This window comes from Chionomys nivalis, chromosome 2, assembly GCF_950005125.1.
Source record: "Chionomys nivalis chromosome 2, mChiNiv1.1, whole genome shotgun sequence".
Classification (NCBI taxonomy): domain Eukaryota; kingdom Metazoa; phylum Chordata; class Mammalia; order Rodentia; family Cricetidae; genus Chionomys; species Chionomys nivalis.
Genome location: NC_080087.1, coordinates 101,486,630 through 101,558,718, shown reverse-complemented (window position 1 = coordinate 101,558,718; position 72,089 = coordinate 101,486,630). Strand labels below are relative to the sequence as shown.

General features: G+C 38.3%; 1 protein-coding gene across 2 annotated transcripts; it reads left to right on the top strand.

Annotated features, from left to right (window-relative positions):
• Positions 1-13,133: 13,133 nt before the first annotated feature.
• On the top strand, positions 13,134-44,615 carry Fam174a (family with sequence similarity 174 member A). 2 transcript variants are annotated; one of them, XM_057794461.1, is made up of 3 exons: positions 13,135-13,739; positions 33,588-33,722; positions 43,244-44,615. In XM_057794461.1, exons 1-3 carry the CDS (start codon positions 13,303-13,305, stop codon positions 43,245-43,247), a joined length of 576 nt encoding a protein of 191 aa, XP_057650444.1. In that variant the 5' UTR covers positions 13,135-13,302; the 3' UTR covers positions 43,248-44,615. The 2 variants fall into 2 exon arrangements, with proteins under 2 accessions (XP_057650451.1, XP_057650444.1); XM_057794468.1 differs by lacking the exon at positions 43,244-44,615 and having other exon boundaries at positions 13,134-13,739; positions 33,588-33,726.
• The last annotated feature ends 27,474 nt before the right edge of the window (positions 44,616-72,089 follow it).

The window sequence follows — 72,089 nt, the reverse complement described above, 5'->3', positions numbered from 1 at the left end:
GAGATGACTTCCTGACAAAGCTACAGGGTAGAGCAACTGCATCAGTTAAGGCCTCAAGCTCAGCTGAAAGGCATACAGTGTGGTCCCCGCTGAAAGCAGCCACTGAGAATTGGGTTCTGTGTATCATATTCTGTCATTTGGGGTATATATTACAGTATTATCGTTTAGTGTGATTACACTGTCATTCTCACTGAGCCTGCATTATATGAAGACAGGCAGGAGGTCTTTGTTCACTGACATTCATAATTTAGCAGAATATTTTCAAAAAGGTTTAGAAAAATATCAACTAACTGAGCCTAGATGTTTTCTTTGAAAACATTATTAGTAGAAAATGTCACGCAGTGTGCTTTGATTGTATTCATTCTGTTCCCAACTCATTCAAACTCCACTCCTCTTCCTTATCCTTTCAATTTTGTATCTTCTAATTATTTTTTGACACCCATCAAATTCAGTTTGTGTTTCTCATATATTTTTGGAAACGAGGACTTCCATTGTTGTCAACTTACCAGGGGCTACACTCTTGAAGGAACCTGCCCCTCTTTCTCCTAGAACCTATCAATCCTATTGTTCCTCAGCTGAGGGTAGTGGGTAGTACTTTCTGTCTACCTCTGATTTGTATCTGGAGATATAACATTTAATTAAATGATTAAATTAATTAGAAATAGTTAAATTAATTAAATTAATTTACTTTTTTAAAGTTTGCACAGGTCTTGTACATGCTGATATAACCACTGTGAGTTCATATTACAGCCCAGCTGTCCTGGGGAAAAAAAAAGACCTCTGATGTAATACTAGCTATGGTAGTTTAAATGTAATTGACCTCCACAATCTCATAGGGGTATCACGATTAGTAGGTGTGGCTTTGTTGGAGGAATGTGTCATTGCCGGGATGGTCTGTTGTGGGAACTGCGGGCCTCTTCCAACAGCCCGGCTCCCTGCCTCCCAGCTAGCTTTACTGGAAATAACAACACACAAACTGTATTCTTTTAAACATTGCTTGGCCCATTATATCTAGCCTCTTCTCGGCTAACTCTTGCACCTGGACTAGCCCATTTCTAATAATGTGTGTAGCACCCCAAGGTGCGCTTACCGGGAAGATTCTAGCCTACATCTATCCTGGGTCGGAGCTTCATCGCGTCTGCCCCAGAGAGGAGAGCTATCGAGTCTGAGCTCACTTCCTCTTCCTCCCAGCATTCTGTTCTGTTTACTCAACCCACCTATGTTCTAACCTATGAGGGCCAGGCAGTTTCTTTATTTTTTAACCAATGACCTTCCTCCATCAATGGTCTTTGAGGTTTCCTATGTTCAGGATACCTTAGTGTGTCAGTCAACTTCTTGCTACCTTCAAAATGTAGCCAGCACAACATATGTCTGCATGCCTCCATGCTCCTCATTATGATGATAATGGACTGAACTTCTGAAACTGTACGTGAGCCACCCCAGCTAAATATTTTCTTTATAGGAGTTGTTGTGGTCTGAAACAGAGACTGTGCTCTCATTTCTGTAACACCCAGGCCTGAATAATCACACAAAAATTATAATAATTACAATATTTTTTGGTCAATGGCTCAAGTGTATTCCTAGCTAGCTCTTACATCTTAAATTAACCCATTTCTATTATTTTATATTTTACCATGAGCCTTGTGGTTTGTTATCTCATATCTTGTTTCTACATGACATCTGCCTCACCTCACCTTCTTTCTCCCATTTAGGTATATTCTGTCCTGACATCAGCCAAAGCAAATTCTTTATTATTAACCAATGGTAATAAAACATATTCACAGCATGGAGAGGGGAAACCCACATCAGTGCTCATTATATCTCTTCACAGCAATAAAAATCCTAAGACATTGGCAAAATATTATGGTAGTAACCAACCACTCTCTTAGGAGATTTAAATCCCACTCCACAACATGAAACCAATCCATGTCACAATTATTGGGTCAATAATCTGTGACGAAATAACTCATGGACCTTAGAGCATCACCTACTATTATGCTGCTATAAGGACATAGAATTAAACTAAACTTGTAATGTCTTGTTACTCTACCCATATATTACTGCATCTTTCAACTCCCATTAGAAAAGAAGAATCTGTGTTGTTTTTAACTAAGTCTCTATCATTCTATTTTATCAATAAACACTCAGGAGCCAAATACAGTAATGAAAATCTGCTACCTCAGAAAGGCAGAGAAAGCTCCCAGCTGCTTCTTCCTCCTCCATCATCTCAGAAAAAGAACTTTCTACTATTCCATTTCTAATAAAAACTCTCTCCACATTCTACTTCTTGTGAGTTTCTGTCTCCTTTTTCCTGACTTCCTCTTATATTCTATGATTTTTTTCCTGTCGACTGGTTGCTTGCTCTTCCTTTGTACCTACAGTTGATTTTATTTAATACTGTTTATATTATTCAAGCAGAAAGTGATGTGGGATTCCCCTCTGTATACTGTGAATACCACTGGTTAATAAAGAAACTGTCTTAGGCCTGTGATATGGTAGAGTAGAGCAAGGTGGGGAAAACTAAACTGAATGCTGGGAGAAAGGAAGCAGAGTCAGGGAGAAGCCCTGGAGCCACCAGCAGAGACAGACATGATGAAACCTTGCCAGTAGGCCACAAACCTTGTGGTAAAATATAAAATACTAGAAATGGGCTAATACAAGATGTAAGAGCTAGCTAGCAATACAATTAAGTGATTGGTCAATCAGTGATTTAAATGATATGGTTTCAGGGCTGAGCAGTTGGGAACAAACAAGAGGCCTCCTACAACAAGAAAGTTCTTGGATTAAAGATATTTGGTAGAGCTGAGCCATTGCACTAAAAAGAAATTTTTTCTAGCAAGTAATGCAACTTTGGGGTTTACAGTGCAATCAAAAATCTTGCAACATTTCTCATTTTTGTCCAAATGAAAAGAAAAGATTTTAACTTTAACACAGTGAAACAATTTACAATCATGAAACTATTTCTGACAAGCTTAGCAAAATGAGCAATGTGGTTGCATTTGGCAGTTTCAGGTTTACTTCCAACTTCAAAATTCTATAGAATGTTTGTGTCAGTCTCATATGAACTCAGCTATTTGAATGTCCTGAGCAGCTCTTAGTCTGAAGCTGATCTTGGGTTGATGTTTGTCAGCTTGGTGGTATTACTACAATCCAAGTAGATTTGTCATTGCAGGGCCCCATCATCTGGGAGACCTCAAAGGTTATTGTTAGGGCAATTTTCTCTTTTTCTTGGGACATTTTTTTTTGCTGAGATGTCCATTCTTTTTCAAATTGTTGAGGGAGCTGCGGGCTTGCTTTTCGTCCTGCCCGGCTCCTGCACAGCTAGCTTTATACCGAAATAATGACACACAAACTGTATTCTTTTAAACACTGCTTGGCCCATTTCTATTCATGTGTGTAGCACCCCAAGGTGTGCTTACCGGGAAGATTCTAGCCTACGTCCATCCTGGGTCGGAGCTTCATTGTGTCTGCTCTGGAGAGGAGAGCATGGCGTCTGTCTCTCAGAGGAGCTGCCCTGCATCTGAGCTCACTTCCTCTTCCTCCCAGCATTCTATTCTGTTTACTCCACCCACCTATGTTTTAACCTATGAGGGCCAAGCAGTTTCTTTATTACTTAACCAATGAAATCAACAGATTGATATGACACTTCCACATCATCAAATGTTTTTCATTTGTCCAATGGTCTCTGGATTCTTTAGTTGGATGCTTTTATGTGCCTGAAAAGATAAAAGCAAAACCCTGCCCCAGCTCTAACTTCGGGTGGGAGGTTCTTTTCTTAGTAAGTTATATCTTTCCTAGGAAAATATGGCTTGGGGCAACAGAAAAAGTATTATCTTTCAATTATTTTTTTTGAAATATACCAACATTCTTTTTTTTCTTTATTTATATTTATAAATTCTCTCCCTCTCTCTCTCTCTCTCTCTCTCTCTCTCTATATATATATATATATATATATATATATATATATATATATATATATCCAAGGTTAAAGTGTATTTATTTTTAAATGTAATGTATCATTTTAAATGTAATTTATCATTCTTTCTGATTTATTCTGAATTTGTTTCCTGGTAAATTTTAAAATCTAGTCTTAATTAAGCATGATGCCAATTTTCCCACTATTTTATGGTTTTCAGACATTTTGTCTGTTTTGCCTACATAAGCTACATAAAATTTTAAGGCTTTGCTAAGTTTTGCTAGGTTTTGTCATTTCCATTCATGTATCCCAGGATCAGATATCTTTGCCATTTATCTGCCCATTAGTGATTTTCCATTTTGATGCATGCACACCATGAATTATACAGAAGACATAAATTTCCTTTTGTCGTTCTTATGTTTTTCCTATAGCCAATAGTGCTCTATTACTCCAATGTATTATTCTGATTTGGTAGTGTCTTTCTCAGTAAGAGTAAACCATGCATTATCCAAAATGTTATGACCATTCAATTGGTCCGCACTGTGTAATGATGCTTCTTTTGGGAGATGGGCGTGTGGTTTAAGGATGGGAGTTACAGGCAACTGAGCTATTCCCTCTGTGTGGGAAGGTGTAGACCCCTTTGCTACCACATCCTGGTCACAAAAGACTCCTTGCAGGTACTAGTTCCACTGTAATACCTTTCCTTCCATGGCTAAGCTCTGAGGGAATCTCCCTTTGAACAACCCAATAACGACAGTAATGATCACTCTTATGACCATAGGGTAAAAGGCAATGACTGGGTATAAGGTTCTCCATGCCTTGTAAAGTATCCTGATTTTTTTTTTTTGTCAAAGAGAGAATATTTATTCTCTGTATGTGGAAAGTGTTTGCAAAAGAATCCAACAGGCAAATGTTGATGGATGCCTTTTTGCTTTATGAAGAGTCCCCAGCCGATAATTCATCAATAAATATGATATACATAATTAGAGTATTATCTGGGTCATTATTGGTCTGGCTTGCATTCATAGAGAAGCGCTTACTGGCAGTCACAAAAGCTGCTCTTTATTTCTGTCCCCATTGGAAATTAGCTAGGAAATTTCTAGTAACCCTGTAGAGGGGTTTATAATAATCTGTAAATATGGTAAGTGCTTTCTCTAGTGTGCAAACATACCAATTATGAATATGTGTTTTATTACTAGGTGTTTGGATGAAATGCATGTGCCACTAATACCTGCTCACTGTAACTCTAGTATTTCTAGTATCTAGAAACAACTAACTTACAGAGATCCAACTGTCTCCACTGGAGTTAAAGGTGTAGGTTACCACCACCATGCTCAAATATTTCATCTTAGCTCCAAATAACTCCAACTCTTGGAGATTCAGAAAACAAGTTTGAACTGTAGTAGTAACTTCTTAAATATACTTAACACATTTAAAATCTCTTAATTGTGTTTTTAATACCAACCAACAAGAATATCTTTTTTATTTGACAAGAAAACTCAGAAGTTAATGTCTAAGATTGCATGGCAATGTGGCAATCTGCAGTCTAACATTCTAACATGGAATTAAGACATGTGATTTAAGAAATCCCATATTTCTTTCCATGCCAGTTAAGACAAGTTCATCTTTGGAAAATTATCACTTGAAAATATTATTATTATTTTTTCATACCCGATCCAATGAAAGGTATTTGTCAGTCTTTATAAATTAGTCTGGATTGAATGACCAAGCTGTCTGATGAACTATCACCTTCGGTATTCAGGTTTCTTCTGTTTGAATCTAATCTTTATGAATCTTGAGGGTATCCACAACTTTTCTTCTGTGGACACAGAAGCAAAGCCACTTCCTCAATGGAGCACATATCCTGGTTTCTATAAAATATACTGGATGAGTTAATTCAGCAGCTTATGTCTACTATCCAATGTCTCTGTGCAGTTGTTGTTCCTTTCTCATTAGCATTTTAAAATTTAGATTTAGTTAAGGACCATGGAATATATCTCTGGAGGTCTTTATTACCCCTTTCTGTTTATTAAGCATGTCTTTTACAGTATGATTAGATCTTTGTATAACCACCTGTTATGTAGGACTGCGGGGCATACCTGTACTATACTTCATGTTGTAATATGCAAAAAAATCACTTCATTTTACTAGAGATATATGCTGGAGGATTATCAGTATTAATTTATACAGGTATCCCCATAACAACCATAACTTCTAATAAATGTTTAATTATAGAATCAGCCTTTTCAGAACTAAAGCAGTTGCTCAATGAAATTCAGAATATGCTTCTATGGTATGGTCCAAATACTTTAATTTTCAAAACTCTGTAATGTGAAAGACACTATTTGTCAAATTTCATTTCTTTGGGTACCTTTTTGATTACTTCCTGTAGGTATTGGAATTTGATTATTTAAAGAAAAAATAGGACATTTCTTCTAATTTCCTTGGCTTGTTATCAAGTGATAGAAATTTCTTTCTTCAAACCTTTACTGTTTACATGTTCATATGAAATTCTGAGGCTTCTAACACATTTCCTATTAATAGCTGATTGATCTCATCATTACCTTGTGCTAGAGGGCCTGGTTGATCCTAGGAAATCTGATATGTATTATTACAGTAGATGGTTTCTATTTCTGATTACTTGTAATTGAAAAATAGTGAAGTTAATTATAAATCATCCACAATAATTTTAGCAGTTTTAATATGTAAAACAACTCTTTCTGCATTTTAAAAGTCAGTAACTATTAAGAGATTTAGGAAAATCTACTAATACCACAAGAATGACATATAGCTCTGATTTTTTATCTGAATCATAAGGCCCTTAACTTATTTTTCCTGGTTATAACCTTCCTTTAGATTATTAATTTCCATCAATATAGAATGTAGGGGTTCAAGAAATTGGTGTCTCATTTACTATGTAAGGGACAATACAGTTAGTTTTTTTATAAACTGAAGTCTCTTACTTTCAGGATATTTTCTACTAATCTCTCCCCCAAAATTACTGCAAGCTCTTTGCCAATGTTCATTTTCTGCCCACAATGAGGCAATTTCAACATTAATAAAAAGTACTACAATTTCTCCTTCAAATTGGTGAAGTCTATTCTTTCCTTTCAGAATCAGTTTAGAAAACTTTTCTATATATGTCTTTGATTTTTTTATTTTGTTTGCATGCAATAAGTATCCATTCTGAGTTATTATCTTCTTTCTGCACAGGACTTCCTGTGGGACTGGTAGAAGACAAAAAAAAACAAAAAAAAAAAACAAAAAAAAAAACCTATAAAGTTTCGGATTCCAAACAATAAACATGTGCATCCTGTAATTAATTTCTTTCAGCCTTAGCTGAAAATTTTCTTGAACAATTTAAATTGTTATCACTTTGTAATTTTTGAAATAAATTACTTAACTCTTAGTAGTTAATTCAATTTTGGGTCATATTTATTTAATACCACACAGCAAAATTTTAAAATTCTTATCCGTTCGTAATTGCTCTCTTCTGATTTGTATTTTCTGTGGTTGAGTTTTCTGTAAACCTATCTTATATCCTAGATAATTGATAGAATCTCCTCCTTTTCTCTTTTCATGGTCAATTTACAATCCCCAACAACCCAAAATTCTCTTTATTTTATCAAACATTTGTATCTATGACTTTAATTTTCCTATTTGTCCTTCTGGCCTTAACCATTTAACCCATTTTGCACTTTGTTTTACCTGAGATAAAGTTCCAATTCCTAGAAGTTGAATATTTACCTCTTAAGAAGACCAATCTTAAAGACAAGATTTTGGTAAAATTATTGTTACATTTGCTTATGTGTTTACTAAGCCTTCAATTTTAATGTGATTTGTTTGCAATTTTAGCTTTGGTAATAGATAATTTACAGCAGTTTGCTGAAAGTGAATTTTTCTCTGTCCTGCCTGCCACCTCCCAAGTAACTACTGGAAGACTTCATATTAAATACGAAAGTTCAGCCGCTAGCTTAGGCTTGTTTCTAAGTAACTCTTATAACTTAAATTAACCTATTTCTATTACTTTGAATGCTGCTACATGACTTGTGACTTTAATCTTTTTATTGCATGTTTTCTTGCATGTTTGCATGGGAAGGGTCTCATCCACTGGAGACTCTGCCTTATTCCTCCAACATTCTTTCCCCTCCAAAAATTCTGTCTAACTACTGACCATTTAGGTTTTTTCCATTAAACAAATCTCAATGACAATTCTTTACAGTGTATGAAAAGATTATTCTACAAAAGTTTGCCAAGATACTTGTTTTCTGGTCTCTCCTGTTTTTATTTTATCTACTGAAACTGTTCAGTCCTTTATTACATCCAGAGCAGTTTCATTTTTAACGGGCATTCAATCTTTTAATTTCTGTGTGGATGAGTTTCTCCAATGATGATAGGAAACAACTGAATCTAATCTGATATCGGGGTCCACAGGAAACCCTTAGAGCATTTCCTAATGACAAAGGATTACCTTGCCTGTTCTTTGTTCATCTGCATTAATACGTCCAATGCTGGCCTTTGCCACACCTGCTGCAGAAGGCTGGGGCCTTCTGTTTTGACTATTTTTAGAAAACCTAGTGTTTCTAGGAATGCCTTGTCTACAACCCCTTTTCAAATGTCATTGCTTACCACAAAATTGAAATACCTGACATTTTGATTTTTCTTAAAACTTTTAGAATTTACTTCTCCTATCAGAGTAGCATCATAAGCATGAGATCCAATATCAGATGTATTTTCAATCCATTCAACTATTGGTGCTGATCTTGACTGTAAAGAGCTAATCACTCTTTCGCATTCTAAATGAGCATTTTAAAAAGCCAAAGATTTGATTAATATTTGTCTATTTTCTACATCTGATACTATTCTATATAGATATTATTCTACATTTGAAGTCAATCGTTACAAAAAAAATCAGCGAAGGTTTCTTTGGGGCAGTGTATAACTTTAGCCCCTTTCCTTATTTTTCAATATTGTCCCAAGCACTTAAATCTGTTAAACTATATGGTGTGAAGGTATGTCATCAAATTCAAGCTGCATTTGCTATTCAGCATACTGGTATTCATGTAGAAACTGGTCTTTGGAAATATTAATCTCTCTAGTTCTATTTTGTTTTTTCATGACCCTAGTTTCCACTATGTTCACCATTGTAACTGAGGATCAGTTTCCAACATTACTGTTGCCAAATCTTTCCAGTCTCGGGCGGAGTAATTCTGTTCTGACTTGACCATGGATTTAATATCTGGTTTACATTGGGTAAATGCTTCCCATATTCCTTAAATCTCCTCAAATCTAATTTTTTATAGGATTTAATTTACCTTCTTGATAACTTGAGGGTACCTATCATCTCCTGGTATTCTTGCATAGCAACTGGATAAACTAATGTTCGTTTCCTAACAACATTGGGCCAATCGTCTTCAGTTTCATCATGTGGGTAGTGCAGTAGGTTCCTGTCTAAATTCCCCTCTCTGTATCTTGCTACTTTTATTTTTATTTATAAGTCTTTCTAAGGCTTCTATTGTTGTGCCCGTGTCACAGTTCCCCTAAACAAGACTACCACAGAGCTGATATCTGACGTAAATCCACTGGGGTTTATTGATTACAAGTTAGCTAACTGGGACCACAATCCATCACAGGACCACAGTAGGTAGGAGAAAATGGCCCTGAGGCTTCAGGTTAGGGGATTTTAAAGGGAAAAACTGCAAGCAGGGTGTCACAAGTCTTGGCATTTGGGATTGGGTAAAAGTATACAACTTTTGAATTTGTTGGTTGGGGTATAGGGGAATTTCAAAACAGTCAAAACAGTTATTAATCAGGTATCTACAAGGACATTTGAAACAAGCAGATGTAAACAGATTTTTTTTTGTTTGTTTTTTGGATACCCTGGTGGGTCACTTTGACCAGGGCAGACACAGTTTCTTGGGAATGTTTATGACTTCACTGGGCTGCATTTACCTCCCTAGTCAGGTCCGGACTAAAATGAAGTTTTTCAAAATGGAGTTTGTTCTCTTCCTTCACTGTCCTACCAGTCCACTTTGCATATTTGGCATAAAAGGTTTACCTTTTAATACTACTTAGCTCTCTCTTTAAGGACTTCCTAGGGATCTTACCAAATCTGATGATTGATAAGTTTGTCCTCTACTGGCATGCTTTCTCTGTCTGTGTGTTTGCCACGTGTTGGAACACCAACTGCTGTTTTTAAACTAAGTCTCTTTTGGTGTATTTTATCAATAAACACTCAGGAGCCAAATGCTGGGATGAAAACCTGCTAGCTTAGAGAGGCAGAGAAAGCACCCAGCTGCTTCCTTTTCTGCTGTCTTTCCACAAAGACCTTTCTTCTATTTTTGTCTCAAACAAAAACTCCTCTTACTGGAGACTCTCCCTTCTACTTTCTGTGTGTCTCTCTATCCTTCCTCTTGACTTCTTACACTCTATGGTTTTATCTTGTGATGGAGGAATTACTTTTATTTAATAAAGAAACTGCCTTGGCCCATTTATAGGCCAGCCCTTAGGTGGGTGGAGTAAACAGAACAGAATGCTGGGAGAAAGAAGCTGAGTAGGGAGTCGCCATGATTCTCCCACTCCAGACAGACGCAGGTTAAGATCTTTCCTGGTAAGCCAGCTCGTGATACTACACAGAATATTAGAAATGGGTTAGATCAATATGTAAGAGCTAGCCAATAAGAGGCTGGAACTAATGGGCCAGGCAATGATTAAAAGAATACAGTTTCCATGTAATTATTTCGGGGCATAAGCTAAGCCATGCGGGCGGCCGGGTGCCAGGGACACAGCCCTGCTGCTCCTATTACAGCAATCTTGTCAACTGGTTACTTGCTGGTTACTTGCTCTGCCTCTAACCTATGGCTGATTTTATTTAATCCTGTTTACAATATTCAAACAGAAAGCTCTTGGATTAAAGGTGTGTGCTAGAGCTGATTCATACACTGGGAGACAGCTTTTCCCAGTACATAATGCAATCTCAGGGTTTACAGTGTAATCATAAATCCTGCTGCATATCTGTACTTGATGGTAATTGATACAGATACTTTAAACTGGTCGAAATCAGATGTGCTCTTGCTAATCTTTGCTTAAACTGGAGTTCTCAATCATTGGAAACCAGTTTGTTGAGGTCCTTTATGTTGATTTGAACTGAAAAATTGGTGGGCTAGGAGAATATTTTCTACTGGTAGCAGTTCTTGAGGACAGAAGGCAGAGCTGCTCCAAATCCTGCCACCTGGGAGCTTATTGCACTTGTGTCCAGGTGCTTAGATTGGAGGCTTCATTCTATGAGATCTTAGAAGCCCTGACTTTTGAAATTCTCAGCAGTGAGCCAACTGGTTTGCAAACCAGTTGCAAACACTAATATGCAGAGCTTTCCAGAATTGGAGGGACCTCTACTGGACTCCACGGTTGGAACATTCAGAGTGACAATGACAAATGACACAGCTCACTAGTTGAGGATGTCAGAACCCTCAGCCCTAACAGTTTCTGTTTTTCAGGCCTACACTCATTGAAATACCTGCCTATTAAAGTTTGACAGCATTCTGGAAGACTTCTGATGACCAAGGTGTTCTGTCTAGATCACGAAGACACCACACAAACAATGAGACTGAGCCGTGTAAGTAAAAGCAAAGAGCCTTTATCCAAGTTGGAACTTGGACTCTCCTTGTGTCCAGTGCATTGGTATGATCAGAGTCTCAAGCTCAGGTGGGGTGGGTTTTTTATCTTAGCAGAGGTTGGGGTGAGAGATTTCTAAGGTTCAGGACCCCTGGTTGGCTGACATTTGCCTGAGGGTGTCCTTGTGAAAGGAGATGGGTGTGTGCTGGACTAGGGGGCATCAGGTGTTCCTATCTACAAGGGTTGAAATGTTAGGTATTTTCTTTCAAATGTTAGGTACGTTCCTCTCAGGTGGCCCATTTCTGGGTGGTGCCTGGGTGGCCTCTGTTGAGCCTGTCATGACTGGGCCCTACCCAGGGTTTATTGTTTCTTTCTCTGCACACTATTGAAACTTTGTTGTTGTGACATCTCTTCCTTTGTTCCTCTTATTTAACTCCAGTCGTGCTGAAGATAAAAATGTTGGCAGGAAAAGACAATACAGAGGAAACCCAATGTTGCAACACTAGGGAACAACACAGAAGACTGTCTCTCAGTGGCTCAAAAGTAAGCTCAACAGCCTACTTAAAGCATCCAGAAAGGATGACTAATCACAGCAGACCTGCAGGTAAATGACAGTGTATCTGTACAAATCACAGCACAACATCTCGTAGGGATTGTACCAATCACAGACCTCTTGTGGGCCAAGAGGGCGTTACGAAGTTCTTGACTCCCAAAGACCACAGACACAATCCAATTATAATTAAAAGGTTTATTTATTACTTTTTTAGTGAATTCACAAGAAGACCTTCAATATTTATGCAAGCAAGCAAAACTGATCTGTTCTGCCAAGTTTACGTGGTTAAGGCCACTCAAAATGATCTTTGGGTATCCGTCTCCTTAAAGAAGTCAAAAAAGCAGTCATACAGTAATGCTGTACATTTCCGGGTGAAGTCACAAGTGAGGGTTCCTGGGAACTTACCTTCCAGGTAAGACAAATGGCTACTGGGTCTGAAGATGGGTGCTTAGGATAAAATTGAGTGTTTTTTTTCATTTCGTTTTGTTTTTCTTCTTCTTTTCAGCCATCACAAAGGAATTGATTGAGGTCTCCGGTGAAAATGGCTGCAGAATTAAGTAGAACTCATCAATGCTAGTCTTGCTTCTTACTACTGTCTTTTCTGGAGCATGTCTTCAGTGGTCCTCTGTAGCTGCTGGAGAGTATCTTCAGAGTGATCTTGCTGAGGGCCAGTTCAAGGACTACACTGCAGCTCCATCAAGCTCTCCTTGAAGTTTGTAATCCTGATGAGGGAACTGGGACCAAAAGCATACTGATGAGAAGCAGTTTTGAAGTTTGGCATCAGGAAACTTTATTTAATTTCCTTTCACTCGTGTGATGCACACGTCACACAATCCATTTTCGTTCACCTTGCTCCGGTTACCCAACCTGGGCCAGCCCTTTCATTGAAAAAAATGAAAGCAAAGTAAGCAAACTTGGCCGGCCAGAAGGTCCCACTGCTGCGCGTGCGCAATCGGCTCGAGCCGATGACGTCACTGAGCGCGGCCCGCCCCTCCATATTAGCAACCAGAGGCGTCCGTAGCAGCAGTGGCTGCGGAGATGTACGAACTTCCGGTTGTCCCGGCGAGCTATCGTCGCCCGCAAAGCCGCCGCCGCCGTCTCTTTCACCCGCCACCCGCCGTGCGGGCTCTTGGCAGGTTCCGGTGCGCCCATGGTCGGCGCTGCGGACCGGGAGGCTGGCCCGGCGGCTGCGGCGTGCTGAGAGGGCGGCGTGGGGACGATGCGGGTCCCGCGCGGCTGCTCCCGGCCTGGCCGCCTCCTGGCTCCGGCCTTCTTCCTGCTGTTGCTGCCCGCGCTGAACGGGTCCGGGACGGCGCTGTCCACGGCGGCCAGGGCGGCGCCAGGATCCGGGCCTCCGGAGTCCGGGCCGCGCACGCAGTCCCCGCTGCCTCCCGGCCCCACCGCTGCCCAGCCCCGGGGCCAAGCTCAGGGTGAAGCCGCCGGCCCTCGAGGCGCGGAGGGCCGCAATGGCAGCAGTCCCGGAGCAGGGCCTGAGGCGGATGGCCTCGGAAGGAAGGCCGCGGAAGGCGCGGCGGGTGGCAGCTTGGCTGCTGTGAGCCCCAACCCTGGCGACAAGCCCATGACCCAGCGGGCCCTGACCGTGTTGGTGGTGGTGAGTGGCGCTGTGCTGGTGTACTTCGTGGTCAGGACCGTCAGGTGAGGCATAGCCTCGTTCCCCATTCCCCTCCCCCGACACACACACACACACTTATACACACACATGCACTGTGGCCTAGAGCCCGCGGACAGGTGACCTGCCCCATGAAGCTGGGCGGATGTTTGTGATCCGGGTTTGACTCCCTTCCCTGCCTCCAGTGTCAGAGACCTGAATTCCAGATCATCCGTTGGCTGTCTTAATGGTCCTTGCTCAAGTTTACCTCCGAGACACAAACTGAAGCCTTTCATTTATAAATCAGTAACCCATCTCCAGCGTCTCGTTCCCCCAGGCTTGCCTCTGCCATAAAAGACACCCTTACCTTGAAGTGGAAGAACTCCCAACCCCCGGAATTTTGATTGCACAGCTGTGCAGTTCTCTTACCGCTCCGCAATTGGTGCAGCTAACTTGTCGACGGGTTGCCTGTTAGAGTGCGCTCCTGCGTGTGAGTCAGGGTTCCACTGACATTAGTTCAAAAGCGCCTGCTGCGTGTTTCACTTTTATAAAACTTAGATGTCCCTCCTTGCTAGTTGTATTTCTTAGTCGGTGCCCAGAATCTTCCCCTAAGTTGCACTCAGTTAATTGGGTACTGCATCTCTGGAAAGGTGTCACACAGAGCAAGACCCCCATCAGAAAGGGCCATCCAAGAGAACAGCTGAGGAGAAGCTAATGGCGCAGATGGTATTTTGTGATATTTGCACTGGTTTATTGCTTTCCAAATTAGTTCACACTTTACCCATCATTACACACTATTATTATTTAATATATGTTGTTAAATTGTCAAAACAAAATTTCGTTTTTAGAAAAGTGTTTGTGAATGAAAAACCGACCCGACTTGATTAAAAAGTGTTTGATTAAAAAGCTACGATGTTTTTGGCGATGTCATCCAAGGAATATTATTGAATTTGTTTTTATGAGACATCTTAATATTTGGTTGCAGTGTTTAAAACTATTCGCCATATAATATATTATCTTGAAGCGTATAAACTACAAAATATTTACTGGGAAGGTTTGAAATTCTACACTGAAGCTGATATTAAGGAAATACCTCTTGTCAAACTTTGTTGTTGTATATATAAAAATGAAGAAAAATCAGAAAAGGGTAATAAATTGCTCCCTTATCTTCCAAGTTGATATATATTTGAGGCTGGATTTTCTTTGTAGCCACTAACCAAATATTACAAATGATTGGATGCAGAAGCAGATTTAAAAATCTAGTGCTTTTCTTTCCTGTTTTTATTTTGTATATACAGTTTAGGCCAAATGTTAGATTTTTAAGAAAAACATTGTGCCATTCTTTTTTCTATTTTTAGTTATATGAACCGTTAACATTCTAAAACATTTAAATCAATATTTAATTTTACTCAGTTTTCACTGACAATTTAGATATTGTTGTGCGTAATCCACATGTATAGCTCCCTAAAGCCTGTAATAACTATTAAGAATGGAAAGGAGTTCAAAGCATTTGAAAAAACTCTTGTAGAAGCAATGTTATTGAACTGAAAACCATTGATTTAAAAAGTTCAGAAAATCCACAGCCGCTTTTGGTCACTGGGAAGTAAGACAATGTTGAAAAGGTATTAAAAGCTTGTGACTACCAAAGTGAGACTGCTTGATGTTAAGAAATCTTAAAGGAAAATGAAATTATTTTTTTGCTATATAATGTTTCTTAATATTGTGTGTAATTCCTGTAAGGTACATAGAAAACGTGGTAGAATGATAATTTGCTTGTTGCATTTTCTCTTCCTCGTCATTCCATTTATTTCATTTATAATCTTACCTACACATGTTTACTGCCTTTGCTTTTCTATGTTCATTTCTGTTAAACTTGAGAGGACTCAGCCTTCTCCGGTTCTATTAGATGATTCAGTAACATGTGTTATGAGAACAGCCAAATTCACAACTGGGACTGATCAAAACTGCATGGCAGCATCTAACACATGGTGTAGTCCAAGTTCTAAATTTAGTTGGTTGCCTTACATCCAAAGCTCGATTGGTGCTGACGGAATCAGGGGATCTCCAGAACTCATATTCTTTACTTCCAACTGTGCTTTTCATCCTCATTATGGCGGTTGCTCATTTTGGCTCCCTTTCCAAAATATGTGTGACAGTGAACCGGAGTTGGCTTGCTTATGCCAAGGGAGAATACTCTCAGGTCATTTCTTTAACTGATGATATTAGGTGAAACTGAATATTTTAATTGTAAAATTTTATTGTATTAAATTTTATGCGACTTCAAAAATGTTTTTTGACATAACTCAGCATTGGAAATATTTGGATAGAAATAACTTACACTGGCAGTCTAGAAATATTCCAAGCAATGACATTCTTTCTTTAGAGGAACTTGAATACATTATAGGAGTGCTGCAGAGGCAAAGTAGACTTCACAGGATGTATACAGCCTCTCTGTGAAAGTGCTCTTGCCTGTCTTATTCTTTACCCTGTGCCCATTACTGAACTTTGTAGCACTGTGCACAGCGAATAAAGCACACTGCTGCTTTGTGAATGAGCTTTAACTCATTCTTTATGTTGCTGAATAGGTAAGTGATGAGAATTAGAAACTTAAAGAATAATTGCTACTTGCTGATAGAACAGAGAAATATGAAGATCTCAATTACTATTAGGATTTCTTTCTTTTCTGTAGGACATTCTTTCTATACTAAAATGTATAAGGCCAGAAGCTACAATGGTCTGTAGCTTGTCACTTATGTTTTAAATAAACGCTGATTGGCCAGTAGTGAGGCAGGAAGTATAGGCGGGGTGACCAGGCAGGAGGTAGAGGTGGGACAACGAGAATTCTGGAAAGAGGGAAGTTTAAGTCCTTAGTCGTGATCCAGACACAGAGCAAGCAAGATGTGACTGCCTCGCCGAAAAAGGTACCAAGCCACATGGCTAACATAGACAAGAATAATGGGCCAATTTAAGATTTAAAATTAATTAATAAGAAGCCTGAGATACTAGGCCAATCAGTTTATAACTAATGTAGACCTTTGTTTGATTCCTTTGGGACTGAACAACTGAAGGACCAGGTGGGACAGAAACCTCTGTCAACAGCCAGAAAACAATCATAGAGAGTTATTACAATTTTAAGCGTTGTATGTTGATTATGTAAAAAATAGTTCCTATTATAAATTTATGATTAATTATTCTTACCTTAAAGCAGAGGTTCTTTTGCCGCCCCCCCCCATGATGTGTGTGTGTGTGTGTGTGTATGTGTTTTATTCAGTATAATGCTTAATTTGTCCTTTTTTTTTAAGACAAGGTTTCTCTGTAGTAACTTGTCCTTCTTTAGGAAGGTCCTTGACTTCTCCAGTCTCAGAACTCTGAAACAGAGATAAAGAGTTCTTTGAAGTGGTGGCGATGAGTACCAAATTTAGCTTTGATAGTCTTCATTTAGCCAGTCAGTATTTATTCAGCTGTCCTGCACTGGGCAATCGCAGTGTCATTTTGAGATAAATCAACATTATTGTTCCCGTGGTACTGCCAGCCTAGAGGAGCACAGGGACATTCATCAAGCAGTTACACAGATAATTAACAGTCATTCCAAAGGCGCACTCAAGTCCCTGTCCTCAGTCTGTCCTCCTTGGTAGTGATCCTTCTTCACTTTCCATCCTGGCTTCTTTGGATGACAAGAACCATGTGTATGTACAATTATTGTACAACAATTAAAAGTAGAATTATAATTATGTCTGTGTCTTATTAATACTTAGTGTTTAGAAACTACATAGCATTAGTTTAGTTTAACCAGAACCTGTATTCTAAGCATAAAGTGGAGCTTTCTTCAAAGAATCTTGCTTTGTAACTAAAACACTCCTTTTGAGATTTTTATCTACCATGCATATAAACTAATTAATATCAATATTAATTGATGTATATCATATATAATGTCACATAATTTGAGTATATTTTCTAATTCTTGCAAAAATCTTCAAAGTAGCTGATGTTCATCTGAAGGTAGTTGAGGCTGAACAAGGTCAAGGGTTTGTCTGGAGCACATCTGTAGGACCTGCCCAAATCCAAGTCCACCTGAACCTAACATGGCCAGTGACTGTGCTGTCTGCTTTAACAAATACTCCGTATTCAAGGTGATGCTGTACATGAAGATGGCCTGTTCATTTCTGGGAAAATGAAGTGGGTAGTCATTCTTTGTAAAATATGATTTTTGGTGAACGTAACTTTCTAAGACTTTACAAATTGAAAAAGTAAGACAACCTTAATATTTGCTGATACTCATTACTGTTCTAAACTTTAAAATAGTGTAGTGCTATGTCAGTCCTACATCCTGCCCTTCAAAGATTTTCTTGTTTTGCTATATATAGTCAGAGAATGGATGTATTTTAAAGTAACTACTACTGCTGGACATTGCCTTGTCTGCTTTACTTTTTCTTTTCCTTCCCTCCTTCCTTCCCTCCTTCCTTCCCTTCTTTCTTCTTTCTTTCTTTTGAGATACAGTCTTACCATCTGACCTTAGGTGGCCTATTTCTTGCTACGTAGAAGAAGATAGCCTTAAACTCGGAAACATACCTGCCTCTTTGCCAGAGTGCTAAAATTAAAGCTATGTGCTACCATGTCCAGCTTGCTATCTGGTTTCTTAAGACTTAGAGTTACTGCACGACTTTCAATACCAATTATAAAATTATGTCATTGATGAAAATTCAGCTTAGACAGTGACAGAGATAGAAAATTTGTAAAGCTATTTCCATCCATTAGTCACTGCCATTAACTTAATAAGTATTGCTGAGTGTCTGACAGTTCCAGGTCTCGTGATAAGAACTAGCAGCGCATAAAGTTGGAAATGTGCACATTTAAAGAATCTATTTATTTGTTCAGATGCCCTTTGGAAGTGTCATTTGTGCTCTGGTTTGTCATCACTTAGACAAAAAATATATATTGAATATATAATATATAGAGAGGTGAAAGTGCTTTGAATAGAATTAGCAAGTATGACTCCTCAAGGAATTGTATTTTTTGAGAGGTGAAGCTTTCCCAATGTTTATGCGTATGTGAATAATACAGTGTATAATATAGTAAGCTGTGTGGTCTACTCCCCTGATGTCAAATAGGACCAGTGATGGTGATATTAGTGATATAGCCTGTCAGTCATAAGTGTGGAATGAAACACTGGAGAAGGGTAAGGAAAGCTAGGGAAGGATGGGTATTTTACTTAACACTCTTCATATAGGAAGGAGCACAGTGCTTGTACCTGAATATTTAGTAAAGTAAGTAGACGTGAGCTGTAAATACTCTACGAGGGAAAATCAGAGTTATTTCATTGAGCTTTTTAGCAGAAGTAGCCTCTCTCAGCCTTCTCTCTCTACAAAACATGCACAAAGAAAAGCTGACCGAGTGCTAGCATTTACTAGAGTTTTGTGTTATGAAGAAGTCAAAGGGAAGAAAGGAAACAGAACAGATTGAGGATTTGAGGAACAGACAGGGATCAGTGAAGACTAAGACAAGAAGGATACAAGACCAGCACTGCACAGAGGTCTCTGCATCTGTATTGTGGGAATACAACTTTCCGTGGGTTTTTGTTTTTTGTTTGTTTGTTTGCAGTGCTTCTTTGCTTTTGTTCTCCAGCTCAGGAATTAAATGCCTGTGGAAATATAAGTTCACTTGTTGCCAAGGATGGTAGCAATCCTAATGGCCATTTTACCAGATGGTGATTTTTGTCGGGGAGATCATACCAATAAGGATATATGGAGTACTACAAGGAAGGTGAAATTCGTAGTCATCAGAAACAGTTGGTGCTCATCTTTATCTTCGCTTTAGGTTTGGGGAGGACGATTATTTTATGTTTTATGTTACTGTTTTATAACCTAGCAATTTAAAGCTCCAATCTTTGGAATTGGCTCCAAAACATTGTATGATTTGACCAGTTAGCATAGGAGATAATGTAACAGGACAGAGTCCAGCCCAGCACTCTGGGCTATTCAGATACACACCCCTCATAGTCATAATTCTATAGAGAGGGTCCATTCTGAACAGTTCCCGTACAGTAATGGGCTATTTTGTGTTAATCTTCCTGTGCTGGTTTCTTTTCTGTTGTCCTAGCCCAGGTATTTCAGTGTGGCCTGTTGGGAAGTCACCTGTCCTGCAGTGTATGCCTGCTTTCACGTGTGAGTTCCATGGTGCGCTCACAGTCCATCTCAGGCTTGTGAATCAGGGAAGCGAACTGTAATCCTGCAAAGATTAGTCAAGGGCTTACATATGTGTGGTACAGGTTCTCCCAGGTCACGGCCATTTTGGTAGTGATGGTGGTTATTGTTTTTTTTCTCTTCTTAAGCATCATCTGCAAATCTATCTCTTTTCTCCTATAATTTAAGCATAAGCTGTACTTTTGAGAGTTTCTTTTTTTCAAGGCAATATTTTATTTTCATGGCTGGCCTCAAATTCCTTACATAGCTGGGGCTGACCTTGATCACCTGATTGTCTCCATCTCCTGAGTACAAAACTTATAGTTGCGTACTACAGTGCTAAGCATTTTCAGCATTTCATTTCTTTTTTTAGTTGATTTTATTATTGTTGATGAGGTGTGTGTGTGTGTGTGTGTGCATGTGCGTGAGTGTGCGTGAAAGAGAGAAAGAGAAAGATGCAGTCTCATGTGGACCATGGTACACAAGAGGAGTTCAAAGGATAAACTTCAGGAATTATTTCTGTCTCCCTATGATAGGATCTGGGACAGGATTCAGGTTGTCTTTTAGGGGAAGTGTTTTTATTCATTAAAGCATCCTGCTCTCTCTGAGTATTTTTAATGCGATCTTTTCACCTGTCTTCCCATACATGCTAAAACTGCTGCATTTAGTCAATATTTTTCTATGTGTAGCTGAAAGGGGAAGGCATTTTAATTTTTCTTAATGTTAATTCCAGGACTGTGTTTCCCTATCATCTTAACACACAGGGAAATTGATATTCCCTATGATGTCCTTTGGTTTTATCCACCCAAGACCCTGCTCTGTGACTTTAAGAATGGAGAGTGGGAGGAGCATTGCCTTAAGCACCAGCATGTATGTACTGCATTTGTGTGTATGACACATTATTCGGGAACTATCTGAAGGACGGCTGCAAGTGTGGACTATATTAAAACATAGCCAAGCAAGTTTATGAGCCACTTTTGAATTTATGTAACTTAGTTCGTGGCAAATTTGAGTGACCGTTAAACTTCTCAAATTGCTCTGCTTGTTGGGACTTCAAAGATAACAAGTTCTGTTTCTCCTCAAGGAGCCAGCTGTCCAGCCGAGGAGTCTCACTGCTGATTAGGGTACTAAGTTGAAGTCAGAAGAGTTTAGGAATGAAGGATCAAGCTCAGTGTTGGAGGAAACTGCCCTGGGATCTTACAGAGGCCATTTGAAAAGGCACTCAACTGTTGTTAGCACTCTAGTGTTTGTCTATAGTTAACATGTGTCCTCTTCAGGTCCAACCCAGTCTGCCCTCAGCTGACCTTTACAGACAAGCATTTGGGTTACTGTTAGCAATCATAATTTTGCACACAGATGTCAGGGACCACCCCTGCCCCTTGGCATGCAGGGAGATGGTTCATTTGAGGTGGGATGAAACTCCAGTCAGTTCCATGTTCTCAGGCGCTGGGTCAAAACTTCCAGAGTCTGGTACTGTGTTCTATTCTTCTTACACATGTAGAAATAATAAAATGTGGGAAAAAGGTTTCCATGTAACAATTATCACAACAAAGCTTTAGACATAGCTACATAAATACTCCCTAGTAAAGTCGCAAAGCATCTATGACCGTTGCAATTAGAATGAGTTCTATTGGCCAGATAAACAGAGCTAAGGAGGACTTAAGGAGGAAGCAATTGTATAAGCATAAGAATGGAGTCTATTGGTGAGGATGCAAAGAACTCTTTCATAAGGATAGGTTCTAGTCACTGATTGTCCAAGCTCAGGATCAGAGCCTACACAATGCTCAGGATATTGGAGGGTTTCAAGTGGAGGCTGGTTCCTAATAGAATAGCAAATTGAGAAGGAACATTTGAACATATGAGAAAGCACAGAATCTGAGAAAACAGGAAGGAATACCTAACATTCACATGGTAGGAATGACAGGGGTAAGGCAGCAAGTGCTTTTGTAATGAAATATTCCCATTTGTCTATGGCCATAGTACCCTGCACATACACGATCTCATTGGACACGTCCCTGTTCCCACATACTTAACCTCTTTTCATAGCCTGGCTTCTAACTGCACCAGTCTCAGACATCTTTACAGAGGACAGCTTATGAATACTTTGCCTTCCTTCTGTGTACTCCCTCTGTTTTCTGTGAGCAGTGGATACAGCAGTTTATACTTTGGCTTCTGAAGCACCACTTCTCAATTTTTCTTTTCTTTCTATTCATAGTAACTTGTTTTTTTTTTTTTTATGTGTTTCCTTCTTGATAAAATTTATTTTCTGCTTTTGGTTTGCTGGTTTGTTTATGTTCCTTTGAGGCAGGGTTACATGTGGTTCAGGCTGGACTCTAATTCAAAATATAGCTGAGGCACGCTTTGAACTCCTGTTCCTCCTGATTCCACCTTTGGAGAGTTCTGATCTAGGCAGCTATGGACCACCGAACCTTTTTCCTGTTTTGATCACCATTCTTTTGCCTCGGAGAGCAGGTCTGTGAGTTCTAATGTCCCTTTCCAGATAATAGAATATGAATCTTTGCAAAGGGATAGTCTTATCTCTGCTAATATATTTCAGTGACATGTGAATCATTCCCTTAACCCTTTGCATCTTATTATCCTTGCTGCTCAATGATCCATCCAAGATTTGCTTTTAAATTGCCATTTCAACCCTATTAACAGTGTTGTGAGTTATAAGCTACCATATTCAGCTAGCTTCTTACTAGATAGAGGATATAGTCTTGCAAATTTCAAATTTGAAACCATCTTTCTGTTTTTGAGACAGTGTCTTCCTACTGTTAGGAATATTTCTAAAGAGGAGCCTCTCTGCCGGTGCAAAGAACTCCAATCAAACCAAATTAGACCAAATCAAAAATGTCCACGTTTATTGAATGCAGCACTCTTGGGGTCCAGGAGCATGGTGGGGGAAGGACACAGGGAGAGCACACACAAAACCTGAAACCGTGTGTTCCTTTTTCTGGTGCGAGCCTAAATAGCCTGTGGGAATGGTCCTGACCCTGGGGAGGGGTCAGCATTTGGTTTCCTGGAGATGAAGTCTGGCACAAAGCAACTCCTGGGGGGGAGGGGGGTTGACGTGGAGCTTTTCACTCCATTGGTGCACCATTGGCACCCCAAGGATGAATGTCAGAGGCTGAGGTGATGACCCCAACCTAACATTATATTTCAGACTCTGGACATAAGGGTGTTAGAGGGCTGAGGTCGCACTTTCAGTCAAACATCCCAGAGTCCTTGGATATAGGGTATCCTCTCAAGTTTGGCTACTTCCTGTGGGCATGGTGAGATGTGGGAGAGGGGAGAGCTGGGAGTTAGTGTGCTCACATTCAGTGAGAGGTGTGGCAGGAGCAGCATCCAGTTTGCTGTCCTCCTGGATTCCTCAGGCAGCTACTCTTTGAGGGAGCCTAGGATGAGAAAGCAGGGGCCTAGGAGAAAAAATATTGTTATTATTGGCTCTATGAAATGGGGCTAGCCATGGAATGAGGCAAATAGCAGATAAACCCAGATTTTAGTTGGCAGGTGTCCTTGATCCAGTAGAGTTGGTACCAATGGTGAAGTCCCAGCAGCTGGTGCAGGTGTTGGCATTGTCTGGAGAGCACTTTATAAGTTGGTTCTGGCCCAGGCAGCAGGAGTGACCTATAAAATATGCTTGAAATTGGCTGCGGTTAGCATAGCAGAACTTTTTCCTGGAACCGGTAAGAGAACTGGAACAGATTTACATCTTGGTGTCATAGCAAAAGGCTATTGCTTTAGGTTAAGACAATTAAAGGAATTGGGAAACCTTGATTTTTTTTTAAAAATACACCTGAAACCTGTTAGTCCAAGACTGTGTAGCCTGTTAAAGAGGCACACTTGTCCGTATTTTAGCTGGAAACTTCATTAAATGCCATGGATGAAGTAATAAGTTAACAGTACCTAAGTTATTAAATGCCATTAGACAGATCTGGGAGGGATAAATGAGCAAAAATGTGACTTATTTATTTATTTATTTATTTAATTTATTTATTTTGCTACACAGGCAATCCCAGATCTTCTCTTTAGTCCTTGGAGAACACCAGTCATAGAAGCAGTGCTTGCCATTAGCTGCTAAGTATGAACGATCCAAAGATTAGTCACAATTCTGCCTCAGCTCATGAGTTTGTGAGTGACAGGCATTCAGCACTATGCCCAGTTTCAACCATCATATTTTTGCCTGCCTATAATCTTAAGCTGAATAGTTTCCACTAGGTGACTGTAATCACATTCATAATTCCTCAGGCTAGGAACTAGACCCGCCTCTGGCTTTTTTACCATTTGCATCCAGTTAGTTTCAGTTTACAAATGTCCCTTATGTGAAAAAGCCATGTATTTATTAGGGTTTCATAAATTTGTTCGCATAGATGCTGTCCTCATTTCTTTACCTACTCTAAATATGCCTTTTCAGTTTATCTTCCATCCTGAACAAATTATCCTCCTTCTAAACCGTAACTGTTATGTGTGCATGTGTGTTTATAGTTCTGGTGTGGCTCTACTCTCTAGTCTGTTAGTCACTGTGTGCAGCTAGAATGAATGCAGATTAAATAAAGTTTAATTACATCATTAATTATATCACTGGTAGCAATAGAATCAGAACAGAAAAAAAATTACTATTACATAAAATTCTGAGCAGCACACATCCATGGGGTTAGAGTTGTTCTTAGAAATTTTCAGCTATAGGTTTAAACTGTGTTTTCGAATTGCTAGAATAAACTCAACAGTTTACCTACCTATAATAATCTGGTTTTGCTGTTACATAAGTCACTTGTCAGAGCTTGAAGTTATTGATTGGAGACTAGAGTCACAGCTGCTTCTATTCATGTTTTAGTAGCTAGAATTAGATATGGCCCCAACTATTTGAGAGCTAAAAAGTATATGTGTGTCAGAGAGCATGGGGTATGTTCACATTTGGTGAACATGGCTCTGTCCACCAAAGGCCGTGATGCTTCTGCACAACCATAGCCCTGCAGGAAGCAACTTCAGTTCTACTTTGAACATTTCTTTTGAGTTTGACAACCTTGGTGTGAGAAATTGTGCTCCTCTCAAGATCATCATATGTTTGCCTCTGAGGTTGCAGTTGTTTGTTTTCATGGTACAAACCATGACTATTATTGCTCTTCCATTCACAGGAGTGTACAGAGAGAAAACGTTTTCTTTGGGAGGATGCCATGAAGAGGATTGTTTTGTGTTTTATGTATTTTTATATGCAATATGTAAAATTTGTGCATTACTCTAATATTAGTTTTCTCCCTATTTGTGTGTGTGCGTGTGTGTGTATGTGTGCGTGTATTAGTGTTAGGATCCCATTATGTAAACTAGTTAGGAAAAGAAGTGTTGTACTGTTTGGCCAGTGTTCATTGAAGTAAGAGTCTGAGGAACTTAGTTAGTAGAACTGTGTTCTTGATTTGATATAAATATAATGATATAGAATAAATAGCTCAATGTATTAGAAGTGCTGTGCTAAGCTGAACAATATAAGACTGTCAAAAATTGATAGGGTTTGTGAACAGAACTGACCTGGTAGGTCTTGAAGAGAGTTGGGAGGATGTAGTCACTGATGGAATGTAGATGGCAGTGTCTCACAGGCAAACTAAAGTACTCGGTCCTTATTAGGAGGGTTTTGATACTCAGAAACAACATGCACAATTGACAGAGGCTGCAATGTAAAGATGTGTTTCAGCTTTGCTTTCCTTGTGGGTGTGAGCAGGCCAAAATTTGTTGCAGTGACTTTTATAAAATTATTATTTAAAATTATCAAGAAGTCTTAATTTTTACTCTTTGTCTCTATAGGATGTATAATATAGCCATATTCTTGTGTTTCCATATAACAGACTCATGTAGAATGGGGAGCAACCTGAATGGAAGAAAAGGAGACCTTTTTCTTTTTTTTTTTAGTGGGGGAGGCAGTCTTTAATAGAAAGACCACAAGAGAGATTTTTTTCAGTTTCATTTGTCTAAATTGCTTAATTTCCTCAGCACTCAGAATGTCTTCCAAAGGAAATTGTTCTTGTGATTAGTTTATGACAATTGTGATGATCATTTTGTATTCTTTAGGGCTGGGTAGACTTCATTGCTCTCTAAGTAAAATTGTGATTACAGTGTCTAAGAACACTCACTAATGAGGATTCCACGCGGTCATTGAATGGAGGAGATGGGCTCATATGAGCCTTGTTGTTGTGCTTGGAGTGTCAGTAGATGCTAAGTCATTATTCTTCACCAAAATTTAAGAAGGAGGAATGTGAATAACACAATTACATTAACTGAAGTTATCCATTCTAATATATTGTAAAAATATTGTTTTGGGCATCAAAAGGTGATTTGACCAATTAACTTTGTAACTTTGGTTAAGATAACTTAGGTGGATTATGACAATACTATATATGTATATATATATATATAGTACATTATATACATATATAGTACATTAATGTTTAACATTTCTAGTTGTGTAGGCAAGCTGTGTATGAATCTTATTTTAAAGATTATAGAGGGTAAGGCTTATAAACTAGCTAGCTCATGTTTTGCCACTTGTGTGTGCACACTAAACAGCAATTACTTTTATTGGGACTATTTTGTTTCTCATTACAATTGTAATATAGTCTAGAAAATTTTACTGTATGTTTTCTAATTCCTGCACCATGTTTTAAGACTTTGTCATGTATTCTTTTGATACTTAGAATATTTGGGATATGTACATAGAAATGTATCATAAATACACAGAATATACTTCATGTCTTTATTATTTGGTTCTCCAAAATTTTATTTATTGATTATAACTATTTTAAGTTATAATGAATCAATTTTAAGAACAAAATTACCTAAACTGCAATATAATGAAGTTGAAATTTCAAAATACATTCTTCAGTATGAGAAATAATAATAAACAATTTAACATGTATACAATGATTAGAAAATGTCTCTACTGCCAGACGGTGGTGACACACTTCTTTAATCCCAGCACTCGGGAGGCAGAGGCAGGCAGATCTCTGTGAGTTTGAGGCCAGCCTGGTCTATAAGAGCTAGTTCCAGGACAGACTCCAAAGCTACAGAGAAACCCTGTCTTGAAAAAAAAAAAAACAACAATAAATAAATGAATAGATAGATAAGCAAATAAATGAATGAATAAATAAATAAGAATGAAAATATCTCTACTTTGACCAGGATAAATAAGAAAAAGTTTAAAATATAAGATTTAAAAATAGTTCAATACCACGGCAACACTTGAATATGAGTATTTGATGGAATTAATTGAGTAATAAATTATAATTCCTGAGAGGAATATTTTTGTTGAAATTACATATTGCACTTTGGGTAAATATATGACAACTTCTTTAATCATATTTTGTGGGATTCACTTAGAAATATGGAAAAGGAAAATGGTATTAGCTGAAGTAAACATGTACATATGTGTAAATTAATATATATGCAATGTATATACTTTCAAAACTAAATAACAAAATGTGAATGAATATATGTACAGTTAGAAAATAAATGCTTCAAATTTGTAATGTCAAATGTCAATTTATATGTATAATGTACATTATGTAAATTATGTATAACATTGGAGTTAAATACTTAATCTCTGTGATATTGGCCTATGAAGTGATTATAAGAATATAATTTGAAAACCAGGTGGTGGTAGTGTACACCTTTAATCCCAGCAATTGGGAGGCAGAGGCAGGTGAATCTCTGTGAGTTCAAGGCCATCCTGGCTTACAGAGTGAATTCCAGGTCAGCTAGGACTGTTACACAAACAAAACCTGTCTCAAAAAGCAAACAAACCAAAAACAACACCCCCAAAAAATGTAGTTTGATAGTGCTGGACAAAGGGTTGGCTAAGGGAAAAGGGGAGATTGTGGAAATCTGAAAGGATAATCATAATACTAGTCAGATTTCAAGGGAGTATGTCTGGTAGTCCTGGTTTTCAGATCAGACTTTAAGACTGGTTGAGAAGCAAATGCATGCTACAGTTTTGGAATGGAGGTCAAAAAACTTACCAATACTCGCATCTTCAATTCCCAGGACTAAATGAGAAAGCTAGACGTGCAGGGGAAATTAGTAGACTACTAAAGTTAATAGATAGAGTATGCTTTCATTAGACACGATGGCAGGTGATATAGAAAAGAAGAATCTCAGTTCTTTCTTAGGAATACACTCAGTAGGATCTTAGCATTATAGCATCCATGGAAAACATGGATAGCCCTATTTTCATCTTTAAACACATTGATTTATTTGTAAGACAGCATCTTCCGTGTCACAGGCTGGCTATGTAGCTTGGAATGCCCTTGAAGTTCTGACCCTCCTTCCTCCACTTCCTAGTGGTGAAGGTGAGTGCTGAAAGTATTGCTGAGCATCATTACCTCAGATTTCATGTGATGCTGGGGATGGACCCAAGAACTTTGTTAATGGGAGGCAAGCAACCTTCTAGCTGAGCTAGAATCCTACAATATGACCTACTCTCCGTAGAAAGCATGGTTGTCTGGCTAAGTCTCCAGCTGCCTCAGGTTTAAGTCCAATCTCAACAGTCATGACAGGACCATGGTTCTTAGGCCTTTTCTTAGTGAGTGCCTGAGTATAGCAGATTATGAACATTCTGACAAACAGCAGACTCCTTGAGTAGCTGGCCTTTGCTTATGGGCATAGCATTGACCAGTCAAGACTAAGTGGCCCTATGTCTCCATGCCTACCTTTCTTTCTTAGTTGTCAGAGGGTACCAAACTCTCGGAAGGAGCTCTGTGTGTTGTACAGTTCACTCTTGTCTCTCATAAGTTTTTCCCATGTCAGTGTTTGCATTCTGTATTAATTTGTGGCAGTTCTACAGATTAATACAGAATGCAAATACTGACATGGGAAAAACATATGAGAGAATATATTGACTCAGTTACAAAGGCTGGAAACTCAAAAGTGTTAGTATTGACATGGTTGGTTCGTTCTAAGTGTTGTGAAGGAGGATCTTATTCAGCCCTTTCCATTTACTAAAAACTGTTTGTCTTATTTTCATACAACCCTATGGGAGCCATGGCGAGGAAAGTGGTGGTTTGAATAAGAATGGCCTCCATAGGCTCATATATTTGAGTGTTTGTTTCCTTGTTGGTGGTCCGTTAGGAAGGACTAAGAGGTCTGACCTTGTTGGAAGAAGTGTGCCAGTAAATGGTGTACTTTGAGGTTTCAAAAGCCCCACCTGGCCCATTGTCTTTGCTCTGCCTGTTGATCAGGATGCAAGCTCTCAGCGACTGCTCCAGCTTCATTGCTGTCTACATGCTGCTCTGATGTAATGGATTTCCCTCTAAAATTGTAAGCAAGCCCCAGTTAAATGTTTTCCTCTATAATAGTTGCCTTGGTCATGGTGTCCTCTTCAAAGCAATAGAACAATAGCTAAGACAGTCTCCTATCCATTTAAAACACACACACACATACACACACACGAGAGAACCTTTGTTACCTGGTCCAACTTGAGTTTCTCTGTAAGGATCATAATACCAAAATAAAGCCACATTCTGCATTTCTTATGGTTATCTCCTCAACTCTAACTCAAGTTTAAAATTTGGAAGACATTGTTCAATCAGCATGTCATAATCATTATTTGTGTCTGTTTCTAGAAGAATTTCAACTGGAAACTGGCATATTTGGTTTGATGAGGTGAAATGAGAGCTGCCCAATTAGTCAAAGTTTTGATTATGTAGCACATCCAATTTTGAATTCATGAAAAAAACTGTAAAGAATTAACATTGTGGCTCACTAATGTTATTTGCTTATATTACTATTACCAAAAGTGCTTCAGATTAATTCTTGTTCACAAATTGCTTCATTAATTCTTGGTTATTTTTATGGTAAAGAAAGTAACGATAAAAAGTTTTATTTGTGAAATATATAAGTATATAGAAATGTAGTTGTATATATATTGAAATCTACTCTGTTTTCTGTCTAAGCACACTGCTGATTCATAAGTACGTGTGTGTGTGCATGTGACTGATTTATATATCCCTCGGTCTAGTTAGGGTGTATTATGAAACAAGGAAATTCCAATGACTCTATTATTTTATATTTAATACATTCCTTGCACATATTCCATTAAAAGGAAATAAAAAGATCCAAATTTATGAATCAAATGAGGTGTTCACACTTTTGTAGAGTAGTAAAGTGACATGGAATTTTATTCTGTTGTGTTTATTTTATGTGGCATCTAACATTTTTACATAAAATTTTATCGTGCTTACTTTAGTACTTTTATTTTCATTCTACAAATAACTGATGCATATTATTGAGACAGAAAGTTCTGACTGAGCTGAATATGTTGATGAAACATTAAGGAATCTGCATCTATGTTAGACAGCCACTTGAATCACTTATGCTGTGATTAAATATAGCTGAATATAGATTACTGCTTCACTCTCTCCTGCCATTTCAGGATTCTGTACTTTTCTATTGTTTTATATAATATTTCTAATTTTATGAGAAACCAACAAAATATACATTCGTGTTGCAGTATGTGTTTGTTATGCCTAATTGAAAAGTGTGCATATTAATAACCAGGTATATTACTATTAACAGTTATATGTATGAGAGTAAAGACTAAAAGTAGTAGATTTTAAACTCTCCTTTACATTTTGATTGAAAAATAAGGTAAACTGGATAGTAAAATATAAAATAGCTTTTTACCTTAAATTTTTGTTTATTAAAATGAATATTTCATACTTAGTGTTTTAAGTAGGTCATTGGATCATCACAATTTTTTAAAAATTTTGTTGGTTTCTGTTTTCCTTGAGAAATACCAGTACATACAGCAGTGTTTATATAGCAGTTGATATTTTTATGAAATTTGTGAAATGTCATGACCATGTAGCCATCACTGCATATCACTAGAATAAGGAAAGATATTTTGAGAGAGATAGCATTTCAAGTTGTTCTATTAATATAAGGCTTTTAAATTTTGTTTAATCATTTTATGAGTTAATACATATACTAAATGGGAAATTTATTCAAGATGTACCTCCCACTTTTTAATGATTAGTACTTAACTATCCTGTCTCTATTTATGAAATGGGTTCTTGTTTTCAAGAGAATTTTGACAGGTAATATTTAGATATGTCACTTAATAAATCTGCAGTGTAAACGATAGTGAGAATATGCCTAGAGAATACATAAACTGGAACAAATGACAACATTCTGTGATCCATGCAGGCAGGTGTTTATATCACACCCTGGAATGGGATATAATGTTAGATGGAAACATTTTTCTGTTGGCTAAAGATTAAGAAATCATTTGTTAGTGATGACTTTTGTTCTAGATAAAGGGTTAGCTGAGGTTAATCCAGGCTACTAACGTGTTGCCCACTGGTCGTACATGACCTGAGAGAATTTAGTTTATAACCCAAGATAACTTTACGTGACATCAAGTTCCTCATTGACTGAAAGTCATTGACCAGGAAGTCATGTGATTTAGAAAACCCCCTGAAAGACTTGCCAAAGAAAAGAGGCTCCATTAGAACTGTCAGTGTCCACAGCTTGTACTATGGAAGGCTTGACGCAGTGTGTACTCTTTCAAATCACAGGACAGCATGGGAAACATCACAGATATTTGAGGAGCATTTTAATCACCAGTCATTAAGGGAAAAGGGAACGGAACAATAGTGAACTACTTTCCTTAATTTTTTTCTTCTTTCCAAAGTAGTGTTTTTAATTTTTCTGTCAAGTGCTTTAATAAGTCTAAATTTAACCTCGGTAAACAAGCTAAATTCCATTTGCGAACAAGTTTTTGTAAAGTCCTAGATACAAGAATTTTTTAAAAAGTTATAAACAAAACAAAATACTAAGACAAAGATGTGACAGAAATCATATTGACCCATAAAACCTAAATGACAGGAAAAATGTATGATTCTCTTCTATGATATGTTTGAATGTGTGCAGACATATATGTATTTGTGTATGTTGATTTATACATGCACTGTAAATTTGTTAGTTTAAACTTGCAATTTCTTACTATAAAACGTTTCTTTATACTTCACTGTGTCCTGTTCTTCCTAGTTAAACTACTGGGTTTTATAATGGTTAAATATGTGATGTTAAATCCTGTACTGAAACCAATTTCTTAGTCCATCACCTTTAGTTAGATATAAAGATAAGTCAAAAATGACTTTTAGAAATTTTATTTTTCCCCATAGTTATGTCTTATAAGTTTTGATTGCTGAGAATAGATTATTTTATAATCAAAATCTAATATATTGTTTATTGGTTAATACAATTCAAACATTGATTTAATATATGTTTATGTAAATGTATGAGTACTTTGTCTTTCTGGGTTCTCAGAGTTCCTTTTGAAGACGCTCCTATTACTCTGCCATTGGTGCTGAAGTTAATATTCTAAATATCAATTAACATTATTATCTTAAGCTGAGTAAATTAGTGTTTAAGTAAAGAAAGTTTCATTTGTGGTCACTTGCTGAAATATTTTATTTTGTTTCTAATCTCCAAAAAGTTCCTGTGGAGGAACTACATACTATGCCTACCACGAGCTTTTGCGTTGGAATCGACTTGGGCATTGAATACAAGTTCATAGTTTCAGATCAGTGCGTCAGAAATCAACAGCTTAGTGACTCCTGGTCTCTACTCCTGACATTTTGGTTTAATTATGGCCCTAATATGATCATTTTAAAAATCCCGGGTGATTCTGATGGGTAGTCCAGGTTCTGAACCATTAATCTAAATTTGAGTGTATGTCTAGAACCTTCCGTTATCTAAATCTAACTTCTTCATGGTAGCAGCAATGCTTAATTGTGTCTCAATAAGAATGCATCAAGGACATGAGGTAAAGGCTGTATTGAAGGCTTCAGGAAATTTTAATATCTGGCGTAAGGCTTAGGAATTATCTTTTGGGACTGGACAGAGGGCTCAGCAGTTAAAGCACTGCTGCTCTTCCACGGGACCTTGAGTTCAGTTCCCAGCACCCACGTGGGACATCTCTGAACCGCAAGGCTGTGACACCCTCATCCTTCTGTCCTACGTGGGCATCCACACGAGTTTCATTCACTCACATATCCATAAATAGAAATAATATGTGATCTCTCAACTTCAGTTAACAGAGGGTGAAAAGAATAGAGAGTGTGCTAGACAGGAACAATGTTGCCATACAAATATATCAGAATAGGTTTATTTAATGAACTACCTATGATCTTTGGTGCTAAATTGATTGTTTTCATACTCCTTATTGTAATCATTTTTGTACTGAGTGTGTGCTTGGGAGGAAACTGTTGTAGTGTGAGCGGTGGGACTGCGTCCCTGGCACCCGGCCGCCCGCATGGCTAGCTTATGCCCCGAAATAATTACACGGAAACTGTATTCTTTTGAACACTGCCTAGCCCATTAGTTCCAGCCTCTTATTGGCTAGCTCTTACATATTGATCTAACCCATTTCTAATATTCTGTGTAGTACCACGAGCTGGCTTACCAGGAAAGATCTTAACCTGCGTCTGTCTGGAGTGGGAGAATCATGGCAACTCCTGACTCGGCTTCTTTCTCCCAGCATTCTGTCTGTTTACTCCACCCACCTAAGGGCTGGCCTATAAATGGGCCAAGGCAGTTTCTTTATTAAATGAAAGTAACTCCTCCATCAGGAAACATGGACTAATTTCTTTAATTTACAACTACATTTGAGGTGATGATTAGGCTATATTAAAATAATTTTATTAATTTATCTGTTCTCTTTAATAGGATGAGAAGAAGAAACCGTAAAACTAGGAGATATGGAGTTTTGGACACTAACATAGAAAACATGGAATTGACACCATTAGAACAAGATGATGAGGATGATGACAACACATTGTTTGATGCCAATCATCCTCGAAGGTAAGTTGGTACCGTAAATAGTGATGCATATCTTTGCTCAGAAAACTGATGTATGATTTTTTACAGTCTTTATTTTAGCAAATGTTATTGGTTTGTGTTTAATGATGTCCTTTGTCCTGCCTAGGCCCCCAATCTCATTCACATGCCTTTGCTGGAATGCATATAACCAATAGTATACATTCCCTAAAATGAGCCACCTTTTGCAAATTTCTTTGCAGTATTTGGGGCTTGAAATTTTTCATTCTTGCGGTATTCATTATTTTTGCATATGTTTGTTTTATGCTTGTGTTTGAGAAGTATTTAGTAAGCTTGCTTTTATTTTTATATTCCTAAATGGTTTTGTTGTTTGATTTATTTGTTTTGCAAATAGTACTTCCAGACAGAACTCTAAGACTTCAGGTTTTGTCACCTCATGTAGCTCTGATGTCTGTGTTCAGATCTAGTCCCATGACATGCCAGGATCTTTCCTAAGGGGTTTGGTATGATTAATACCAGTGCAAATAGAATGAGAAGAGGCATCAATGGTTACAGCATGTAGGCAAAATATGCTAAGAGAAAGGGGGATTTCTTGTGAAGGAAAGTTAGAGTCTAGATTCATGTAAATCTGAGAACTCATTCATTTACTTGATTAAATTTATTTAATCAGGTATCATACTGTATGTAGTGCATTCTTCCTAACCTCACCCCCTTCCTTGTTGCTCTCTCTCCTGGGGACCCCCAACCATCTTTTCCCCACATTTATGCCTTTTCGTTTTGGTTCCGATGTGCTGAGTTTAATCTGGACCGTGTGTGAACACAGGTATACAATAACCCATTGAGCATGGTGGTCTCGCAGTTAGGTCCATAACTCAGAAGAATGACTGTGCCTTCATGAGAATTGTTCAGGAGCCAGTAGCTCATCGGGGAGGACTGTGGCCCCAGTTCACCATTGGCTATTGACAGGTCCAGTGTTAGACATGCTTGGTGCAGATGACTCAAGCCGATCTTTGCAGTGGCTGTGTCATGCCCTGAAGGCAGCAATTCATAGTCCTTTTCTGTATCTTCCACATGTTGCATTCTTTCCACTCAGTCTTATGAAATGTTTCCTGAGCCTTCTGGGGTAGTTTAAATGTTCTGCTTAGGGCATACCATGGCTGCATTCACTGCTGCTCATTGAAAGAGATATATCTGTAATTACAGATAAGAGTGACATTTGCCTATTGGTATAAACAGGTGTATAGAATGCAATTTGGTTCCATGTCAATTTATTAAAGCAACAGTAATGAATCCCCAATTAGGCCCTATGCTCCTTAGCTTCTAGCTTTGTGGGTTTTCTGTTTGTTTGTTTTAGTATGTTTGTAATATCAGGCGTGTATTCCTCTCTGGAGAGGCCAGTCTAAAAGCTGTTGGCTGTCCTTGGGACGCTCGTGTCACTATTGCACTGCTGGGCATATCCCGCAGGTTCCTGTTGTTCTTAGGATTCATGCTGGGTGACTTTATATTCATGTAAAATTGAATAGCCCAGTTTTTGTTACCTCTGTTTCAATCCAAAGGCTTCTCTGTTCTTAGGATGGAGATATTCTACATGGATGAATGGCATCACTCCCAGAAGCTATTATTTATTAAATATAAATAATTTAATTTATTAAATATAATATGGGATACTACTTTACCAGTTGATGGTAGAGAGACCCAGCAGCAGCCTTTATAGGACCCTGCAGTCCTATGAAAACTATCAGGGAGAAAAACATGGCTCAGTTGTAGCTTGATTTCGTTTTTTCATGCATCTGAAGCCTTTTTTCCTCATCTGGTTCTGATGAGCAAACAAGAGGAATGTCAAAAGCCAGTAGTTTGGTGGGTAAGACTGGCTTTATTGGTTTTCTCTTTTTGAAGTGTGGGTCAACTAAATTTGTTAGCTTGCATTTAAAAATCTGTGTATGTAATATGTACTTGTCTTTATATTAGAATTAAAAGAAAATAAAATGAAGTAGCATTGAGAACAAAGACTTACTGAGTAAATACAAGATGATCTCATCTAGAACTCCATGTGAAAGTGTTAAGTAAAACAGTGGCATTAGAATTCAATTTACTTTTCAAAATTATTATTATTATAATTTGCAATGACCATAATTTTATTTAAGCATGGTAGGTACTTATGAGATGTCTGCTATATACATTCATAGAAAAGAATGACATAAATGAAATTAACAGTTCATGATTGCCTCCAAAGAAGAAGTCAATTTGAATATCAACTCATCTATCTACAGCAGGCTGTAGAATGAATGTGAAAATCCTCCGTACACTCTTGTTTGAACACTTGGTTTCAGCTGGTGGCATTGTTGTCTCAAGCTTGTGAAACGATTAGCCAGTAGAGACTTGCTAAAGAAAATAGGATCCTGTCAGTAGGCCATAACAGTTCAAAAAACGCCCAGTTCCTGCTCACTTTGTTTCCTGGCTGTGGGTGCAGTGTGAAGAGTCATCTCACATTCTTTCTACTGCCATCCTAGTTGAACTGTGATGGAGTGTGCCCTTCAAAGTGTGAACCAAGCTAAACGCTTGCTCCCATGAAGGTAACTAATACAGGAATTCATCAATGACAAGATTGCAACAGGCAGAAATAACTCCCTAAAATTTAGTTGTTGTGAAGGTGAAGCTTCAGAAACAAAAAACTCATGAAACTACCACGTATAATCATATAACATCAAGTTTGTAACCAAAAAATGGATAAATTCCTAGATAACCAATTGGTGTGTTGGTGTGCACTCTGCATGAGAAGGTCATCTCTCCTGCTCCTAGCATTTCTCACTTTTCGTAGTTCTTTGTATAGGGTTGAGGCTACCTGGGCTTTTCTCTGTTCAGTTTATCATGTTCTCTTGAGTCATTTATGTTCAGGTCACATTTGGGTGACCATGTTAGTGAGACTTTATGGGTATAGCTTCTAATATCCCTAGGAGATACATTCTCACAGCAAATTCCCTGATCCTCTTGCTCCTGCTATCATTTTACTCTGGCAGTTTTCCTTGAGCCTTGGGTGGGGGAGAGTGTTGTAGGTGTATCCATTGGGACTGGGCTCAACCACTCATTTTGACGATTGCTCTAGGATTTGAAGGAGGTGCGAGTAGGAAGAAAGGTGAGTTAAATCCTACAAATATAAGAGTGATTTGTGCTATTTAAGGGTTTCAGAGACTGTCAACCAGACTTAGTAATTACCTTTTCTAGACAAAGGAGAGAAAGAGAGAGTGATAATAAAGGTGGTGTAGTGTTCAGAGATAAAGTAGTGAAGTCATCTTGAAATTTTAAATCACAGTAGGTATTAAATATAGCACAGCTACGAATGGGGAACACACTCAAACCGTATGAAACTGTAGAAGTTATTATGGATCATCAGGGATGAAGCCAGTTTTACTGTGAGGAAGTACGGATGATTATGCGGTATCCTAGTGATCAGCGCAAACTGGATGGTGGTGGCGCACACCTTTAATCCCAGCATTTGGGAGGCAGTCCATTCACCTTTGAAAGTACAGATTCCTGAAGTAGACGAGTTGAGAAATGTAGCACTCCCCTTCCTGTTTCAGTTGTTAGAAAGAGAGCACCGCACTCAGTGGTGGCCACTGCTACTGGTGCAGCAGTCGATGGAGCAGGCTTTGCAGCAGGCTGGTGACTGCAGCTTGTGCTGTGCTGCGCTGATTATGTTCGTCACATACGGTGCCATAAGAGGAAATAAAAGCTAGCCATCAAAGAACGGACATAAAACTGTTATTTGGAGTTTGTCACACTATAAAAAGGATGACTGGGACATTTCTGGTCTTTTTTTCCCTTAGAACTATTGAAAATGTGATAGAAGCTTTATAAAATCCTACCTAAGACCTGACTATAGCTCCATGGTGCCATGCTTTGCAAGAGGGAAAAGAGACCCAGAGCAGGTTCCTGTTGTTAGCATAGGTGGGTCCATCCAAACCTCACAATTATTTAAGAAGCCACCTTAGCAACATAGAGTCTCAAAGGGGAAGTAACCTTTGAGTAAACCTACCAAGCATAACTTAAGGTAGGTATTTTCATGAATTTCTTTCTTTTAATCATTTAACCAGTTTAGAATGTATGCAAATAAATATTGTAAGTACATGGATAAGACAGACAAATGAGTATTATTCAAAATTAAGTGATATTCCTGCTGCCATAACTTTGCAAACAAAGTCTGTGGTTTACTTTTAATCCTTTTATAATTCTTCATTCAAATTTGTTTATGCTGTTTTGCTCTTTAATTTTTATTTTATTTTGTAAGATTATAATAATTGTAACATTTCCCTTTTCCCTGTCCTGCCTCCAAATCTTCCCATACACCACACCTTACTCTCTTTCAAATTTATGGCTTTTAAATTTATCGTTATAACATACATATATGTTTATATGTATGCACGCACATGCACACATACATACACACTCCTAAATACATAAGTACAGCCTGCTCAGCCTATATAATGTTACTTATCTATATGTTTCCAGAGCTGACCATTTGGTATTGGATAACCAATTGATGTGCTCGTCCCTGGGTAATACTATTTCTTCCCCTGTAGTTTCTTTGTATAGGGTTGAGGCCTTGTGGTCTTGCCCCTTGAGTTTGGTATTCCTGTTGCTGTTGTCTGTGTTCAGCTCATCTTAAGCAGTTGTGTTGTTAAGAATTTGTGAGGCGGGGAGGAGGCAGAAAATTTTTTTTTCAATAAAAAAAAAAGAATTTGTGGATGAAGCTTTTGACATTTCTAGGAGATACAATCTGACAACAAACTTCTTAATCCTCTGACTCTTACAACCTTTGCACTTCTTCAGCAGAAATCCAGAGTTGTAGATACCAGTTCACCTGTCAGTTCCATTGGATGAATCTACAGCACCTTTATCTATCTGTCTTATTTGTAGATAGGTAGGTAGGTAGGTAGGTAGGTAGGTAGGTAGGTAGGTGAGTAGGTAGTAGGTAGGTAGGTAGATAGGTATGTAGGTAGATAGGTGGGTAGGTAGGTAGTAGGTAGGTAGGTAGGTAGATAGATAGGTAGGTAGATAGGTAGGTAGGCAGGCAGACAGACAGACAGACAGACAGACAGATGTATAAGTGCAATATAGATAGGCTAGTCTTTAACTTGTGGTGTTCTTCCTGCCTAAGTTTCCCAAATGCTGAGATTGTAGGTGTGAGCTTTTGTTACATGTCTCACTTTTATTACTGTCGTGTATAAAACTTAGCAGTGAGTCTACATTGTATTGGCAGAAATAATACTCAGATTTAATGGGTAGAAAGTATCTCAGTAATCGATGCAGCTGTCCCTAGATGGGAACAATTCACTCTGATTGGGAACTGTAGCAGGAATGGCTGAGATGGCAGCTGGTCTCAGGTGCACTGGAAGAAGAGTTAGCGACATGCTCTTCTAAAGTAGTTTGGTTGACTCTCATCTGAAAGAGGAGAATTGGAGCTGAGAGAATTTAAATAACTTTAGACACCCCATCCTGTGACAATCTCTTTCCATTTGTTTAATATTCATTGATTTATACCTATAAACATAATATTTTGTCTCTAATGTCATGCTAAGGCCCTCCATTGCTGTTAGTTTTCCAGAAGTGCATTCATAAGTTAGGAGTCTGAGACCTGTGGCTTGTTCTCTTTCCTGCTTTGTGAAGGACATTCATGTTCTGCAGTAGCAGTTTAGTAATTAGCTCTGATCCTATCTTACTTCTATGGTATAAGTACTTTAAAATTCTCCTTTACTGCCAGGAAACAAAACATTTCTAGAGAGGGAGAGGAGTTTTCTTCCTCACAGTTTTAAAGTTAGTTTTGGGTGCTGTTTCTAAAGAGTATTCCTGTCGTACTCTTTAGAGTATGACAACGCATCCTATTGTCAGGGACTACAAATGTATAGTCATAGTCCTGTCGTCGTATCTCATCCTATTGTTAGGGACTACAAATTTAGGAAAAGTCAGGGTTTCAATGATGGGTGGAGTTTTTTCTTCCTTTGAGCAGAAAAACTCAGGAGAACAGGCAGCCCCATTATCACTAAAAATACTTTTCATTTTTTTTAAAAAGAATTGAGATTGTATTTTATTCTGTGTCAATATTCCACTTTAGTGTTAGACACTTAAAACAACTTTATAGTACAAACAACAAATAGAAATGATATGTTGGTAGTGTTAAGTTTAACTTCTATCAAAAGTAAAATTATTATAATGATGCGTGCCAGAGGACAACTCTAAAATTAAGGAGATGGTCTATAAAAGCTAATACTAATGTTATTTTAACTCCATGCTAGTAATTTGCGTCAAATATGTCATTTTAAAGCCCCGAATTTGCTTCCTTACTATTTTCACTCTGCTTCTGTAGTTTAATACTGTATGTGTCCATTATAATTTGTACCTGGAGATACCAAGTCATAAAATGCTTTCTAGCTGTTTGTATCAGCTTGTCAGAATCAGAAAACAGATTTGATAAGTTTTGACATGTGCAAAAATTAGCGGGACCTTATCAGGCTGGCGATACAGATGGGTTACTGAAAAGTGCTGAGACATGTACTAAGCAGTTAGATGTGGTGGGCTGACATGGTTCCTGAGCGTCACTTCTCGCTCAGGGAATGGCTTAGACCAGTCTCCTGAGGCCGGACTCTTCTTCCTGGCCACGTCACTGTCACATAATGGAGACTGACTGCATTACTAAGGCTTTGGCGCTGCTTTCCACTCTGGAGCCTTTGCCTGTTCACATTGTGAAAACTACTTCTAGAAATCAACACTAACCTTTCCTTGCAAATTATAGTTTGTTCAATTAAATTTTTCTTTTAGAACTTCAGCAACCAACTAGACAAAAAGGTATTTTAGAAAAGAGGCTTTAAGTCAAGATCGCCTTCATCTTCTGAGTAACGACCAAGCTGTGTGGGTTCTTTTGCAAGTACAGCTGTCTTACAACATAGAAAAGTGGGATTTTTATCTTAACTAATTTATTAATTGATCACTATCTTCCCAGTTTTCCAAAATTAACCAAAATTTCTGACCCAGAAAATAAAGCTAGGGGATCAGGAATTTGCAATCATCTATAGCTATATGAGACATAATAATAATAATAATAATAATCTGGAATTTGCAAGCATCTATAGCTATATGAGACATAATAATAATAATAATTAGGAATTTGCAAGCATCTATAGCTATATGAGACATCATGATGATGATGATGATGATGATGATGATGATGATGATAATTTTAAAGGGCATTATTTGTGACAGTTAATATAAACCTAGACCTAAGCATGGTAGATAATGCCATAATTGTAGAACTTGGGATACTGAGGCAAGAGGATTTCTGGAACTACAAAGTGAGATCCTGTCTGAAAAAAAAAAAAAGATTAAATTCTTATATATTTTAGGTGATTAAACAACAAAAAAATGCTTTAAACGCGAGGGGTGCACCCACACACTGAGGCAAAGGGGATGTTCTATCGGGAACTCACCAAGGCCAGCTGGCCGGGGTCTGAAAAAGCATGGGACAAAACCGGTCTCGCTGAACATAACGGACAATGAGGACTACTGAGAACTGAAGAACAATGGCAATGGGTTATTGATCCTATTGCACGTAATGTCTTTGTGGGAGCCCAGGTAGTTTGGATGTTCACCTTAATAGACCTGGATGGAGGTGGGTGGTCCTTGGACCTCCCACAGGGCAGAGAAACCTGCTTGCTCTTTGGGCTGAGGAGGGAGGAAGACTTGATTGGGGGAGGGGGAGGGAATGGGCGGTGGTGGCGGGGAAGAGGCAGAAATCTTTAATAATTAAATAAATTAATTAATAAAAAAAAATTTTTTTTAATGCTGTTCCGCACACTGACACATGCAGACCAGTATATTGCGTAGCTGTTTTGAGTGTACTGGAAATCATGAAAGCATTGACTGCTTTGTTTAATAAAAGATTCTACCTATCTTTTGTCTATTTCAAATTGTTGTAAGTTCTGCAGAGACTTAAACTGTTACTTAATCTAAAGTTCTGTTGCTTTTAGGCTGACCACTAAAATATCTAAACAAGGTGCCATTTTAATTCTGACAATGCAATGATACTTCATGCAAGTATTTTTCCTACCAAGTGCTTTTGCATTTTTCATATCCTTGGAATAATTTGGCAGCTTGTGATTGCAGTTGTACTTCTTGGTATGTGATAGATTTTTATCATCACAGAAATTATTGAACTTTGCTTATCTAGGATATTATTCCATCTCACAGTATGGCTCCCTTAATAGGACAGGGTGTGCTAGCAGTCCTGTCTTCGGTGGTTACAGTCTGTCCAGTTTCCAGTTTCAGTGTCTGTCTCTGCCTTAACTTAATAGGCATAGTTCTCACTACCCAGCATTCCGGGACTGTGCCATGCCCTCTTGACTGGCCTGCCTGTTCACCTTTTATACCATCTCGATTCTTTCTTCAGGAAGAGGAACTCGGGTATTTTTCTTAAATATTGCTAATGTCCTCCTGGTTTTCCTGAGAAAGGGCAGCTAAGTTAAGGATAGCAGTTGAGAATGGCATATTGATGCAGTGATATGTGAGTTGTAGTTATTTTTAAAACATGCACAAGATAGCCAGATAAGTTCATGTGGGAGAGGAAGAAAATGTGTGTCAAGGGGAGCTGAAAGTTCCAGCCAAGGTGTGATGTTATATAAATGTGCATTTGTTCTCAGGCTTTGTGCATGTGGAATATTCTGGAGTTAAATTAAGAAGTTCATATGAAAACAAAAGGAAAACTCTAAGATAGAGTTCTCAGACCACACCATGCTTTGGAGTAAATGAGTGATACTGTTAGATTTATATCCTAGATGACTCCAGTGCTTTGTAAGTTACTCACTACTAGAATAAGAGCTGAGGTGCAGTGCTTTGAGCTGCTTTGTATGATTCAGTGAGGAGTGAGTAAGAATAAAGATTCATATTGCTATAAATATATAAAAGAAAAATAACTAGACATCCCAATGTATGAGATTATTGAAAAATGTGTCTTTTGTTTGTTCACTTGTCTGAAGTGGAATAACTATGTAGTCCAAACTAGCCATGAATTTATGGCAATCCTCCATACCCACCAAAACTGTCTTTTTGTGATTTTGTTTTGTTACCATACTACAAATATCTAAATTATTTTTTCCCTTGAATGTGATTTCAGACTTAGGCTTTTGATTGCATTTCAGAAGCTGAGAAGCAGATTAAGGAGCTGTATTTATAGAAATTGTAAAACAAAAACATTGTATTGCCTTAAATCAGATGAAATCATTTGTTAATGTTCTGTGAGGAAACTTTATTGTGAATATAGACATGGTTTTATGACTCAGAATAATATATATATATATATAATTATTTTGAATAGCTAAAATTGCACTTCAAAGGATAGTATTTGAAGTGGGTAATGATGACAGTGTCACCCAGTCATGGTGACTTATAATAAAGATTTTTTTAGCTTTACATTATTCCCCTCAAAACCCCTGAGTATTTAGAGGTGTTTAGACTTTATACAGAAGTGTAATTTATATATTTATTTATTCATTTTACAGATGAGAATGTGCCTTTCATGAGAAGACTTCAAATTTCTACTGAAGAACAGTTTCTATGTCTAAGGAATAAGAAGCCACTCTATGGAGGGGAGGGGAATTTAAGTTGCAGACATTATGACAACCTTTAATTTGTTGTTATGGCAATAAATATTGTATCATTTTGTTATATCTTTGTATATTTGGAACTGCTCTATTAATGGGCTACATGCTGTTAGGGACAAGCTGTACTGTACTGTATTTTGCATTTGAAAATTATTTTAAAATGGTGTTTTCTGAAGCGCTTTTGTTCCTTTTACCATATTATTGTAACCTGTTCTCTTTGGAGTACTAATCAGTTATTGTTAATTATTTTGTTAGCATCATAATTTAAAGAACTATAAGCCACAACTAACTGGTATGAAAAAATAATTAAAATTCTCCTTTACTAAAAATTTCTCATTTTTATGGGGAAAGAAAGTTAAATTTGTTATGTTGTTTTTGAGCTTTTAAATAGTAGTAATTGTCTGTGCTATTGTATGCAAAAGAATGAATGTAATTTAAAATTATTTAAGTGGTACAGACAGAATGTGTTTACAAAATAAACACTCCATTGTTATATAGTAACTTGTGTGTTTTTATATTATCTCTATATACTGAGTCCAAAATGTAATTTTCCCTAGCTTAGTGACTCACATCTATAATTCTTGCATAAAGCAGATTTCTTTTGAGTTTGAGTCCAAGGATAGATGTGGCAAAAAAGATTGACTATCTTCTTAGAGGTGAGATATTTTGGAAATCTGTGAATGTCAAAGGCATTTGTAGTTTAGTATGAGAAAGTGAATTACAAATAAGATTTCTTGTCAGAGATGAAGAGATTGAAATATTCCATCTGTAGACTTTTATGTAGTGATTAGCCTCATTATCACACAGCAAATCTAATCTCACCCAGGTCTGGTTTTACACATTTTAAATTTTAGAAGAAGACTTAACAGAGAAGTCATGGGTCCTGAATGTCATTGCTTGCTAGCATTAATGAGGTCATTCAGATGTGTGACATAATGGGATAGTCGCCAGGCATAGGATTTATTTTTAATTTATCAGCTATACTTTATGGTCCCTAGTTCTGTTCTGTATCATATTTTCTGTGTAGCAAAGCTAATCAGGAAATCTCCCTCAGTTGGTAAACTTAGCTATTTTATAGGCTACTGCTTCATGATGAATTAATTTCAGTTCTACCCTGCTTGTATTGACCTTAGAGCCTTAGAGTTACTCCCATTCAACAAGCCCAAAATAGATACTCCTCCATCTAAAGTTCAAAAGAATGGTTTTATATTTGAATATAACCCAGGCCTGTAATATTTCAAATAAAACTGAAAACTTACATGCTACAACGTCTTCTTGTTGTAATGAAAAAATTAAAAATGCTGCAGGATCCCTGACAGCAGTAGGCAGCAGAAATGCTGTAGGTCCCCAAGCGGTGGTAGCGGGCCATGTGGCGGCAGGCAGCAGGCCCTTAGAGCAACCAGTCCAGGCAGAGATGGCTACTCATCCCCAGCAGTGGCTGGTCCCAGGGAGGGAGACACGTGGTGGATGGGCAAGAGGCAGAGACATGGATAGGCATGAAATACAGAATGAGGTTGAATATTTATTCAGGGGGTTTATGAAGGAGGGAGGGAGAAGGAGAGAGAGAGAGACAGGGAGACAGAGGAGAGAGAGACAGAGGGGGGAAGCAGAGAAGTGGGAAGAGAGGTAGAACGGAAAAGAGCGAACTCAGGCCAGAAGCTGAAGATCAGCCAGCCTCAGCAGATGAGGGAGTGGGCCTGGCTTGTCTCTTAAAGAGACACAACAATCATTACACTTGTCACCACATCCTCTTTTCCGATGACAAACTTTTGTCGGCTGTCCTGGAATACTTCCTGTGGTGACAGCAGACTGTGGCTGTGGTTCTCTGGAGTGTCACCTTGACTGTGACGCCAGAGCAGCTTGCCCACACATCTGGGAGCCGATGTTGGCTGTCGGAGAGAGTTCAACTCAAATGCATAGCATGAATTTGCTGACTAGACTCTGAGATCCTACAAAGGTAAGCATGGAAAACAGCAACATCTCTTGTTAAGATTTCAGTCCAGATGTGGGCGAGTATGGGCTCCCGCACATTCTATTCCTTGTGCCTGACACCATGATTAATTGAAAGTCAAGTGAAGGAAACTGATCTACATGTTCATCACGTGAGAAGCAACACAAACACTCAGCAGGAATCCAGTGGTGGCCAGTTTTGGAGATCCCCAATATAGCTTGTCTGACTACAGGATGCATGTCCTTATCTGCAAGACAGACCAGTCTTTCTTGAGTTCCCCAAATTATATCCCATTAGAGCTTAGCTTGATCCCTGGGATTTATACATTTAAATTTAAAGGGAAGATGAGGGGCTTAGACGTAGTTAGAGGAACTTAGATGCAAATCCTCAAACATGGTTTCTCTATAAATATATATATATATATATATATATATATATATATATAAACAAAAAAGACAGTAGTACAAGGGAGATACACAGGTTTGAAGTTCATTAAAATTTCAAATTTTATAAAAGGTCAATTTTTGATTGGAGGTACAGTATGAGCATAGCATTATGAAGTTATGCTTATATATTTCTATGTACTACTAAGTGGCATTTAAATCTTAAACTTTCATTTCTAATACATAGTAGTTCTTCATGAAAACATTTGATATTTGTTCTGGTGATGCTGAAACAGCACTCAGGTATTGGCTCTTTCTATCACCATCATTCCTCAGCATGTGTCACCTGTTTGTCCCATCACACAGATTCCTCTGTACATGTCAAACATTTGGTTGGGTTTTTATTGTGCTCCAGGGGACTGGATCTGTGCCACTTGGTCTGTCCTCCAGGCTGCTGACACTGGGCTTTCAGACCTTCCTTTCAGTAGGTTATATGGGTTGTATTGATTTTGAATAGCTGCTCGGGCCTGCTTTATGTTGATAGAAATTTGAACCTTCATTTTCATTGAGGATTACCCCTTTGGTAATGTGATTTATCTTAGGTTTCTGCTTTTCCTAGACAGCTTCTCTGTTTGGTGGCTTAGAGTCTTGATGCTGCCTTGGCATTTGTTTGAAGTTTGAAATCTTGTTTTTTTGTTTTTTTGGTTTTTTTCGAGATAGGGTTTCTCTGTAACTTTGAGGCCTGTCCTGGAACTAGCTCTTGTTGACCAAGCTGGCCCCTAACTCACAGAGATCCACCTGCCTCTGCCTCCCAAGTGCTGAGATTAAAGGCATGCACCACTACTGCCCATCTCAGACCTTGGTCTTTAAAGGAGTTTACTATGTTTGTTTGCTTATATTATACATCTCCCTTCCATGGAGGTGTCATTACAAGTTTCTCTAAGTACACTATTGACCAGAAGCCTGCCTTAAGGTGCTAATGTTGCATATTATTGAAAATAAGGTAAGACTGCATTATGTTCTGATGCATTTCTTATTTTGAGAGATCTGTACTGAGAAAGATTGGATAAAGTGTCCAGTTTTGTGTCTTCTATTCTTTGTCGTCTGAAGTCTTCTAAAAATCACTGACTTTTGTCATTTTTTTGTTCTGTCTTTGTATTATGTTATGGATCCAATAGAAACTAGTTGGCACTTGTATCCGCCTCCATAGCATATACATTATTGGAGCCATTCTCCACTGTCCACATTTCTGTGGTTTTTCTTCTGTTTTTGAGACAAGGCCTCACACAAGCTCGAGCTGACTTGGAGCTCACTGTCAATCTCATACAGTTTTAGACTGGTGGCAGTCCTCCTGTGTCAGACTCCAGGTACAAGGATTATAGCTTAAAGCACCATCTTTGGCTATTTTCTGCATTATTGGAGCATGTTACCCATATGTAATTTTAGTTTTTGCCAATGGGAAGTTTTATATGATATCTCAGAACTTCTCAGATGTGCGTTCTGCTGTACTTGACCATTTAAGTTATCCATTAAGTCATTCCTGTATTCAAGACAGGAGTAATTAAATCCCTTCTTAATAGAAGGGATTTATGTGTGAAGACAGAGAAAGAATTTTATGATGTCTGTCTTTGAGAACAGAATACAGAATTGGAAAAGTCAAATTGCTTAGGGATTCTTAGCGTTCTTGCACTTTCCCAATGGTCAGAAGCATCTTATTGAAAATACAGATTTTTGTTTGACTTTATTGTCAACTCAAAAAATTTGGTGGTCCTTTAATAAGGAAAGAAATGGGCATTTGATTGGAATCTCAAGTTAACTGGCTGTAGCTCATCCTTTGGTGCCTTCCCCACACCCTGTTTTAGGAGTAGTATTCTGTAATTAATTCTATTTCAGTAGGGACATCACAAGTGTTCCCCTCATGATGGTGACCAATTTAGATAGAGTTCAAGTTGTACGTTCAGCAGCGTGCCATCTTACCAACAGGAGTGCCTGCCTATTCCCAGTTTCCTGTACATGCTACCTGCCTTTGGAGGTAACCCAGGCAAGTATAATGGTGGGAAGAAATAGAATAATTTTTATGAAAACTTCCAGTCAAGCAAAGAATATTAAGAAAATTCAGAGAAGTATTGATCTATACCAGGTCTCACACTCTGCTAATAAGCATGACTAGGACTCCCTCAGCTAGTGGCAGTGACTTCTTTGGTCAATCAATCTTTCCTCCCTCAACTTCAGGATCCCTGGCTTCATCCTTTGAGATGAGTACCTAATACCTGTGACTCTTTCAAAACTGGTGTGGTTGTAATGGGGAACCTTGGAGCCTGTTTGGTTTGATTTCAGTGAAGCACCGACGGTCACCCTATTTTACAGACTTGACTGTATCTTCACACTAGGTGTTCTTTGCATTGATTGGCCTTTACACTGCCCCCTTTCCCCTCCCTTCACTTACTGGACATTGACTTAGTATGAGAAAACAATACTGGGATGAAGCCAAACCCTTACTTTCATTTCTTCCTTGATGCTATCTGAATTTGATGGGCTTCTTACCAGCTTATCTCTTCCTAAGGCTGGAGTTTGCTCTCCTCATAACGGTTTCTCTTAAGAGTACTGGCAGAGCTTTTATCTTTTAATCTTCTAAAGGTCTGAATTATAGGATTATCTGTAAATATAGATGTCAAGCTGTGGGCAGAAAGTTCTCTTACTTTTAAAGCAGCATTTCCCCATCTGTGCTTGTAGGCCCTTTTCATGCCAGAGTTTCCTCAGTGTCAAGCTGGCTCCACCCAACAATCTACCAGTTCTTGCTCACATACTGCGGGCATCGGCACACAGTTTGCTTCGCATGGTATAGCAGGTGAATGTCTCACGCTACTGTTTCCCGTTGTACATCCAAAGTAATTAGCTTCTTAGTCTCAGATCTAAAACTCCATGGTCATCTCTCCACATTCTCCATTAAGACAAATCCACAATGTGTTAGCTGTTATTTATAACAACCTCTTACAGCAATTACTAAATCAATCGATGTGTAATTAGGTCCAATAGCCATACATTTAAGCTAACGTAAACTGCAAGCCACTCTTAAAATCTCATCTCCAGAATGGCCAGAAAGAAAACATTTTCAAAGGGAAATCCTGCTTCTAAACTTGTCACTTTACTCTTGGGACATTAGAAACAGAAAAACAGAAACTTCAACAAGCTGCCCAGAAAACAGATCTTTGAAATTACATATGCTAAAAGATCTCCTGTCCTTGCCTGGAGGCTGCCTCATTTTGTTCTATTCTCCAAGACTGCTCTTGGCATTGGAAAGATATCCAAGGGCTACATTTTAACTTTGTGCAAGCGTTTAGTTGCCATAAAACAAGAAAGATAAAAAGAATGCAAGAATGGACGTTAAGCCATGATGTAAGAAGGGGTTTCTGTACCTGGATGTTCTGTGCCTCCACTCCTGCTGAAAAGAAATACATCATACAGCAAATACAACCTAAGAGACTCCACACATGGATGTTGAGGACGTCCATTCTTCACTCACAATGGGAACATTGTAACTAATTTTTAAGCTTCAGTATCATTACTTGGCATGTTCTTGAATGTGATAATAATGCAGAATAATGAAATTAGCTTTTAGCAAAGTGTCTATTTGAACTAAATTTGTACTAAGTGATGGATGGCTTCTATATTATATTTTTTTCACTTTGAAAAAAAGTCTCCGTACTTTTGTTCTTCTCAATTTAAAATCTCTATATTGGCATAAATAGTAATTCAGACCTTGATATTTCTCTCTAGAACAAGGCATAATTTGATTAATTTAAATCTGTGCTAAAATATGAAAAGGGTTGCATAAAAATTAGATTCTAGAATTCCTCAGGGTATTCAGCAGTAGCTGAGTGTATTTTAGAAACACAAGATTTCTGGAGAAAGAATGGAACTTCACATGTGTCCTTGGATGATAAATAATGTCACTTAGTCTCAACACTTAGACGTCAGTGCCACAACAATTTTCTAGAAACCCTGCTGTGCACATAAAGGCAAAAGGATTGAAAGGAGATGCAACCGAATGGAGTGTGTATTCCAGCAACAGAGCAGACAGCAAGCACACAGCCAAGTTCAGTAAGATGATTACAAGTTATGACAAAAATTTTGAAATACTGAATTTTCATGTTAGAAAATCTCTGGTGGGAGCAAGATAAACTGCTGTGTGTGGTATTCAAGATGTGCTTCTCAACACAGTTACATATAAAATGAGATGTGTAGCAAAGAGGCAGATGTTTGAAAAACCAGTAGGACAGAATTCTAGGGGAATTGCTCTCTGAACACTGCTTGGATGGAAGCCAGTTTGAATTACTATAGAAATTTAGTGCTCAATGGTGTGGTATCCTTCGCTATAAAAACAAGCAGGCACAATGGTGGGCCAACATCATGGATAGGCTATACAGAGCAATTAAGAGCTGACAAGGATCCTAGTTTCAGTATGAGTGATGTGAATGAGGCTCTATGGGAAGTTTTAAGGTAGTCAGTGATGCAATTTATTTGTATTTTAAAAGGCCCTGTTTGCTACTGTACTAGTATAGATAGGTGAGGAAAACAGTCATGAGGCCTTTGAAATACATAGGCACAGTATTAGATGGAAATGGTGGCAGATGAAATGCATTTAAGTGAAAGAAACCTGATACAAGTTGATATAGGCAGCCAGCAGGGCCAATTAAGGCACTGGTCAGGAAGACTGAAGGGATAGGAATAAAAACAACCGCATGTTTAGTTTCAATAGCTGAATTCCTCATAATATTCTTAACTGAGATACTAAATATGAATAAAAATAGATGTGGTATAAGTCCTAAAATTTCAAGTTTTACTCATGTGAATGAAATGTACAATTTTGACGAGAGGGTAAAAAGTGAGACATTCATTATAGGCCAAGAACTCGGAGGCATTAAATATCCCTTTAAAATATTAATTTATTTAGTATGTGTGCAAGTGTTTTGCCTGAATGTAAGCATGTGTACCATATTCGTGTCAGGTGCCTGTAGAGGTCAGAAGAAGGCACTGGGTCGCCTAGAACTTCCACACAGGGTATGTATTTAATTACTGCCATCTTGGAGATGTAATTAGGCTAATAGTAGTTACACATTAGATGTGCAGCACCTTGCTAGAGAGTTTTGAAATTTGCATCATCAACATAAATATAATGTTTTATTTGCAAGCAGAAATCATCTGTTGAAATTGTTCACATTGCAGAAGAGAAATTATAAGATCCCTGTCTGCAAACCTTCAGGAATTGTAGATTCTAATAGTAGATTTGTGGTATATTGTAGTAGATTCTACTACATCTAGTGATGTGTGTTTAACACTATGTTAAGGATTAATGAAAACACCTATTTATATGTATTTGTGAACAAAATGTGATTTGAAATGGTCAAGTCATAAAAATAGCTGAAGTGTCCTGTAGCTCAGGAAAAGTATATAAATTTGGTATTGTATAAAGAGTTCCAGAGTAGGATCTCAAGAGTATTGATACCACACTGAGGAAGAGAGATGCTTGGGAAAGATACAGTGCACAGCTGTATCAGGTAGTGTAGAGATCTTTAGCAATGTGACGTAGCTGTGCAGATTAGAAGCAGAAATACAACAGATCCTAGTTGTGTTTCCGGGTAGGAATCAATTAAATGATGCAAATTTAATCCAGATAAAAGATAGAACATGAAATGAAGTACTACATAGGAAAATTAACAGTTCTAGGAGTGCAGGTGGAGATGGGGCCCAGGAAGGACTCAGAAATACTTTGGAAATAAAAAAGAATGCGAGTGAAGCACTTTGTATTTTATAGGGAGGGGTGCAGATTCTTCCTGAAATGTCACCAGAGACCACAAAAAACTAGTATAGACACTGAAGACAGAAAATTAGCAATGGAAAAGTGAGAAATCTTGGTGTTCTATGAGACTGTGAGTATTTCATGCAGGATTATGACAGGAGTATATGTAAAGAAGGATTAAACGCGGTTTGGGCTAGTCGGAAAGTGAGGTGACCTGTGGGATATGAGACTGTTGAATAGTACACAAAGCAATTACATCCTGGTTAATAGCTTCAGTTTCCTGGCAGGTATGACAAAATCTCAGGTCAACTTAATAAGGCAAATTGATTTTTGTCAAACTATAAATGAAGTCCCCGCGTTGCACTATCCAGGAGCTGCCTCAGTTAGTAATTCTCTGCAGTCTCTATTAACGCCACTTCATTTCAGTGTTGATCTTTATGACTAGCAACCCTGTTTGCAAATGGCTACCACATCTACAGAAAGTCCCATGGAAGCATCCAGCCAAAGAAGAGAAAACATAATGCTGTACTTTCTTTGTGAGAATCAAGAAGTTATTTCCAGGAGCCACAGCCAAAGCATCCCCAAGCAAAGAGAATACTATAGTGATTGTTCTTCCAGACCTCAAGATACATTAAAGAGCTATAAAATTAGAATGGCTAAGAAATACCTCAAAACGCATTTGTAGTCTTTAGCAATTGCAGAATGCAAATTAGAACAACTTTGAGATTTCCTCTCATCACAGTCATAGTGGACAAGGACAAGCAAACAACTGGCAGCAAATGCTAGCGAGCGTGTAGGAAAAAGAAGAACACTCATTCACTGTTAGTAGGAATGAAAATTGGTGTAGCCACTCTGCAAATCAGTATGGGAAATCCTCAAAATGTTAAGACAAAAACCTAACATATGCCTGAAAGGACTCAGCATCCTATTCCACAAATGCTTGGTCTGTCATGTTCATTGCTACTCTATTCACAACAGCCAGAAAATGGGAGCAACCTAAATGTCCTTCAGCTGGGCAAATTAATAATTAAAATACGGTATCGGAGAAAAACAAGAAAATAAAGTGATACAATTTGATTTCAATGAAAAACATATTAAAAATAATTTTTAAAAGAGAGAAAGTTTCATTGAGCAAGCCTTTCTCATGTTTTCTAGCTAGGTCACTGGGAAAAAACACAGATGGATGGTTTAATATCATTAAGGCAAACTACTTATCTTTTTAAAGCTTTAAAAATTTTTCTTTTATTGTTTATTTTAGTTTTTGAGGTTATAATGTAATTACATCGTTACTTTCTCTTTTTCTCCCTCTAAAATTTCTTATATGCCTTCATTTGCATTCTTTCAAATTTATGGCCTTTTTTTTCATTAATTAAAGCATAAACACATGAAAAAAAAAACCTAAACTGAAAGTCATTTGTGTGTATGAGGGAATGTTTGATGTAGAGGCAATAAGCTTTTATTTTATTGTTGGGTAAAATTAAATACAGAATATCAGAGAAAGAGCAAATGAATTTAATTTTATATTGCTTACAAATGGCAATTGGATAACTCACAACGCAATGCAGGATGGATAATAAGATAATGCAAACATTGGGGCTACTCTGAAGCTTTAGAAAAGGGAGACCAGGAAACTGGACATCTTCAAGAAGTCAAATTACTGTGTAAGTCATGAATATATTACTAAAGCAAGCTTTCTGGTGGAAAGAGTTTAAAGTCACGAAATATTTAAAATTGAGGATGTGAGAGCAGTAACAATGCCAATGTAAATGAAGAGAAGACTGTTTATTTATGTTTCTGTCTTAAGAACTTGGAGAGCATTTTTATATACATTGTCTATATTTATAGGTCTTCTTTAAATAAATATCTCTTCTAGTCCATTGCCTAATGTTCAATTGGATTATTAACTTTTTTTTGTAATATTTTGTCTGGGCATTTGTCTAAAACCAGTATCTTGAAGAGATATTATCACTGCTCTGAAAGTTGTTGGAAGTATTGAGAATAGGTAGGATTTGGGAAAAGCATAAACATTTACCAGTGGATGAATGGATGGAAATTTTTTATGTGAGATGGATTAGCCACCTATGTGAACGGTAACTGTAATACCGACGACATGAATAAACTTGGAGGCTGTTGTGCAAAGTGAAATACTATAATGAAACAATTCTTCTGTGACATATTTCTAACATTTGAGGTTGCAAATATAAAAAATAAAAAGATGAAAAGAGAGATTTAATATTCACTGGACATGAAATTTCAGTTATGGAAATGAACAATTTCTAGAGACCTGATAACACTACACAAAGATGATCATTTTTCATTATATACATAACCTATTAAAATTTAGGTACTGTTCTATAAGTCCAACAAATTAAGGCAGAATAAATGCTGGTGAAGATGTTAGACTTTCTTATGCTACCTGCAACAATTAAATATCCTAATATTTTCATGGCATGTATAATAGCAGGCATTTTTAAATTGGTTCGCAGGGCATCCGAATTTATTTTTCTGTAGTTTTCAAAAGAATGCTCTAGTGACAGGTTTCAGTTGAAATAAGTGTTTAAATTATGTTCGTTAGGATTGTGTAGAAAATAAAAAAAAATAAAGAAGTTCATCATAAGGAAACCTTATCAATAAAATTATACAAAGTGCACAGTATGTTGGTGGGCTGCATGAAAAAAGACATTTAATTTATTAGGATGTAAACACATGCACGTAAAAATTTGCTGTGTGTGTTACTTACTGACCTTTGCTGAAGATTATCACCAGAAGATTGCCTTTAGAACAATGAATATTAGCATCCAAAGATTGAGATGAGCGAAAGGAGAATTAGAAATAATACTTGATGTGACAGGTGCCATGACAGAGTGTTCCTTAGTGGTGTCTGCACTATAGTTTCATGATCTGCTTGTTCCTCTTGTTTGTCTTTGTATCCTTGCCACATCTAGGTCCTTAGCTGTCCCCATGCAGAGTTGATGTGAATGCATATTAACTGAAGTAGCAGGCAGAGCTGCCAAGATTCTTGTTGCAACCACATTCTGCCTTGCAGCTGTCCCGCCATCAACATTGGCTGACTAATGGGATTTAGGCTTATGCATCCTTGACCAGCAGGCCTTGTTTTATGTAAAAGTATCTATTAGTCAAACATCAGTGTTATTAAGCATAGCAGCCCCTTCTTGGATACTTGATCTTCTTCCATTTTTTTTTTTTTTTTTACTTCCCCTGAGAAATTAAAGCTTTTATTTCATTCAAAGCTAAGTCAGCCAAAGGGTGAGCTATATCATGGGCTCTTCAGTTAACCTGTTGCCAAGGTACATTAGTTATTTATGTACTTACAAACAAACAAACAGCATCAACAGAAACTACTTTCTGGGGTATGGCGGGGGTGGAGGGAAGGCAACTACTTCTATTCCCATTGCTGTTCGTCTGAACAAGGAAATGAATAAGCAAATGGCACAGGGAAATAAACATCAAGGACAGGCTTACAGAATTTCAAATTTGCCAGAATTTTCAAAAGTTAATTTCTACACTGTATTAAAAAGAAAATGAAGTAGTTGCGTGAAACACAAGCTATATTTTCTGAACTGAATGGTGTCATTGTTCTCATTTACGTAATTCCTGGTTTTCGCTTTGGATCACTGTGTTGAGTTTAACAATCCTTTCATGATCCCTTATAATATGAAAGGTGAATTGGAGTGTAAACTCTTTGTTTAAAAAAAAAGATTATTTATGTAGACACTTCATGGATTATATAGAATGACTTAAAAAAAAACTCCATCTATTTAGTCATGTAAATACTACATTTTACTCTCTACATTTTACTTCGGAAGATCTTAGGACACGGGTCACAACAGAAATTTCTGTATTTTTTCCTTTTTGTCAACATGCAGATTATCAAGAAGATACTTTACAATGATTCAAAATTTATTTTCTTCATAATTCTTTCCATCGTTGCCCTCATTTAGTTATTGATTTTACAATTCTGTAATAGTCCATACTTACCTTGGGAAGCATTCTCTTTGATGCTGGCAGTAGTCAGCTATTTCTGTCTGAAAGTCTGATGAGGCCTTTAGGATTTGAAGGTTTATCGTGGTTTTGAAATGAATATTTATCACACAATTTTTGCCAATACAAAGTAGATAGCATAAATTTTAAAAAGTCACTGGGCATTCTGTGCTTGTGATATAGTATATTTATATGCACAATCACTAAACTTCCAAGCATAAATGAATATATCAACTTCCATAAGAATATAAGGTGGCTTTTGTTTTCTATTTAAAATGGGCTTGTGTCAGGCATGGTGGTGCATACCTATAACCCCCAGCACTCAGAAAACTGAGACGAGAGGATTGAGAATTTTAACGTTTCTGAGTCTTAGTTTTCTTTTTTTTTTTAAATTTTTGAGATTATGATTGCAACATTTCTCTCTTCCCTTTCTTCCCTCCATAGCCATGGTCTCTTTCTGCACTGTTATTTCGTAATGTATGTATGCTTATATGCATACATATTTCTAACTAAAACCTGCTCTGTCCGTACAATATTACTTGTATGCATGCTTTCAGGGCTGTGCAGTACTAGACAATTAATCAGTGTGCTTTCTTGGGGATGGCCACCTCTCTTTCTCCCAGCTTTCCACAGTTGCCTGTAATTTTTTTATGGACCTTGTGGGCCTTTTTTTTTTTCTGTTTGGTTTGGCATGGCCATTTGTGTCATCTTTGTGCAGCTCATGTTTGGGCTGTCATGTCGGTGAAACCTTGTGGTGTAGCTTCTAATATTTTTAAGAGACAATTTCATAGCAAACTCTCTGATTTTTGGCTCTTAAAATCTTTCTGTCTCTGTTTCCCTATATTCCCCGAGTCTTGCAGGCTGGAGTGTTTTGTAGGCGTATCCAATGAATTGTTCTTTTAAAAACTGTTTGTTTTTCTCTGGTTGTCAATAATTTTTTTTTTTTTTGGTTTTTCGAGACAGGGTTTCTCTGTGGTTTTGGAGCCTGTCCTGGAACTAGCTCTTGTAGACCAGGTTGGTCTCGAACTCACAGAGATCCGCCTGCCTCTGCCTCCCTAGTACTGGGATTAAAGGCGTGCGCCACCAATGCCCGGCTGTTAATAATTCTTAACATATTCTTTTTTAACTGACTATATAGTGGTTTTTTTCCCCTGTGGAATGTCATTGATTAACATTGATTTTTAATCAAATATTTATTTTCAATTATTTGTTACATTTTTTCATATTTTTATAAAAGTGACTAAAACAAATGTTATCCTGCATAGCACTCTACATAGATGCTATTTGAGATAAATTGTTAGAATTACCTATGCAGAGAACTGTTTATGACACAATAAAACAATATTGCTATGCTAAAAAATACATACACAGAAAACATCTGGACTGTCTCAATGCAGAATAAAATCCTTTGTCTGAGAGGTACTGGAACTAAAAACAAGAATTGACACCAAATTTTATCTCTGCATGTAGACAGATTTACTGTAGCTTCAGCTTGTGTTAACATTGCTGGGGGAGCTACAGGAACGATTAGTAAGGCTTTTATTCAGTAGGAGAAACTCTATGTATTTGTGAGTATAAGTTTGTGTGTGTGCTTCTTTGTGTGTGTATGTGTATACCTGTGTGTATGTAAGTGTACATGCATGTGTGCATGTGCACGTGTGAGTGGGATGCATGTGTGTATATGTACATGTGTGTGTGCCTCTGTGTACCTGCATGTATTTGTGTGTGCATGCATGTGTGAGTGTGTGTGTATGTGCATGTGCGAGTGGGAAGCATATGTGTATATGGACGTATGTGTCTGTGTGTGTGTATGTGCTCATATGCAGTAGTAACAGTAGAGAGAAGAAAAAAGATATAGCAGTGTAGCATAGCTTCTAGCAAAGCCACATGCTGGAGACATATACATTCCCATCTGGTGTTCTAAGCATTCTCAATGACCTATTTTTGTGCTATGAATTCTTGAGCTGAAATAACATCATAGCACAGGAAGGAATGATCTTGTGAAAAAGTAGAAAATTGAAGGACAAGGTGAATTTTAATCTGAGATTTATTAAATTAAAGGAACAAACTTTTGTTTATTTTTCAGATATCAGTAAAGTGGGAGGATTAAATTTTGACACTGGCTTTGACAGATAAAATTATACAAGGGCCAATGTCTTTGATGATTCCTCCACCTTCAATAGCTAAGTTCAGTGATTGCTTTAACCCACTCAGATCACTGGAAAGTAGAAAAATGATGTGAACATATAAATTTGAAATTTGAGAGCCATCTGTAGATCTTTTTATGATTGATTTTTATATTTATTTATGTATTTTTATTTTTGATGTTGTATTCTTAATTATGTTTATGCATATGTGCTCATATGGACATAGGTACACATGCATGTAGATGCTCTTGAAGGGTAGCAGACATCAAAACTCTTGGAATTAGCTTCATAGGTAATTGTAAACTAAATTTGGTTCTGGGAGTTGAAGTTGAGTTCTCTGCAATAGCGTGAAACATTCTGTGCTGCTGAACCTTCTCTCCAGTACCATAGATCTTATATTAACTAAAATAATCTGTTAAAGGCTACCTAAGAATCTAAGATGCAAATGATTTATTAACTAAAAATAAAATTAATACCAAGATAGAATAAAATAAGCATATTAAATTAGAATTAATATATAATAATTACATACTAATTTTCATAGAATAGGTTTATCACATCCTAGATATACCTAGATATAATTAGTATATTCAATGCAAAACTGATAAAATCATCCTGAATTTAAAATACTGAGATAGAAATAAAGTGAATACTGGGTAATTGCACTTTTTAATAGCAACATGGGCACTTGATTAAGGAAAGATAACTCAAAGTTTTAATACCTGAAACTTTTGAAAGGAGAACTAAGTATCATAAATGGAGCAAATAGTAAATCAAAGCAAGCAGAGTGAAAAATAAAATACAATTTGTTACATTCTAATGAAGCTGTTTCAAATCAGGGAAAAGCCAAATCTATCCAAGAAAAAAATATTTTACATTAATTTGCAGTGATATAAGATGATGGGTTTTCTATTCGGTAGATATTACAGCAGGGTGTTAATGTGGAAGTTCCTTTAAGCACAATGACCATAGGCTAAATATAGCATGCCCCTTGAAACATATCTGATATCACTCAAGGAAGCAAGACAAATCCCTCAAATAAGAAAACAGTCAAAGTATCAGGTGGATCTGAAGATGTAGGACCACGAAGGCCCAAGAGTCCATGCTAGGAGGACAATGGTCGAAATGATGAAGTTTGAGTACAGCCATGTAGAGAGATTGAGGTCGGGACCTCTGAGTGAGACTGCGCCAATGCAAAGATAAAGGAGAAGCCACTTCAGACTTAATGTTTTGGGGCCACCCGAGAAACTGGCTTGCTTCTGCAGGAAACTCATCCTATCTATCTTGGGCCCAAGTCATACTCATACCATAAAGCAAGGCAGCTGGATCGTAATCAAAACTGACAGAGCATGACATTGGGGGACCTTGAGGGTCAGAGGTTCAAGTCTGTCATCATGGCCTGGCAGCTCTCTCCAAAGCTCAACAACATGGGGGACTTGCCCAAGGGAAAGACAGTGTTCTCTATCTGCCCCGATCTGGAGAATGTCTCTAGAATTGGGGAGGACTGACCTTATCTGAAGGCTCTCTCTAAGCCTGGATGCCTGATTTATCTCTAGCAGGACCCTTGGGACAGTTTCGTGCTAGAAGCCTTGCCCCTGCTGCACATATGGTAACTAAGACACTAGGAGCTTTGCTATAGGACCTTGCTGTCACTTACAAAGTCTTATGATAGGAGTGTGTCTCTTAATGCAAATTAGGATTTGTCACAAACTTTCCAATCCTATATATTTCCAATACTCTGGCATAAAGTTCAGCTGATTTCCCGAAATCATCTCCCGGAAGGCTGTTTCTACTATATCTCCAGCCAACTGAACCCTGTTCCCCGCTTCTCTCCCTCCACCCTCATGGACCAGTGCACCAATGATCCGGAGGAAAAAGGAGAACCACACATAGTTGTTGCGTTATATAAATAACAATCAGTAAAATTTTAAGTCATATTTAAACGACTTAAGGGACTTCATAAATTGTTTAAGACGTCACAAATATGAGCAAGTGCAGAGTAAGTGGAGTTCAAAGGTAAATGTTTGTTGCTAACATGCTCATAGTTGTGTCAACGATGAGTGTTTGAACTTCATAGGAGTGCTTCCCTGTGCTAGACTCAGTAAAATGGCAAATTCATCCTCTGGTTTGAGTGCAAATGTTGACAATGTGTGCAGAAAATGTCCACCAAAGCTCCCCTGCCCCATATATTAGTGATATGAAAACTGTCCTTCCACATAAACTGTTTGTACCCAGATTCGTATACTTACTTCTGTGATTCGACTATATATCATAAACTCTGCGTCCTTGATTCAGCTGTATAAATAATAGCCTCATTGCTTATCTATATGTAATAGCCCTATCCTATATTTAGGGCTATGTAATATCCCTACCTCCTTGTTCAAATATATATATAAATTAAACGTGCTGAGCTTCTGGAATGTTGTGACTTCCCTATTAGAGAACCCAGTCCACTTGATTCCAGCTCTTTGTGTGTCTGTGTTTCTTTTTGCTTGCTTACCTTATCTGGCAACTCCTGGAGCACTGTTGGATGGGGCAGTTGGAAAATTGACAATTTAGGGAGCTTAATAGGCAAATCCTAAAGAGAATAGAACTGATAAATAAAAAAAGCAATAATTATTTAACTAGAAAACCAACATTAGGGGCTGGAGAGATGGCTCAGTGGTTAAGAGCACTGACTGCTCTTCCAGAGGTCCTGAGTTCAATTCCCAGAAACCACATGATGGCTCACAACCATCTGGAATGAGATCTGGTGCCCTTTTCTGGCCTGCAGGCACACATGTAGACAGAACACTGTATACTAAATAAATAAATAAACTTTATTTAAAGTTAAATAATTAAACTTTATAAAAAAAGAAAACCAAAAATATATTGAATTACAGACTACACACAACTAAAATTGCAAATTGTATCTAAGAAAAAAATTACCTGGTTATAAAGTATCACGCTTTGGAGGTATTGTGAAACTATAGGTAACAGGTATGCTTATGAATTTGAGATAGTTAATAAAAGAAAATTAGGAGTCAAAAAATAACAAAACTGTTTCGCTTTAGTCAATGGCTAATAGAGAATTTTATTTAACCAAGTTATTATTGGTTCTGTGAACTGCCAGTACTTCATTCCATGACATGGTGATAATAATATGGCTGGGCTTTGAGCAATCAGAGCAATGTCTGTGTGAAGATGACAGAGAGGCCATTCCTGCAGAGATAAATTGGGGCATCAGAATCCAACATCTAGTCATTAAGGAATGAAACGAAGATGATTGACAAAGGCAGAAGTGTAGAGAAGGGGGAAAGATGAGTGTTAAAACATCTTGGAAGACCAAAACACCAATGGGTGAAAGGGCAGGGGATAGAAAAGAAATCTGAAGCTTTTGAGTAGGATGAGATTGTTTCCATAGGAACAACCTATTCCCAAGAGCACTGCAGTGACTTTAGTCTGTCCTGAGGAGTGATCCTGAACACATGAACTTACTCCACAGGAACCTTTCCCTGTTTCTTTCAGGAAGTCACACCGGGTTGTCATTTCTGTCATTTTTAAATGTCATCTTTCCCAAGCCTTTCCTACACATTTGTAAAGAATGAGCCTGTGCAAATTCTCCTCATCAATTGTGCTTAACTTCAGCCTTCCGTTAATTTAGGACTTGAATTTGATTATTTAGCTAATGTTACCTCCTTGCATTTACCAGTTTAGAAATATCGGCTTCATTTAGTCAGATTTCCATCACTGTTGTATCCTAATAAGGCAACCAGATTTTAGAATATAGTCAGATTATATTCTATAATCTGAATAAATAGAAACCAATGAGCAAATTCCCCAAATGAAAAATGTTGAACCAAAATCTTCCAGTATATTCCACTACCTTATTGAATTAACTTATATACTTAGAAAATAATATGTAATATGTGCTTGAAAATATTCCTTAGCTATGTGGCAGCAAGTTTTATGGTTTTATAAGTGCACTTTTAAACTGGGTGCTAACCACCCCCCCCCCTTATAATCCAAGCATTCAGGTGGTAGTAGGCGCCAGAGGAGTTTAAGGTTATCCATCCTTGGTTGTCAGTAAGTTTGCTGCTAGTCTGGTATACATGAGTCCCTGACTCAGAACATGAAGGGGGGGGGGGTGATTTTTGTAACTGAGGTTTTTTATTGTGTTTGGTCACAGATACTTATATTATTGGTCCAAGGATTATAAACATTGAACAAAATTTTTGTATTATCCATACAGAAGAATTACAATTCCAGAGAAAGTATCCCCACTGACAAAGGTGGCTTCCCAGCTGGGAGATGGTAGCGCATGCCTTTAATCCCAGCACTCGGGAGGCAGAGGCAGGCGGATCTCTGTGAGTTCGAGACCATCCTGGTCTACAGAGCTAGTTCCAGGACAGGCTCCAAAGCCACAGAGAAACCCTGTCTCGAAAAACCAAAAAAAAAAAAAAAAAAAAAAAGGTGGCTTCCCCATTCACACACACACACACACACACACACACTTCCTACTATTTCTTTTACCACCTAAAGTACACAATGCATTTACAGTTTGGGATTACTCTTAGTGTTCAATAGGTCTTTGTAATGTTTTGAACTCGGTACTGTATTTGCTTTCTTTTTTTAAAAAAAATGCATTTATTTGTTTTACATGCTGGCTACAGTTCCCCCTCCCTACTCTTCTCTCAGTTGCTTCCTCTAACTACGCCCCCAAATCCACTTCTCCTCAGTTTTGTTTGAGAAAAATGCAGGCCTCCCAAGGATATCAACAAAACTTGGCATGTCAAATTGAAATAAAACTAAACATTTCCGCTTCTAAGAAGGCTGGGCAACATCTCTGCCTTCTTAAGGAAATGTTTGTTTCCTTGGCCTCCAATTATTTAAAGGTTTCTAAAAATATGCTTTTATTTGACATATAACTCTAACACAGTATAATTTCTCTCATCTTCTTGACATTCTTTTTTCCAATCTGGAATATGTAAATCTGGAAAAAGCACTTGGGGCTTTGAATAATGGGATTTCATGAAATTACAAATACGAATATATACATTTATAGCACATGCATTATAGAGATGAGAATTATATTGAAGTATAATTATGAAGGATGAAGTTATGATAGAAAAAACAAAAGACAATTCTCACAGCACATCAAGACATTTTCCTGGAGAAGCTGTAGTTTCTTAGCAACAGTTGTAAACAGCGTCTGTGGAGCTTCCTCAGCAACCACACAGATGCATCAATTATTTAAACAGCACAGTCTTGACTTTTACAGCTAAATAAACCCCCAGGACTTGTGTGCTCCCTCCACAACAGTGTTCCGGGTTTATGATCTCTTTATCCCAGAGTGCAAGAGCTTTTTAATTTGCCCAATCAGTGAAGAATATCTGATTGTATTATTTATTAGGAAAAATAAATAAATTCAGCAATAATACAAAACTTTTTAAAATATGCTTTAGTAGTCTTTCTGAACAAATATATATTCTCTTTTAAAAATATTTATTGGTATGATAGAAATATTTTTTAAATATATGATAGCATTGCTATTACAGTAGTTATAATCATCATTATAAAAATATTTTATTCTTATGTCATTGTAATTTTATTGGTCTGTAATCCCTATTGAAAATATTTCACCACATCATATACATTTAATTCATATTCCCTATAATCAGAGTCAAGTGTTTGTGCCAGTTGGAAATATAAGTGATTTGCAATGTCCTATAATTATTTTGGAACCATTTTATAATTTAGATGTGTGTGTTTTGAACCTTTAACTTTTGGGCAAGTGAAAAATGAGACAGAACATTGTACGTCTCAAGGAATCAGTAGGAGTCTTCTAGAAACTCGTTGTTTCCTCTATGTAGGCTCAGGGTTGCTACCTTCATGTTGTAAAGTAACTGTTTCAGTGACCTGTGAACAATGTAACTTTGTCTCATCTCTGTCTCTTTAAGTTAGTGTGAACTGTGGGTTTCCATCTGTTGTTGCTACACTTTGAGTCCTGTCACTTAGGACTCTAATGATTCTAACGGAGGCCAGTGGGGGTCTTTTCTCACTGTCTTTTCTATCATTTGGAAACACTTTCCAATAAGCAGCCTTGTTTGCTTTAACAGCAAATGTTCCAGCCCCATGTTGTGATTTCACACTTTAAGCTAGGAATGTTTCCAGTAGCTCCAGTTCATTTAGCCAAGAATGGGGTATGGGGTAGGAGGTTTCTTATTGCTTGTAAAGTAACCGCATCTTTATGGCCTCCAAATTATATCCTAATGTATGTATCTCACCAGTTTATTTTGGCATTTCTAACTAAATAAGGGATATTTTACTTTCATTATTTGGTTTAATAATCTTATTTTTTAAAAAAGAAATCTCTTGGTTACTATTGATTTTTCTTTTCTTTCTTTTTTTTTTTTTTTCGAGACAGGGTTTCTCTGTGTAGTTTTGGTACCTGTCCTGGAACTGGCTTTGTAGACCAGACTGGCTTTGAACTCACAGAGATCTGCCCACCTCTGCTTCCTGAGAGCTGGATTAAAGGCATATACCACCACCACCACCCCAGCTGCAGCACCATATTTTAATGAACCAACCATTTGACTAACAATGTGGTGAGAAATTTTAGAGCATTCCTTTTCAATTCTAGTATGGTTTTCTACTAAAAGTAATTCGAATTGTGCTCAAATGCAGGTGCTTATTTCCTTAGTGTTTATGCCAGTAGTTTAATGTATAGTTAAATTGAACTTAATCATTCTTATTCCCTGTGTCCTTTTATATCTTCCCTTCACATCCTGCCCTCCTATCTTCTTGACAAATATTCAGTAAAGCTCACCATAGCATATGTGTACTGTCTTGCGTGAGGGTGCGATCTATCATGTTGTTTAGGTTCAGTATTTGAGTATGTATTTTTATCTGAACTGACACTTTATGCAAGCTTTATAATAATTATTATATTTTGTAATTATTTGAATCATCTCTCTGAGGTCCTGCTTTAGTTCCTTCTAAAGCTCTCAGAGCTCTTCTGAACTCCGTTATGTTTTCATTTCTACTGTTTTTCTTACCTTCACGTTTTAATGATAAAGCCAATGGTGCATGTTAGATTTAGAAACTTAGCATGTAGGCATCTAATATTTTTCCAAATTAACCATTCAATGTTTTTAATGACTTTAATGAGGCCTGCAGACTTAGTTAATGCTACAGTACTAGTTGCAATGCCCAGTGTCACCCAGCAACTTCTTTAATAGTGAGAAATGGTTAAAGGAGAAAGAGTGCCTTGTACTGATGGAGCATGTTCTATATTCCCTAGACTACCGAATGAACAAAATTGTTACTACTAGAAAACCTAAGCAAATCCTCTAGTTTTACTTGCTTTTAACTGATTTTTTTAAAATTGCTAACTTTGGTAGTTACACAGCTAAGGAGTACAATACGAGTCATGTTGAAGATGACATTTGTGCCTGAAGCCTGCTAACAGGGTTCAAACTGTCTTCCAGTGATGGTCCCATTCATCTGCTCTCTGGGACAAAGGTACCATTCATTTCCCCTCCCAATCTTGTGTGGGAATTGTGTTTTTACCACCCATAACCCATTTTCTTGGAAGAAAAGAGACCTTGCTTAAAAATTTACTAAATAATTGGCTCTTCCAAGGAAAAGGGAGGCAAAAATGGGGGAATTATGGAGTTTGGGGAGGTCAAAAGCACAAGGCTGGGGGTATACGTGGCCAAACTGACTCTTAAAGTCAGTGTTTTTGTTTCTACCCATAGACAAGGCCACCCTCATCGTTTATCAGAGAAGGTTGTTTTGTTTTGTTTGGGACTACTATTAATGTAGAGACTCGTGGCTGCTCATGAAAAAGGGGATACAAAGAATGCAAGAGCCAGAAGATGGGAGAAATGAGAGCGGAGAAATGCAATACGGCCATTGCAATCACGGACTCACAGAAGCAGGGGTTGGACACTTGGGACATTAGAGGAGTGTGTCTATCAAAGTTCAGTCACTATGGGAAAGAGGCAAGAAGGGATTATTGGCTGTTAACAGCTGCTGGGATACGGGGGGGAGGTGACTGTTGGCAAAATAGTCCCCGGTGAGTCCCCTGTGCTCCAATGGACAACTGCACACCCTTTGTTTTAGTTGATGTTTCTTTTGTAGTTTTACAATTAATGAAAAAAAAAAGGATCTGAAAAACAGCAGGAAAGGATTTGTGGGTGGTTTTGGTGGGAGGATAGAGAAGGAGAAATGATGTAATTATAATCTCAGAAATAAAAGAAATAACTAATAAACAATTATAAAAATGACCATAACTAAAAGCAGCTTGGGGAGGAAAGGGTTTGTTGTGCTCACACATCTAGTAGTAGTCCATCACTAAAGGAAGGCGGGGGAGGAACCTGAAGGTAGGAGCTGATACAGAGGCCACTGGGGAGAGCTACAAACAGGCTTGACCTCCATGGTTTACTCAGCCTGCTTTCTTATAGAATCCACGACCACCAGCCCAGGTGTGGCACCACCCAAAGTGAGGTAAGCCTTTCTACACTAATCACTCACCGAGAAAATGCACAACAGGCTTGAGTTGACATAAAACAAACCACGATGCCCATGCATCATTTGAAGATAAAAGACACAAAAACAGAGAGAGGAACCTGGAGGAAGGAAGCGATTGTTTCCCAGTAGTGAGAAGAGAAAAGGAAGTAGGGGTAAATATGATCAGAATTCACCAAATACATGTATGAAATTCCCAAAGGGTAAATGTCACTTTTAAAAAAATCTTTCTAGAGGCAGGCCCGGGCAGCGGAGGCACCAGCACGCAGGCAAGTCCTGGCGGCAGCGGCACCGGCGTGCAGGCAGGCCCGGGTGGCGGAGGCACCGGCAGTCAGGCCCGGCAGGCAGGCCTAGGCAGCGGAAGCACCGGCGCACAGACAAGCCCGGGCGGCGGAGGCACCAGCACGCAGGCAAGTCCGGGCGGCGGAGGCACCGGCGTGCAGGCAGGCCCGGGTGGCGGAGGCACCGACAGTCAGGCCCTGCGGGCAGGCCTGGGCGGCGGAAGCACCGGCGCGCAGGCAGGCCCAGGTGGCGGAGGCACTGGCAGGCAGGCCTAGGCGGCGGAGGCACCGGCGCGCAGGCAGGCTCGGGTGGCGGAGGCACCGGCGGGCGGGCCTGGGCGGCGGAAGCACCGGCGCACAGACAGTTCCGGCCAGCGGAGGCACCGGCAGGCAGGCCTAGGCGGCGGAAGCAACGGCGCGCAGGCAGGCCCGGGCAGCGGAGGCACCAGCACGCAGGCGAGTCCTGGCGGCGGAGGCACCGGCGTGCAGGCAGGCCCGGGTGGCGGAGGCACCGGCGGTCGGGCCCGGCAGGCAGGCCTAGGCAGCGGAAGCACCGGCGCACAGACAGGCCCGGGCGGCGGAGGCACCAGCACGCAGGCAAGTCCGGGCGGCAGAGGCACCGGCGTGCAGGCAGGCCCGGGTGGCGGAGGCACCGACAGTCAGGCCCGGCAGGCAGGCCTAGGCGGCGGAAGCACCGGCGCGCAGGCAGGCCCAGGTGGCGGAGGCACTGGCGGCCGGGCCTGGGCGGCGGAGGCACCGGCGCACAGACAGTTCCGGGCGGCGGAGGCACCGGCAGGCAGGCCCGGGCAGCGGAGGCACTGGATACAGGATAGTGCGGGCAAGAAACAGTGAAGCCTGCACTGAGAACAGATTGCCCCGCTACAATTAAATCAAACCCAATAGATAGCATCGGTAAGAGGAGATGGGCAGACGCCAAGGCAAGAATTCACCCAACAATCTGAAAAACAACATGAAAACACCAGAACCCAATGATCTTACAACACAAGGACTTGAACACCTTATCACAGGAGAAGAGGAAAAACTGACTTTTTGAAAGCAATAGAGTCCCTTAAACAACATGTAAAAAACGCCCTCATAGAAATGGATGAGAAGTATAACAAAAAGTTTGAAGAAATGAGTAAATACGTAAATGATACCCTGGGAAGCCAAGAAAAAACGATCAAACAGGTAATGGAAACAGTCCAAGAATTGAAAACTGAAATGGAAGCAAGGAAGAAAACACAAACTGAGGACTAGCTGGATATGGCAAATATAGGTCAACGAGCAGAGACTACAGAAACAAGCATAATCAATAGAATACAAGAGATAGAAGAAAGAATCTCAGATTCTGAAGACAACATAGAGAAAATAAACGGACTGATCAAAGAAAACACCAAAACCAACAAATTCTCATCACAAAACATTCAGGAAATATGGGACACAATAAAAAGACCAAACCTAAGAATAATAAGGATAGAAGAAGGAGAAGAGGCACAGCTCAAAGGTCCAGAAAATATTTTTAACAAAATTATGGAAGAAAACTTTCCCAACATAAAGAAAGATATTCCTTTGAATATTCAAGAAGCATACAGAACACCAAACAGACTGGATCAAAAAAAAACGTCCCCTTGCCATATAATAATCAAAACACAAAATATACAGATTAAAGAAAGAATATTAAGAGCTGCAAAGGAAAAAGGCCAAGTAACTTATAAAGGTAAACCGATCAGACTTACACCTGACTTCTCTATGGAAACCATGAAAGCCAGAAGGTCCTGGATAGAGGTACTACAGAAACTAAGAGACCATGGATGCAAACCCAAAATACTATACCCAGCCAAGCTATCGTTCACTATCAATGGAGAAAACAAGACATTCCAGGATAAGAACAAATTTAAACAATACGTTGCCACAAATCCAGCCCTACAGAAAGTAATAGAAGGAAAATCACAACCCAAGGAATCCAACATTGCCAACACTGCCTACAATAACCCAGGCATCTAGCGACCCTTCAACAGCACAACTCAAAGAAGGGAGACACACAAACTCTTCTACCAAAAGCAGTAAGAATAACCGGAGTTAACAACCACTGGTCATTAATATCACTTAATATTAATGGTCTCAATTCACCAATAAAAAGGCACAGGCTAAGAGATTGGATACGAAAACAGGATCCAACAGTCTGCTGTTTGCAAGAAACTCATCTCAACCACAAAGACAGGCATCTACTCAGAGTAAAGGGTTGGGAAAAGGTTTTTCAAGCAAATGGTCCTAAGAAAAAAGCAGGTGTGGCCATACTAATTTCTAACAAAACTGACTTCAAACTAAAATCAATCAGAAGAGATCGAGAGGGACACTTTATACTCATAACAGGAACGATTCAGCAGGATGAAGTCTCAATCCTGAATATCTATGCCCCTAATATAAAAGCACCCACCTATGTAAAAGAAATATTGCTAAAACTCAAGGCAGACATCAAATCACACACACTAGTAGTAGGAGACTTCAACACACCTCTCTCACCAATGGACAGGTCAATCAGACAGAAAACTAATAGAGAATTAAGAGAATTGTTGGAGGTAATGAATCAAATGGACTTAACAGACATCTATAGAACACTCCACCCAAATAGGAAAGAATACACCTTCTTCTCTGCAGCTCATGGAACCTTCTCGAAAATTGACCACATACTTGGAAACAAAGGAAACCTCCACAGATACAAAAAAATATCAGTGTCCACCTGTGTCTTATCAGATCACCACGGATTAAAGTTAGAAGCCATCAACAAAGCTACCCCCAGAAAGCTGACAAACTCATGGAAACTGAACAGTCAACTACTGAACCACACCTGGGTCAAGGAAGAAATTAAGAAAGAAATTAAAGTCTTCCTTGAATTTAATGAAAATAAAGAGACAACATACTCAAACCTATGGGACACGATGAAAGCAGTGCTAAGAGGAAAGTTCATAGCACTAAGTGCCCACTTAAAGAAAACGGAGAAAGCATACATTGGGGACTTAACAGCACACCTGAAAGCTCTAGAAAAAAAAGAAGCAGACGCGCCCAGGAGGAGTAGAAGACTGGAAATAATCAAACTGAGGGCAGAAATCAACAAAATAGAAACACAGAAAACAGTCCAAAGAATCAATGAAACAAAAAGTTGGTTCTTGGAGAAAATCAACAAGATTGACAAACCCCTATCCAAACTAATTAAACGACAGAGAGAGAACACGCAAATAAATAAGATCAGAAATGAAAAGGGGGACATAACCACAGACACAGAGGAAATTCAGAGAATCATTAGATCTTACTACAAAAGCCTGTATGCCACAAAACTGGAAAATGCAAAAGAAATGGACACTTTTTTAGATAAGTACCATATACCAAACCTGAACCAAGACCAGGTGAACGATCTAAATAGACCTGTTAGTCGCGAAGAATTAGAAACAGTTATCAAAAATCTCCCTTCCAAAAAAAGCCCAGGGCCAGATGGTTTCAATGCAGAATTCTACCAGAACTTCCAAGAAGAGCTAATACCTATACTTCTTAATGTATTTCACAATATAGAAACAGAAGAGTCATTGCCAAATTCCTTTTATGAAGCTACAGTTACCCTGATACCAAAACCACACAAAGACCCAACCAAGAAAGAGAATTACAGGCCTATCTCACTCATGAACATCGACGCAAAAATTCTCAATAAAATACTGGCAAACCGAATCCAAGAACACATTAGAAAAGTTATCCATTATGATCAAGTAGGCTTCATTCCAGAGATGCAGGGCTGGTTCAACATACGCAAATCTATCAATGTAATCAACCATATAAATAAACTGAAAGAAAAAAACCATATGATCATTTCATTAGATGCTGAAAAAGCATTCGACAAAATTCAACACTCCTTTATGATAAAGGTCTTGGAGAGATTAGGGATACAAGGGGCATACCTAAATATAATAAAAGCTATTTACAGCAAGCCGACAGCTAACATTAAATTAAATGGAGAAAAACTCAAAGCCATCCCACTAAAATCAGGAACACGACAAGGATGTCCACTCTCTCCATACCTCTTCAATATAGTGCTTGAAGTTCTAGCAATAGCAATAAGACAACATAAGGGGATCAAGGGGATCCATATTGGAAAGGAAGAAGTTAAGCTTTCATTATTTGCAGATGATATGATAGTATACATAACCGACCCCAAAAACTCTACCAAAGAACTCCTACAGCTGATAAACACCTTTGGTAATGTGGCAGGATACAAAATCAACTCCAAAAAATCAGTTGCCTTCCTATACACTAAGGATAAGGAAGCAGAGAGGGAAATCAGAGAAGCATCACCTTTCACGATAGCCACAAATAGCATAAAATACCTTGGGGTAACTCTGACCAAGGAAGTGAAAGATCTATTTGGCAAGAACTTTAAGTCTTTGAAGAAAGAAATTGAAGAGGACACCAGAAAATGGAAGGACCTCCCTTGCTCTTGGATTGGGAGGATCAACATAGTAAAAATGGCAATTCTACCAAAAGCAATCTATAGATTCAACGCAATCCCCATCAAAATCCCATCAAAATTCTTCACAGATCTGGAGAAGACAATAATCAACTTTATATGGAAAAACAAAAAACCCAGGATAGCCAAAACAATCTTATACAATAAAGGATTGTCTGGAGGCATTACCATCCCTGACTTCAAACTCTATTACAGAGCTACAGTACTGAAAACGGCTTGGTACTGGCATAAAAACAGAGAAGTCGACCAATGGAATAGAATAGAAGACCCTGACTTTAGCCCACAAACCTATGAACACCTGATTTTCGATAAAGGAGCTAAAAGTATACAATGGAAAAAAGAGAGCATCTTCAACAAATTGTGCTGGCAAAACTGGAAGTCAATCTGTAGAAGAATGAAAATAGATCCATATATATCACCATGCACAAAACTCAAGTCCAAATGGATTAAAGACCTCAATATCAGTCCAAACACACTGAATCTGATAGAAGAGAAAGTGGGAAGTACTCTACAACACATGGGCACAGGAGAACACTTCCTACGTACAACCCCAGCAGCACAAACACTAAGGACATCATTGAATAAATGGGACCTCCTGAGACTGAGAAGCTTCTGTAAAGCAAAGGACACTGTCACTAAGACAGAAAGGCAACCCACTGACTGGGAGAAGATCTTCACCAACCCCGCAACTGACAAAGGTCTGATATCCAAAATATACAAAGAACTCAAGAAATTAGACCGTAAAAGGTTAATCAATCCAATTATAAAATGGGGCACTGAGCTGAACAGAGACTTTTCAACAGAAGAAGTTCAAATGGCCAAAAGTCACTTAAGATCATGCTCAACTTCCTTAGCAATCAGGGAAATGCAAATCAAGACAACATTAAGATACCATCTTACACCGGTCAGAATGGCTAAAATCAAAAACACCAATGATAGCCTCTGCTGGAGAGGTTGTGGAGAAAGGGGCACTCTCATCCATTGCTGGTGGGAATGCAAACTTGTGCAACCACTTTGGAAAGCAGTGTGGCGGTTTCTCAGGAAAGTCGGGTTCAACCTACCTCTTGACCCAGCAATACCACTATTGGGAATATACCCAAGAGATGCCCAAACATACAACAAAAGTATATGCTCAACTATGTTCATAGCAGCATTG

Bases quoted from the DNA above. Each gene is read 5' to 3' on its own strand.
- Fam174a (XM_057794461.1), top strand. From the start codon at position 13,303: ATGCGGGTCCCGCGCGGCTGCTCCCGGCCTGGCCGCCTCCTGGCTCCG. The intron at 13,740-33,587 runs GTGAGGCATAGC...TCTCTTTAATAG, and splicing joins TTCGTGGTCAGGACCGTCAG to GATGAGAAGAAGAAACCGTA.